General features: G+C 37.6%; 1 protein-coding gene across 1 annotated transcript; it reads right to left on the bottom strand.

Annotated features, from left to right (window-relative positions):
- Positions 1–12,848: 12,848 nt before the first annotated feature.
- On the bottom strand, positions 12,849–64,455 carry DHX15 (DEAH-box helicase 15). Its single transcript, XM_065877158.1, has 14 exons — positions 64,218–64,455; positions 57,964–58,399; positions 54,612–54,805; positions 39,685–39,844; positions 37,902–38,120; positions 33,624–33,791; positions 26,122–26,208; positions 24,959–25,108; positions 24,442–24,550; positions 23,740–23,931; positions 20,731–20,853; positions 16,308–16,498; positions 14,612–14,781; positions 12,849–13,415 (listed from the first exon to the last, which is right to left on the bottom strand). The coding sequence occupies exons 1-14, from the start codon at positions 64,286–64,288 to the stop codon at positions 13,298–13,300; spliced, it is 2,388 nt and encodes a 795-aa protein (XP_065733230.1). The 5' UTR covers positions 64,289–64,455; the 3' UTR covers positions 12,849–13,297.
- Between the last annotated feature and the right edge of the window lie 7,634 nt (positions 64,456–72,089).

Raw genomic sequence — 72,089 nt, 5'->3', positions numbered from 1 at the left:
AAATATTTATCTTTTCTACATCTGTAGGAATAATTCATTAGATAGCACAGTGCTGTGACCCTAATCCTCTCTTGATTTAAAGATTAAAGGGGGGTACTTCCCTGGTGGTCCAGTAGTAAAGAATCTGCCTTACCATGCAGGCGACGCAGGTTCAACCCCTGGGCAGGGAAGTAAAGTCCCACATGCCACAGGGCAACTAACCTAAGCCCGCCCACCACAACTACGAGAGACAAAACCTGCACGCCACAACTAGAGAGAAGCCGGTGCGCCGCAAAGAAAGATCCCATGTGCCGCAACTAAGACCTAACACAGCCAAAAAGAAATTAAATAAATAAATAATAAATCTTTAAGAAAAGATTAAAAGGGAGTGGCCAATTTCTATATCAAGCAATTCTAGAGACAGATCACCTGAAATCTTCCTGCAACAAAACACCTGAGAATGCAGAAGAAATAATAACAAGATCTTTTAAAATGCATAACTGAGCACAGCAGGAAATAGGGGAAATCCCCAAGATGGGGATGAGAGGAAGCAACCGACAATTCAAGGAAGGATTAGGTGAGTGGGTACGCTTTGACATTTGCCAAACTTGGCAAGACAAGGATGGGAGGAATGGGACTAAGGGGTGGAGCACAACTGTGATTTCTTCATAAAGCCTTGGCCATCAAAAAAGCAAGTCTCTAGTGGCACAGATATGACAAGTTCAGTTCAGTTTTGCACTGGCTGGGGGTAGGGTAAGGTGTTAAGGGAAATAACAATGCTGTGGAGATAACTGAGCTCTCCCTGCTCAGTTATCTGCTCTCCCCACCCTTTACCTCCACCTTCAAGGTTTGAAACCCAGCTCTCACTTAGGCTTGAAATCTTGGGCAGGTTACATAACCTCACAGCACCTCATAAATTTAGTTTATGTTAAGTGCTTAACACAGTACTTGGTACATAAAAGTACTGTTCAAAAATCGTAGGGCAAATCAAAATGTGTTTGATATGTGTTTTTCTTCCAGAGTTCAACATTTTTCCTTAAGAAACAGTCCAGAAATGATTTATTTCCTTAAGTTAAAAAATAAAGAAGTCAAAATTTTCATTATTTGAAAACTGAATGAAAAAGAAGTACACTCCATCTTTAGTTGTAAAGGACCAAGATTTCACATGCTTATATGATGCTAATCAAATGATTAGAAAAAAACAGCCTGACATCAGTAAGGTTCGAAACTCCCTCCACAATGAAATTACTAAAATAACACATACACAAAATGTTTTAGTAACTATTATCCAAGTTCCCTTAATGCCACTGGCATAGTTTAACAACAGTTTTTATTTGGGAAAAGAAAGAAATCAAAAGGGATTATAGGGCTTCCCTGGTGGCGCAGTGGTTGAGAGTCCGCCTGCCGATGCAGGGGACACAGGTTCGTGCCCCGGTCTGGGAAGATCCCACATGCCACGGAGCGGCTGGGCCCGTGAGCCATGGCCGCTGAGCCTGCGCTCCGCAACGGGAGAGGCCACAGCAGTGAGAGGCCCGCATACCGCAAAAAAAAAAAAAAAGGGGGGATTATAAATATAAAAGCCACCATGTATGTAATTGCACAGGGGGGGGAAAGCCCTCACTTGGAATGAGGAAACAAAGTAACTGAATGACCTTGAAGCAAACTTGGTTATTTCAGGGCTTTGATTTTCTTTGAAAATGAGGATTTGAAATCAATGGCTTGAGGTCCCTTCCAGCATTTCCTTTGATTTTGATGGCTGCTGCAATGGCACAGAAGTTATCCATTTGGCCCTCCCATTCCACAAAAACAAAACACATTATCATTTTAAGAGTCAAATTCTTGTTTTGAATTTTAAAGCACTACATGACTGCTAAGGTTAAAACTCCCCTCTTTCAAAAATCCGAAAAGGTTGAATCATCAGAGGATAAAACCCATCACCACTGAAAACCAAAGTGGATTTTCAACCTAGTAGAAAATCTGAATTGACAAAGCATGCAAAAATTAGCTCAAATAGCTGCAGCCTTCCTCCATGAGTATCCTGGTAAACGCTTAGTGGTTTAAATGTTTATTGTTTATGCTGCAGAAAGCAATGAGGCTGGAAGCATGAATGTAATATGCCCAGAAACTAGAATCTTCATTCAACAGGGAAAGAGTTTTCTTCAAATAAAAATAACACAACTAAAAAATTCCAAATTCTTAATCAAAAGATTTAATTTTTTTCACAGGATTCTTTTTTTTGGGGGGAGGGGTAACACATGGGAGCAAACCACCAACTGTCAATCATGTATTTGCAAAATTCCTGATATTTTACAGTCACTGGATTTACATACATTTGTAAGTGATGTTTCTCCACATACACATACAGTGAAAGACACTGCCCAAATAACTTCTGATGTAAAGTAGAACTTCGAAAGAGAAATCACTTAAAAAATCAAATCTTATATAATAAAAATACTTTAAGCACAGCATTCACACATTTGACGGTAGATCCCAAATGCTTATCTAAACAGAGGGAATGCAATTAAGCTGCCTTCACTCAAAATGGTGCCAGAGGGCAACTACCCCATTTACTAGCCACTGATAAGTCATGACAACACTATTTCACAGCCCGTCACCATACTTCTGAAGCCCCCCACCCCACCCCAGGATTCAGGATTTCCTCAACACTAGGGACTTATCTCAAAAGCCTAAGTTCAGAACAGTAAAATAAAGATCGCAATGCCACATTCAGAAACTAGGTAATGGCTTGGAAGTAAAAAGGGGACGGGGGAGAAATGAACTGTCACTTATCTGTTTTTCTAAGTTTTCTATTTTTTGATAGCAAAACTAAACTTAAAACACTAACTTAAAAAATCAATCTAGCAGACTTAGAAATTCTGTGGGAAACCCAATGGCCATGGAAAACTTTTAGACCACTTATTAGTAGGTCTTTGTTCAGATATATGGTTCAGACATAATTTAATAATACATATGAACATGGTTATAGTATTTATATTTACTAACGAGAAGAACCTGGCAAAAGACACAATATTCCTTTTCACAATAAAAGTTTTGAAAAGATTCTTTAGATATCATACGTATACAAAAGCTATTAGTATTCATTTTTAATACAAAATAAGCTAATTTCCTTACTTATACCATTTAAATATTATTTTTCTCTCTTCCCTTATGGAACTGGGGGGGGGATGCTACAGAAGAAAAACAACTGATGTTTCTGCTAAATAGTTCAAAAAGTCTTCCGTAAGTCTAAACACCTGCTCCTGCTTGCCTAGCTGTGTCTAAACCCTGGCAGGAGACTAAAAAAGGAAGGTCAAAACAAATAAGGTCTTTCCCTGGAAACCTCTACTGGACCCTTTGAGAGTGCATGACATCCTGAGTTTCTCTTGTAGACAAATACTTCAGACATTTATTTGTAATCAGATACTGACTTCAGTAGATTACAGCACAGGATCTATAAACAATCACAGTCACTACACTATCAATTCATAAATATAATGTGGATTATCCATGAAAAACTTGTGATTCCTTTCAATACATTCAATACATTCCTTCGGGATACTTCCCGGCAAGCATCCCCTGGCATATAATAAGGAAAAGAAAGCACTCAGGTTACTTAAATCTTGTTGTCATATTCACAGTAGTATCAATGTTTATACAGGGGAATCTCTTTCCAGGTGACTTTGGCTAAGAATCCTAAGAGTCAGGGACTAATAAACAAGACAGACCTCTGGAAGGTGGTCACAATAAATATTTCAAAGTTCGTGTAAAGAATGGAGCTTTACTCAGGCCCCACGAAATACCCAATCATATTTGTAACAGTGGAATAGGAAAAGTTGCTACTTACAGGCATCCACTGGACCAGGTGTTAGTTATATACTATTTCATTTAGTCAACCCAACCCTTTGGCAAAGTATTATAACCAATTTCCCTTAACAAATGAGGATGCGGTTAGGTAAGTCACATCCAGTATTTCAAACCCCATCAATCAGTTTCTAAAGCTCATTACACGATATTCCTACCCCATATTCCTCAGATAATCTGGTTTCTAGCCTGGTGGTTAAAAAAGGAGTAGGCAGTCTAAGAAGTACCCCCATCACCAGTGAAGAAGCAACAATTCAATAAGAAAAGCAAACATAAGAAAGAAAGCCACAGTGGTGAGATTTTTTAAAATATCTGCTGAAAAGTTACTGCATACCACACCTACTGTTAGGTACTAGGGACACAGTGACATGTGACACAGCCCCTGCCCTTAAGGAGCTCACAGCCTATCAGAGAAAAACAGCCTTAAATACTCAACACTCCAAGGACAGAAATGGGTAAGACAATCATCATAATGGCTCGAAATCACAGGGAAAATCAGTTTAGCGTGAATTAAGTAGGAGGGAATATGATTCACTTCGGTTTGGAAATATTTCTCATCCCCAAACTAAACAAGTAACTTTTGGATTACGTTCACTTCACGCTAGCATATCACTGATCCACTTTAAAAACAAGAAATAGTTGCAGTGAAAATCCATACTATAATAAAGCAAGTTACTGGTTAAAAAAAACATCCCATGAGACCCCTGTAAGTACCACTCGAGGAAGAGGAGCACCAGAATGCAGTAAAGTTCCTTTTCCTATTTCCTTGTGAACATTACACCAGAACGGAAAACTAGATCCACCTCGCTCACACATGTGCCTATGCGGATAATGTTCTAAACTTACGTGAGATCACAATCTGAGAACCATGCAATCAATCAGAGACTCCAACTAGGCTTTATATATCCAAACTCCCTAGTACACAGCTCAGGGGAAATGCATCAAGCAGTGCAGGGAGCCCTTAGGCTGCGAGAGGAATGCCAGTTCCGCTGAGTGGCCACGTGACCTTGGACCTCAGTTCTTCTGGGGAGGAAAAAAAGGGGAGGGGGGGAATAATGCAGTCTACCCTAGAGGTAGGAGATTGAGTTCTGATCAAGGACTCTTCAGAGTTCCTATGAATTATTTTAAAAGTTGCTATTGATTGCTTTCTCTTTTCCTCCACCATGCCCCCATCATTTCTACTGCCTTCAGTCTACCTGTTTCTTAGTGAAAACAGGACAATAACTGTCCAAGAGAGCTGTTCATGTGAAAGTCCTCTATACTAAAAGATATCCAATATTACCTTTCTCTATAGTAATTACACAAACTGTGGGAAATCTGGGCTTCAAAGACTTTTCTTAACCCAGATAAACAAAATACCTTGTACCAAAATTGACACGAGCGGATCTCGATCATCACATTACTTTGAGACATCTCTAAAGCAATCAGGACTTTCTGTACAAACTCCTGTTTCTCTGAGGTAATTAAACGTCTCTAATAAAGGCAAGGAAAAAACAGAATCAGGCATTCAAAGTTTAAAAAACACCTTTAAGTCATCGGTCCAGCCTCTCTTAAATGTAAAAAAGGTAAACAACGAGAAAATAAAATGTAAACTATATTTTAAATTACAAAAAATTTCATTAATATAATTAATCATGGGAAGTCATGATAGCACAAAGCAGCCAGATATAAAGCTTTTAAGAATTTCTAAGTAAATACTTTACAAAATAGTCTTCAGTACATGTTTTTGTACTAAGGAGAACTGAGGCTGTACAATAAAAAGCAAATATACTAAAGTAATACCATACGCTCACTACTGCAATTCAGAAATGAAATTCTAATCATTTTTTCTACAATTTACTGCACAAATTTATCTATCATTCCTTAAACATTAAAATGTTTCCCTTGTAAAGAAGAATGTTAGCACTGGTAAATTCTCCCTGTGAGTCAAATACTAGGTTCTTTGACAAGGTACTATAATATATAATAGAACTAGTGCCAAAGAGCTGAAGTATTCCCTAGCATCTGACCTTAACAATTCTACTTCTTTATGTGATCTAAAATAAACAACACTCACCTCTGTAAGCATTAAAATAAATTTCCACTAGCATGCCTCTGATTGTGCGTCAGATTTGGCTAAGTCAAAATTTCTTTCAACTGCCAACAATTCTACATATGAATAACAAATTAAGCTGAAATTAAGACACCTCTCAGCAAAAACATGACATCTATTACCGAGTGCAGAATGTGTTCACCAATGCCATTAACCAAAAATCGCAAGAAAACAAGGCATGAGGAAAATTCACTGCTACTTGATGAGTTTATGGGTATAGTTGCCATCCAAATCTAAATACATGGAATGCATTAAACTTTAAGTATAAAGAACATCTGCTTTGCCTAAATTTTTTTTTTTTAATGGCAAGATCTTAAAAGACTTTACCACTTTTCTCCATCCCCACTATAACCATCCTCAACCTGGGGCAGCCTTCTCCCTGTTTTCAGTTCTCAGGCTACAACCACAGAAGAGGAACCTGAGCAGAGTGAATTTACTATCAGATTCCTAAGAGCTAAACCCGCCCATGAGGAAGGCATCCCTTTGATGATCCTTCGCTTACTCACAATCACACCACTTACCAACTGTCACACATTACTCCCTTCCCTCAAGCCTAAACTTGATTTCCAGTGCACACTAAGATCAATACATTCCCCCACCCCCATCAAAACAGAGGCATTTAGGGCTTCCCTGGTGGCGCAGTGGTTGAGAGTCTGCCTGCCGATGTAGGGGACCCGGGTTCGTGCCCCGGTCTGGGAAGATCCCACGTGCCGCGGAGCGGCTGGGCCCGTGAGCCATGACCGCTGAGCCTGCATGTCCAGAGCACAGCGCAACGGGAGAGGCCACGACAGTCAGAGGCCCACGTACCGCCAAAACAAACAAACAAACAAAACAGAAGCACTTAAGTTAGGGTCCCTTAACCCTCCCTTCTATCTTCACCTTAGTCTTTCTAAGGAAGTTTTCTCATTTCCTAGGCTACCACCACCAAGCTTGGCCTCAACCCGTCTCTCTTAAGACACAGGTCCAAGTTTTCCCTAAAAAGGTTAAGGTGGGTCCCCTTCTTTAAAAAAATATCCCTCCCATCTTGATCTCAATCCTAACCATGCAACTTCTTGTAAAAAGTAGCCTTGGCAAGCTTTTCCTAGTTCAAAACCCTCTCTCTCTCTCATTCAACAATGCCTAACAGAGGGCAGGTTGGCCATGCAAGGGACTCAGGCAAACTGAAGAAAATGTGCCTCCCCCCCTACAGGGGCCAGCCACAAACCCCACTGCAGATTACTGAGTGCCATGCTAAACATCAGGTAGGCCTGTCCTTGCCTGACCTATGAATATTTTGAAAAAACCTTATGTGATCATCTTTCCCTTTCTAAACAATGGCTCTACTTGGTTTGAAACACCCCACGGTCACATGAAGCAGATGAGCTGGCTGAAATCTGGCCCTTTTGGCTACCCATTTGCAGCCTCTGCCTTAAACATGAACTAGCTAATCCAATGATTTTGTAGATTCACAATTCTCATCTACCCATAAAAGTGCACTACCTAAACTGTTTTATTTCTTGGTTTTTCACCTTTCCAATTCCCTTATTGTAGGTTCTATACTTGTAACCTCTGCCATTTCTCTCTCTACGTGGCAACTAGGATCACAATAAAATGATCTGAAGCCTAGATTCGCAGTTGGCACACCAAACCATTTCATTCACTTGGACCCCAAACCAGCTATCCTTAATGACTCCTTTGCTTTATGTCACTACTTTCTCTTGCCCTTTCTCTCTTATTCTTCTGTTTGGGTTCAATCTTCTTACCTGGATTATAATGTTCTAAGTAGCTTCAGTGTCCCCTACTACTTCCAATCTATCCTCTATAGTGAACTTGGATCCATTTTTTTTTTTTTTCCGGTACGCGGGCCTCTCACTGTTGTGGCCTCTCCTGTTGTGGAGCACAGGCTCCGGACGCGCAGGCTCAGCAGCCATGGCTCACGGGCCCAGCCGCTCTGTGCCATGTGGGATCTTCCCGGACCGGGTCACGAACCCGTGTCCCCTGCATCAGCAGGCGGACTCTCAACCACTGCGCCACCAGGGAAGCCCCTCAGATCCACTTTTAATCTAGCCTTTAAAGCCCTCCACAACTCGATCCCTACCTAAATTCACAGCCTCATCTGACCTCACTCTATAGCGTATACTCCAGCCAAAATGGAATACTTGCTGCCCCCTTAACACACCATCAAAACTGGCCCCGAATGCCAAGAGCACAAACCATTAAAGGGAAAAAAAAAAAAAAAAGGATAAATGGGACTTCATCGGTATTTAAAAGTTCTGCTTTTTGAAAGACACCCTTAAGAAAATAAGTCAACAGGCTGGAAAAACATTTGCAAGACATGTATCTCATCAAGAACTTGGATCCAGAATACGTGAAGAACTCAACAATAAAACTAATAATAAAAAGGGCTAAAGATGTGACCAGTCACTTCACCAAGAGATGTGAATGGCAAATAGGCATGTGAAAAGATGTTCAACACCGCTAAAGATTGGTCGTGCAAACTTCATCACAGTGAAATGCAAGTGGAAACCAAAATGAGGGACTACACACCTACTTAAATGGCTAAAATTTTAAATAAAAATGGGGGACTCCCCTGGTGTTCCAGTGGTTAAGACTCCGAGCTTCCAGTGCAAGGGGCGAGGGTTTGATCCCTGGTTGGGGAACTAAGACCCCACGTGCCGCTCAGTGTGGCAAAATAATAATAAAGGGGGAGGGTGGTAATTACAAAACATTGGCAAGAATGAAGAGCAATGAAACATGCACTGATGGTGGGACAGCAAAATAGTACAGCACTTTGAAAACTGTTGGGCAGCTTCTCATAAAACTAAACATGCATTCCCAGGTATTTACACAAGAGAAATAAAAACCGATGTCCACGCAAACACCTGTATGCAAATAGCTTTACTCATAATAGCAAAGGCTGGAAATAACTCAACCTTCCAGCAACAGGTGAATGCATAAACAAATATGGTACATACATAATGGACTACTGAATATACCTACATATGCAACATGGATGAGCCTTAAGAGCATTATGCCCAATGAAAGAAACCAGACACAAAAAACTACAACCAGTCTGATTCCATTTATGATCTTCTGGAAAGGGCTAAACTAAAAGGACAGAAAGTCTGTGCACCTGCAAAGCTCTTGGGAGTCGAGCAAGGGGATTAGTGAACAACGGGACAGGGGGAAACATTTTTGGGGTGATCAAAATGTTGTGTACCGTTTGTGGTGATGATTACACAACTGTATCGATTTGTCAAACTTCACCAAACTGTAGACCTAAGTCAACACGGTAGTTTGCGGTATGTAAATTATACCTCAATTAAAGCAGAACAACTGTCTCTGGACCATGACTCTTGGCCTGATAATGCTGTTAATTGTCTAAGAAATACTTAGTGCCTATTGCAATCCTAATAATTGTTTGATGTGCAACTAAACCACAAAATTTCCTGATTACTTAACCCCAAATTTGCAAATGGCTGCCTAGAATCCAGCTTTAAGAGTTAAGAAAAAAAAAAATCTAAAATTTGTAATAGGGAGATTTAACATATAAATTCGAATTTCCAGCTTGGTTTAAAATACCATCAGGCATTGTCACATGAGAGCCAGGGATGTGAGCTTACCCCAGCCCTTAACCACTTCCAATGGACTCACACTTAACCATTTAACTTACTTGGCTGCTTATTTATCTCACTTTACTCAATACTTGACTAATTAATCCTTAACCCATCCTTCCTTTCTGATACCTAGAGTTCTTTACCACATTCATCATACCTTGCTTTATATTATGGATCTTTAAACACATTTTAAAAATCCCAACCAGACCATAATTCCAGACGGTCTCTGAATTATCAATCTATTTTTATAGTCTCACACAATGCCTTCAAGAGTTGGTACTTAATAAAATGAACAGTGATCGGTATTACTAAGCGATGTATACAAAAATTCTATGAAGGAATACCAATAACAATAAAACTTCTATCAGGGAGAAATGTTAAAAACAAGTTATAAATGTAGTTTTCCCATGAGTTCTCAATCAGGTTCCATTTACTACAGTCTATTATTAACTATAAATGAAGACTCTACAAAAAATAGCATCTTTTCAAACAGAATAAAACAGGCCCACATATTAAAAGAATGCAAGAAACTTGCCAAATACAAGTAACTCCCAGGTTTGGGTTAAACTTAGCGTATGACTGATAACAGAGGCTGCTTTTGCTAGGCTAAGTTCAAACACTTTAGAAATGAGCAATTAACAGTCCAAGCTAGAGAATTTACAGTAAGCCAAACAGGAAAGTTCCCAAAATCTAGCAGGTGTGTTATCAACAGTAAGTACTTAAAAGTCACTACAGCAGTAAGTTCTCAATAAACATATTTGCCTTGATGATGGCAAGATAACTATCTGACCACTTGTATGATGGTTATCTTTTACCTACGGATAAAACATCCACCTATTTTATCCATAAGTATGGTACGAGGGCACCTCTAAAAATGCCTGGAACCAGACCACAATCCCCTCCTCTACTTTCACTAATATAGGGTAATGTAATCTTAAGTTGCATTAACAGAAGCAATGGCATGTCTGGTCCCCTGGGAAATACAAGTTCCACGGCACTTTGCCCAGCTTAGACCACAGTATTGACTACAATCCAGAGAACACCCAGCAGAGGTTAAGCAGGAACATTCATGGTATCTATAGAAACCGTATCAAAGAGGAAGGCTGAGGAGGAAAACAGGCTATACAGCCTAAATAAGAATAAAGGAAGACAACAGTTAACTCAAATAACTAAATGGCATCATGCAGAAGAACAGCCAGGCTTATTTAACTTTACTCTAGAAGAATTAAAAACAATTAGTTACAGTGAAAGAGTATGCTCAGCATTACTAAGAGAACTATTAGGATGTGTTCTAAAGTAATGGTTTTGCTCTGAAGTATCTGAGCAAAGGAGATGGCCATTAAAATTATTCAGAAAAGAATCCCAACTATTTGCAGGTACCTTACAAACCTAAAATTCTAGAACTAAGTCATATACTATATTAAAAATTCAGCATAGAATCCTTTTACTTTTGCAATTCTAGCTAAATGGACTGATTACAGGGTATGTATTTTATCCTGCCCTATACCCCCAAGTTGTGTTCATTTCCTCGGCCTTTACAGGCAAGCGTTCTACTTGCTGATTGTCTTCCTTCCTTATGCTACCTATTCTGCACTCTGTATCTAGGGGTTCCGTATATACATGGTTGGTTGAATCCAGGGACCTGTGTTTACAGAGGGCCAGCTGTACTATGCCATTTTATATAAGGGACCTGAGCATGCATGGATTTTGGTAACCACAAGGGGTCCTAGAACCAGTTCCCCACAGATACTGAGAACGACTATAGTCACAACAAAAAGCAGTTCTACTTATTTTAAACAGAGATAAGGAGACCTCTCCAGAAAACCTTCAAAAATGATTTTCTGAATTACTATGGAGGGAATTTTAATATTTTGGTAGGCATGATAATAGGGAATAAAAACTCGGTTTGCTCTGTTTCCAGGCAGCCACTCCCAATGCACACTCATCACTTATAAGATACAAACAATACCAGCCATTCCCAGAAACCCGGCCAAATAACTACCTAACATTGTTCTACATATTGCTCTATATCTTGTTTCTCTATAAGAAAACCGAATGGTCGAACTCTAGATTTTAAAAAGCACAAGGTTAAAAAACACATACAACACACTGAGACCTATTTAAAATTGGATAGATGGTCAGATTATAAGGATATGCAACTGTATTACCAACTGTATACTGTGGTATAATTTTAACAGATAATATATTACTTTGGCAAGACCTACCATTTCAGTAAACAGTCTTATCAAGTGCCTAGACTTTCTTAACCTAAAAAAAAATGCTAGCATATAATATTGCCAATAGTTAACGTAGGACACATTTTTAAACCATTTAAATGAAACCTAAAATATTACTTCAGCATGTAAAGTACTCCATGGGAACAAAATTAAGCACTTAATAGAAGCATATTAACTCTTTCAAACCACTAGGCATCATTTAACAATTAACAGCTACCTACACTGAGAAGTATCCCAGTAACCTGAAATACTCTTAACTTGCCCAATTAACTCCCTTACACCACATACTAGATATATGCCTCAAAGTATATTTAAATCCCAACTATGTACACCTATAAATTTAACATTTAAATATTTTTAAAGAGGGGAAAGGGAGAAGAGGCAAGTCCAGACATTAATGAGTACAGTATTTACTCTTCAAGTAAAAGGAACTGATTTACTAAGAACCCTTTGATGGGTCACACCCTAAAGATGGGTTGCATCTAAAGACCCTTTGATGGGTCATTTGTGGTTAAAAAAAGGGTTTTTAACTTGTCTGTGGCCTGTTACAGGGAATGGAAAGTTCACATTTTAACACACTAATTACTTTGTACATTGCATAAAACACCCAACACTGAGAATTCAGTAAAACTGACCAAGATCTACAATATATCATTTCCTATTGTCTATTTAATACAAACATTTGTTTCAGTGACTAGAGTGCTTAGAATGGTCTAAGTAAAACAAAAACATCTGCTAAAAATGTGGTAACAAAATAATAAATAATCAGTCTTATGGAACTAACTTTAAGATGAAGAGAAAACTATCCTTTAATTATTCTGTCTTCGGGGATCCAATTCTGAGTAAAAACTACATACTTTATCTCATTAGATCACATCCTGACCTAACAAAGTGCTAAGCTACGTTCTTTAAAACACTGCTGTAACGACTACTTTAAAGAGCAACCCTGTGGAAAGATGCTGAATATGTAATCATAGTACACTTACAATTTAAGGAGAGAAAAAAAAACGTCCCACACTGGGGAAGAGAAGAAGCCATACTTAAAGAGACTAGAACAAAAATATCAAAGTGCTGTGGCCAAAATTAGTATAAATAGACTTTATTGAAGTCAGTGCCTCTGTACTGAGACAGAAGATTGTGTCTACATAAGCACAAGTTGTAACATTTCACAACTTCTAAAAGGAATGTCAACAATTACAACGATCATGCATACCATGGTCGATAATCACATTTTAGAAGCATTTTCAACCATTTCTAAAGAAATGCTTATAACATTGTTATATATAGAACTACTTTCAATAAACTGCAAAACATTGATCGACTTTTCCAGTATGAGCTACAGTGTCAACACAAAAGGGAGGCATAAATGTTTAATTTATGAAATCAGAATGGAATATTTACTGTAAAGAAAAATTAAAAAGCTCTCAAATAAAGGCCATTATTGAACCAACGTGAAGAGCACAACTTGAACTTTTGGGTTCACTCATCTTTTAAAGCTGTCCTCTGAATAACTTCAGTTCTAAGCATTGAATTCAGTACTGTGAATATTCCTTGGATTGCAGTTTGGCAATGATGCGGTCCAACTGTCTCTTTGCTTCACACTGTGGGAAATTGCTCATGTCATAATATTGAGGGGCAATTTTCACCAACCTGTCCAGAAGGGGGGGAAAAATTACCAAATTAACAATTAAAGTACTGGAATTGCTAACGGGATAGGCATTACTCATTAATATACTGATAAAGAAAGGCAAACCTACAAATCCAAATCAATGTTAAAATTACAAATGCCTAATCCTTATAAACACTTTTGATATGCATGCTTCTAATAAGCTGTAAATTTTCTGATGGTGGACTTTGCATAAACTTAAAAAAAAGATAAATTCTTATAAAAAATCCTTTCTTTACATTAATACAAAGATATTAACATAAGGTCATTCATTTCTTCACTCTAGAACACTATTTTGACCAACCTCTCTAAGGTTAGAATACTGAAGGGTCTATACAAGAAACATCCTGGTATTCAAATGACTGGATCTTCTCATTTTCAAAGTTCTAATAACCATAAATATAACTCTATACCCCAAACAATACACTTGACTGAATCTTTTTTAACGTTTAGCCATACAATTTTTTCTCAACAAAGCATTTAAGATAAAATGATAATGTCCTACACAATTTCAGTGTCAAAAGTCATAAATCAGTGTAGGAAATATAGCAAGTGACATCAACTAAAATAAGCGCTTCGGTCCCACCATTCTTGGCTGACGTTTCCTATCTTAAGTTATAGAATAGATTCTGGCAAAAAAGGAAAAAAAAAAGGACACAAGAGGCAGTGAGGTAGTGAGCTAGTGAAGTGGGTGGGTAATTTTGCTTAAAATAAGTCAGTTCTGAATACATTTTGTGCATCAAATATGCAATGATACAAAAAGAGGTATAGTTTTTAATGCTTGCTTAGCTCCTAGAGCACCAACATATAAATAACAGTTGAGAGCTAATTATAGTGGGACAGATAAAATATAAAGACTGACTGACTTCTGGAACCAGAAGACTTGAGTTAATCACAACAGCAAGAGAAGGGCTCTAAAGACACTCTTGATATCAGCTAACTGTAACTTTGTATTTGGCTCCAAATCCTGCCCATGTCTGTACCAATGATCTCACCGTCCTCTTATCAAACCAAAGATTTTAAGAGGTAACCATACCATCAGGTCAAAGCCCCATAACTATACACCTTAGTGATGAAAACACCAAATTCCCCAGAGTGAAACGAAAAACAAGACTCCTTTCAGATTCCATTCTGAGCAAACAGTAACGAAAACTTTTAGAACGAAAGGCGCTGAGCTTACCATTCGGGCTTGATATCTGTACACGTCCGGATGTAATTCTTTGTTGTAAGAACAAACTCATTATAAAGCACCCATTCAGGCTTGTGGTCAAGAACAGTAGAGGGATGCAACTGAACCACCTGGTTATCTTTCACAGTTAAGTAATGCCCTGTTCGTTCTAAATGTGCCACCTGAAACCAAAACCCAGTAAATTAATACAATACTTCTGATGTGCTAGTTACAAAACAAAAGTGGTGTAAAGCTACCTATATAATTAGGGACAAGCAAGCCTCACCTTTTGCTTTTTATCTGATGGCTATATTTATCTACCATTGCCTAATAAAAGCAGGCAGCAGCCAACTACAGCAGGCCAAATCTAACTCACTGCCTATGTTTGTAAGGCCTGTCAGCTAAGAATACTTTATACATCTTTAAGTGATTAGGGGAAAAAAAATCGAAAGAGAAACATTTGGTGACACTGGAGTGGAAATCACATGAAATTTACATTTCAGTGAAGTTTTACTGGAACACAGGCATTCCCATTTGTCCAAGGCTGCTTTTGTGCTACAAGGGCAGGCAGAGTTGAATAGTTTTAATAGGGACCTAAGGGGCCCACAAAGCCTACTATATACTATTTGGCCTTCCTGTCTTAGACTATCTAGAGTAGGTTCTTAATGCCAGGTGACAATTTTGTGGTAGCTGAACAATTACTAAAAGATTAATTATCTACAATCAAACACATCAATTAGTGGCACTCATCTAATATTTAACAAATACCAAAGCAGATGAAGATAGCCCTTTCCAATTCTAGAACTCTAGTAACATAAAGAATATGTGTGAATAACAGAAATGAATAATACATAATAGAAAATAAACTCAATTTTATTCAATAAATATTTACTAAGCACCTACTAGGTACCAGGTACTACACTTCATGCCCTATTTCTAATAAATTTTAATCTTAAGAGAATTAGAAATCCATAATGCTTGAATAACAGAGCAAGGCATGAAAATCCTAACTCTAATAAGATCTTGTAAGATGCCACAATAAACATTCTGTTGCTCTGATTTCAAATACTGACAATGCGCCAATATACTTTCATTCTGACTCAGTGCATTTAAGTCCATTCTATTTATTGAGCTCATTTGGCCTTAAGGCAGGCCACATCTTGCTTAAAAGACAGAGCCAAAGGAGACAACGAAAAAAAACAAGTGGGATATATAAGAGATCCCATCCCAAGTAAGGGATTGACTTGTTTTCATCAGAAAAACTTTGCATTTTTAAAAACATAATCTGTTGTAAGTCCCTTAAAATAAATACTCACTAGATTTACCCGACAAGTTTTACTTCAGCCTCCAATATAAAACACAAAGCTAAATGAAATGTTTTAAATTATTTTTCTTTACTACTTAAATCAAAAGACACGCCTGGCTTTCCCAGCACCAAGTGTCTTAAAGACTCCACTAATAAAAAAGTAATTCTAAAATTGATGTCTATATAACTGGATCACTAACTATGCCATTTAGTGAATTAATTTAGACACGTAAAAACTTCTCAGTGTGTCAGTTCATTCAAGAATTTGGACATAAAATTTAAGATCAATATTTACAGGCATTCTTTAACTGAATTTTTGTGTTTATGCGGATTCCAAGGGCTGCTATAGAAAACAAACATTATGTAAACATTTAATTATGCACTTCTGTATTATCCACATACCTGCATAAAATACCCAGTAACCAAAGCTTTTCTTATATTAATATAATAGTCCCTGCTTGTAAAGTCAGTACTTCGACGAGGCAAGTTAAATCTGTCCATAATTCTCGATAGCTGCTGGCGTACATTGTCTGCTGACATCAGGGACCTGTAGTTAATGAAGTTGTCATAACACCACTGAACCGATTCATGATCTACAAAGTTGGAGGGAGGGAAAATAAGAGGGATGTGAATCATCCAAACAGGTATATTATCTAATTAAAAAAGGAAATCACTATAAACAGTAAGCTAAGTAATCCAAAAGGGAATAACCCACATCATTTTTATAAATTAATCACAATGTTATCAACTTTCCTACAAATCTGGAGTGAAGTTCAAAATTAGAAATAGCACTAAGGTTTCTGGCTATTGAATGACAAAACAATGGTTTTTGGATAAACTATTCTAATTGTTCTGAGTTATTTACCCATAAACATCCACCGGGTTGTTTTCGATAGTCTGACAGGGGTGGGTTGAGAGAATTTGGAAAAATGCCATGTCTTTCTCATTTTCAAAGGAAAAACAAGCTTAGATTAAGACTATCAAATACAATTTAAAAGTTATAAAAATGAACTTCAAGTGACTATTGTGTGCTTTGCTTTACTCCTGAGCTAGAGCACCCCAAACTTAGTGTTTAGAAGTTTTACTGTGACCCATGTACCTCTTAGTGGTTTAAAATACAAGTGACATAGTTTACAAGGATGTCTGGAACACTCACTCTTATGTTTAATAAACAAAGCTTATATCAAAGCACTTCAAGTAATTTCACTACATATATTTTATTATCAAAGGGATCTTTCTCCATTGATGAATCCTTCCAACTAACCTAGAGATGCTCATATAAGAGCTCAAACTGTAGCATCATGTAAAACATTACACAGTGCCATCTTTATGTCTCAAAGACAGTCACAATGGAAAACTGCATTATTTACTTCAGAGGCCCTTCGATAAATAAATCTAAGAGGGTTATTTGTGAAATGGGGGGGGGGGTTCCTTAAAATATTACAACTATGATGATACTTTTCCAGCTATGTGATATACAGTAATCTTTGGCATAGTCCTTTCTCCTTGGTTCTAGGATTCTACGAATTATAATATACATATTCTTAATAGTTTGTCAGAGGAACAACAGGTATATTAATAAATGTTTATCCATTACAAAATGCAGCCACATTTCAGAAACAGGGTAGGTGGATAGATGGTGTAGTAAATGACCTTTAAATTGAAGACCTGACATGTTAAAATGTCCATTAATTAACCCATCTGGAATGAGAAATAAAAGGTATCCAACTGAACATACTGACATTTAAAGCAAAGCACTGAGTATCTTCAGAGATGAAACAAAGAAAGTATGTGCTTAATGAAAGGTAACGTCGAAACAGACAATAAAAAGGGGGACTTCTTAAAAGGGTTGTTCATTTGCAGACTCTGATCTGGAGTGTAGTGTTTCTGACATGCTAAACTTTTCACAGAATTCATACACTGAAGAGTAACAGAACAGGAATTTTAAGTTGTCAAGATAAACAAATAGTATCTGATGGTTTTACTATGTCTCTAAATTTTTGAGAAATAGTTTGATAAATGGGAGGAATAAAATCTAAACACGGTAACATTTTATTAAAATAATTCTAGCTATATATTTCTCAGTGAAACTACTCTTAAGATCTAAAGCCAAACCATTAGCACAGACACACACAAACACACAGAGAAATTAAGGCACTGCAAAATAACTTAAATCTAGTTCTGTTTCCCAAGTGTTAAAACAAATAGTATAAAGACTAATTTATCTTTACTATGTAATCAATCATTGTCTTTAATGAAATAGATCGTCTTGACTAATATCTGAAATATTTGCTAATATCTGCTCGTTTGCAAATACACAATATTTCAAATACAACACAGCATCACTTAAAAACTAGTTAAAACACCCCAAATTCAATAAATGGATCTGAAATGTCCAAATATTATGTGGAGATCAAAGTTTGATGTTATTTTTAGAATAGCTCTCATTTGAAAAGGTGGCAGTGATTAAAGGCTAAATGTCCAGTCTTTCTGTTTCCTTTGACCTTATTAAGAAAAGTGTATCGAGGAAAAGGTCTAAAACTAACCAACAGCTTACCATCCCTATGGCAGTGAAAAGCATTTAGTAGAAAAGGATCATCTATCTAGTGAGTAGGTGCTCCCATTCTACTTCATGACACTCCCTCTGCTCAGAATGGGTAGGAGAAAGCTTTTATAGGTACCTACTGTTCAATATTCTCCTAGAAAGTTCCGAACTACCAAATATGCGTATAAAGCACAAGCATTCTTTAGCAATTTTATCATTTAAATCTTAAAACTCCTCTAAGATATATTTATATGAAAACACACAGTTCCACTATAAATCTTAAATTTCATTTTCAAACCAAATTATGAAATACAATGCTGTGCTAGTTATCATCAAAAGCTTAAATGACAAAATAATACAACCTAATTTTAAAAGAATTAAAATGTCCTGTGAGAGAAATAGGGTTAAAAAACCATGCTGCTCCTATAGAAATCTTTTCATTTCCACTTAAAACAGTACCTTAATAACATCAAGGGATTCTGAGAACCAAGATGGATGTGAATCTGCTCCTTCTCAAGGCAGTTATCACAATCTGTTAACAAGTTACGTGTCTGCTGGTCACACAGTTATCAACTAGCATGCAATACAGTTCGCACCACAACAGGAATATAGTGTATTTCTTGAATTGACCTATCCTATCGGGAATAAAGGCTTTAACATTATGCATTACCAATACTTTGGACACAAGAAGGATAAAATAAATTTTCTGAAGTAAACTATGTATTGGCCTTCATCTGTTTCTCAATTACTTTTCATTTACCTCCCTTATCTGCCCCAAATTTATCAGATCCAGGAAGAGAAGGACTCTACCTTTTCCTTATCTGATATTCATCAATTCTGTCAACTCATATCAGAGTTCGTGTGTAAGACACAGATGTGCAATTTGGCTGCTAAGGTCCTTGTTCCTCATACTGGCCCTCTAGCACTTCTGGACCCTGAATGAATAAATTCACCCCTATCCCCAAAGAGATGTGCCAAAGTCAACATACTATTTTAAGAGTGTAAATAGGATTTTTTGAGAAATAAAAATGAGATTCAAATAAAACAAGGAGTGCAAAATTTGAATGTCTATATAATAAATTAGGAAACTAAATTCTTATCAGCAGAAACCACAAACTTTCAGAGTGATTGAAGACACCACATTCCTGGAAAAGGATGATGTAGGGCTATCAGTCTCTGATAACGTATCACCCAACAGGTTAACCTACCTATATGTAGAAATCAAATACTTTCAGAATCTATTGCAATTATTTCCACATTTTTTCCCCTTTACATTTTCCTCTCATTTAATTTTTATAAATAGTGCATTCCAACAAAAGCATCTAGCAATAACTGTATTATTACCACTATGTTTCCTTGTTTTCAAATAACTGGAAAATGTTTTTCATGCTGCTAAATATTCTCTGAAAACAATATAAAGCTAGAACAATATTTCATCACGTTGCTATAGCATAAATCACTGAACCATCTTTCTACTGGTGGGCATTTAGGTAGTTTCCATTTTCCTTTACTATGATAGATAACTGTGGGATAAAAAACTTGAAACATATCTCTGTCCACAGAATACTAAAAGAAAATCTCACAGATTATCTCTGGGTCAAAGGGTTTGAGTTTGTTAAGGTTCTTGGTAACATAAAATCTACTGCTTTACATAAACATAACATAAATTTACATTCCCAGCTCTGGTGTAAGACTGCTCCACTAAACCCACTCCCACACAACTAAAGACTATTTTTCTTTAACCTGTGCCAATTTTATAGGTGAGAAAATGGCACCTCTCAATAACAATGCATTTATTGAACTACAAGTAGAGGTGAATTTCCTCCTCGTGTTTATGGACCACTTATAGCCTGAGAATGGTCATTCACATTTATAGCCTGTATTTCTATTTTGTTAGTTTACTCTTTTGTAAGAGCTATTTATTAGTAAAAATATTAGACAGTAATAATTCTATAATACAAAACGATTCACAAAAAATGCAAAATTAAAAGTATATCAAAATCTGTATGTTCATGGTAAATTTTATACAAGTATTTTACCTTTATTTCTCTGTATTTTCCAGCTTTCCAGTGCTTTTTCCCTGATTATAAAAGTAAACAACTCTGGAAAAGATGGGCAATTTCTATTTTAAATGCTAGTCATGAGTTTCTTTCTAAAGGATCTCTGGGTTTCTAATGTAAAGTTGTCACGGATAATAAATGAAAGTGCGATGAAGAAACATCTTATATGCTGCAAGTGACATTTAGACAAAAGAGTGCCTTCAATCTAATTTACACTTACTTTGTTTAAAAGCGTGGTAGACATTCAGCAGTGTCAGATGATCTCCATCTATGTGGGCAAATCTCATCTTGGCCTCATCTGCAGCTTTCTTGGCCTCCGTGGGGCGAACAAAACACTGTGGGACTAAACAAGGTTGGTATGGGCCCAACACAAACGCCCATATCGATGAGTCACGCATTCACAGATAGAGGAACAAGGCCTAGCTAGGTCAGTTCACAGAGCATAGGGCAGGGCAGGATGGCCTCCAACTGCATCTTGGACTGTTTACTACCTTGATTTGGTACATCAACACCTAACCACATCTGTAAGACAAGAGGGTTTCAAAGCTACAGAGTACCTGATTATTTTTAACTAGATCTAAAAGTAGGCATCAAAACAGCTATTCTGAAGGCCATCAAGATACTAGAAAGCTCAACTTATTTCAAAAACCAGTGCCGATAGCTCTACCAATAGCCAGAATTACGGTGTTAATAGCCTTTTAGCTAAATATAATTTTTAAAAAGGCCATCCATTGAATCCACTGAATGGTTATGAAAGTGATGAAGCTATACTTGCCCACTGCAGGGCTAAAAACAACTTTCCAACCAGTGTACTGCCACATTTCTATTGTAATTCTTCCCTAGTGCTGTGGCTATTACCAACTGGTGGGTATCACTATTAGCACTGGTGAGCAGAAACATATGTAAACATAAAAAATATCATGAAATCTTGGGTTTTGATGATAGCAGTAGTGGTGGAAGGTTAAACCGCCTCTGAATTAAGAAAATTCAAAAAGGCTGGGAATATTCGGCCTAGTTTTCCAGCATTTTAAGAAAAAGATTAGAAAATAAAGTCCCAAGTTCTTTTTTTAAACTGTATTTGAAGACTTCAATATAAAAGCAGAATCCAATATTTTAAAAGTTGACAATTAGTCTGAAACGGTCATTATTTCAAGGGTCATCAAAATATATAACTACAGTATTTGTTTAGAGCCTCAATATTAATTCACATAAAACTTTAAGTTGTTACATACAAAGCGTGCACTATATTTTTTGAAATACAACTTTCCTTAATTCACTTTAGCAATTCCATAGTCGTAATAGCAGTATGAAAATAAAAGGACTTAACAACTTGGGACTTTGTGAACACATTTTTAAAGCTCTTAAAACTTTGTCAATAAAAAAAATTATAAATTATCAGTTCAGATAGAAGATAATGGGAATAATCGACAGTGAGATCAAATACAGTTATCAATTACTCTTTGCCATACAGTTTCCCCTTTAAAGTGATTCCAAAGAAGCCAAATAGAGACAATGACACATAATCACAGTAAATACTAAGTCTTGCTTAATGTAACTGAAGCAAGGTAATAAATAAAAGTACAGAAACCTCTCATAGCTGTGAAAGTTAATGTGAACTAGCTACCAGAGTTAAATATTGGGTATAAGAAGCACTCCATAAGGCCCCTGATTTGTACTATTTATATCAGGACCTGAAAACTTCAGAAACTATTTAAATGGAATACAAAGCATTACAAGCTCAGCAAACTGTTTCAGTTCCGTGACTTCTTCCTCACACTTTAATAACGTTTTCCCCCACAAATGCCATGCTTAATAACCGCTGCACGTAAGTGTTCACTCTCTTGATGGGCTAAAGATGACCAGTAAACCCTACGTTTTGTAGAACTAGTACAAATAAGAGATGTAGTTGGAAGATCTCAACTGCATCATAATGACCAATTTTTTTTAAGGGCTAATTTTCTGAACTCAGACAATGGTAATTGTATAGTATGCCTGATAAGAGAACCTAGAAAAATAAAAACTAGGCAGATAACAAATACACAATCTGTTAAAACTCTTGCCCCACACTTTCTCTAACAACTAAAATGTTGGGTTAACTACAACTGGGAGAATCTAGCAAAAACAACATATAAGAAAAGGCAGACAACAACCTACCACCACCTCCGCAAGAGACTACAATTTCATTAAAATGATTCGATACTGCCCTGCCCATCTGCTCTGAGTCTGATCAATCATAACTCTGCAAAAAAAACATTTTAGCTAGTTCTTAAATTAAAAATTCATACCATTAAAATATACATCTAAACTAAGCCAAAATTTTTATATTTAGAAATTTAAAAAATTTCCTCCTTTAACTACATGTAAGATTTTGAATTATTTGAGGCATTTAATTATAAATAATACCAATAAACCACTCTGACTGGAAGTCAACTTTCCCCAGTACTGAAACTAGTATTATAGAGTACTTTGATAGTAAAAACTTAATACGTTTTCTATTTTTCACTGCAAGAACCAGTGTATATTTTTATATTAACAGTATTTCTTTTTTTGGAAAATCTAATTTCCAAGTTACTATTTATTTATGAATTAAGTGTTACTATTAAAAACAATAGTATTTGTTCAGCTTAATGTTCTAATTTTTAAAATATGCAATTTTATCTATTAGACATATTTATTTTATCAAGTGTTTTCCTGTCATTGTAAAAGAATTACCATCAGGTCAGATTTTAAACCCAGAATTATATATTACTACTTCTATTTATCTGATACTAAGTTTGAAGTAAATGTTTGATTGCCACTGCAGTACAATTTATACATGTAGAAAAAGCTCACTCTTTAAATGACAGTTTGCTTTGTCTCAGGCTCACTTAATAGTGCCAGCTACTAGAACAAAGTTCTTCTGGTACTTTTAGCAATAAACTGCAAAACTGATGGACCTACCAAAGAACTCAGTTATAATGTCTTCAGACTTATTCTCTTATTGAGATTTTTATTTGCACTCAAGAGAGCCCATGTTTTTACTATACTGTGTGCACAATGACTTAATTTACTTTTGTAAATACTATGTCATTATGAAGCTACTTTACAAGATATTTAGGAAACAAAATGAGTCCCTTAAAACCACCTATAAAATCCACTATCATACTAAATATTAGAAAACAAAACCAAAAGTGAAGTCCACCCAAACTTTGAAGAGCTGGGCTTTTTTTAGTTCCTTTCCCTCTATTACCTGACAACATAGCAGTAATAGATAGGACCTCATTAGAACAGTTGTAGTCACAACTTGCAATAACCATTTTAGCGAGCTGTGGATCTAGAGGAAACTCAGCCATCATGGATCCCAATTCAGTCAGATCTCCATCATCATTTAAAGCAGCCAGATAATTCAAAAGTTCTAGGGCTCTCATCAGAGTTTCAGGAGCTAGGAGGAAAAGGCAATAAAACAGACAAGCAAAAACGTGACAAAGTACAAATTATTATAAGCATTCTCATTTTTCATTCTACAGTGGACAAAACTCGAAACTCAAACTGTTATCAAATTCAATTACAGAGATCTAGCAAACTATGAATCACATAAAATTGCAAAACTTTCCTGTATAACAGTAAAACTGTCATCTTCCTAAGTACATTAAATAACTGTTAACTCAACAATGTGTTTATCAAACTATTTTTCTTCCAAAAAAAATTGGGAAATTTTTCATTTTCATGCCCTGTCAATAACTCCCAGAATAATTTAGCTATTCTGAAGGGGAAAAAAAAAAAGAATTTGCTCTTTTGTCGCTCTTTTAGTTTTAATGCTAACACACAAAATTTATCTTGACACATTGTAAGAAACAGGTAAAATGTATTTAATATATATACTGAATAGGATGCAGAGAAAGAGTCAATTTTGGTTAAAAGGTTTGATAAAATATGCTTTGAGAATTCATACCTGGTGGATCCATAAAATCAAAATGCACCAAATCATCAATACCAAGTTTCTTCAATTGTAACACAACTGATCCTAAATTAGAACGCAAAATCTCAGGATAGGTGTTATCCTAGAAAAATACAAAAACATTTGTTCTGTTAAACACTCCTTAATCCTCTTGCTCCAAAAAGCAAAACGTATCTGTTCTCTGCCCCCCTCAGCTATTAACTTTTGGCATTTCTTCTAAACCGCTGACTAAAGAGAGGAGAAAAACACTTATGGACTAAAAAGACTAAAAGGGAATCAGACACTTTCTATGAAGTATCTTTATAGGGTTCGAAGCGTTACTGCTGCTGCCCACCTCGACTTAGAACTGTAACAAAGATTTGTATTGGTAGACTACACCATAAATCTCAGAAAAACTAAAAGAGATTATAGTGCCCAAAGGCAAGATAAAGTAAATGAAGTAATTTTCTCCTGGTGACAAATTCAACTTAACCTTCCAAACACACTAGGAAGGACACAGTAAAACCCTTACCTGCATTTCTGTTTTGTAAGCTTTCTCTGTATAAAGTCTGAAGCACTTCCCAGGTCTGGTTCGTCCAGCTCGACCAGCCCTTTGCTGAGCTGAAGCTTTACTAATGGCTGTCACTAAAAGGGACTCGACTCTGATTCGAGGATTATATACCTATTGGAATGGAAATAACATTAAGAATGATTCTTCCTTCAGTTAAACACAAAACTGTGATCTAACAGAAGTATCCAAAGCCCACAGCTAACCCCAAAATAAACAAAGGAGTACTGATGACCACGATAAACCATGCCGGGACAGAAACAAAATTCATCGTCTTTACTCCTTAACTTTCTTTCAGGTATTCTCTCTCCAACATTTTGAGAGACCCAAGCTAACGTGAAAAGTCTCTTATCTAACACACAGATAGCTTATATCATCTTTACTCTTCCTAATTTAAAATAATTTCAGCTTTACCTTACTCTTATATAGTGGATTGTGCTGAAGGTTTTTGCCTGAAAAGAACCTGTCAATTTCAACACCTTGGACATTAAGAAAACTATTTTCAACTTAGTCCAGAAGAAGTCAGTTATATGCTGCCAGTTTAAAGGACAGTTTTCTATCAAAAACATGAATACTATGTACAATGAATTCTCCCAATTATACTTATAAAATGTAATCAAATGCAATCAAAGATCTTTAAATTATAAAACATAGTTTTATTTATTTACTGAGTAGTCACTTCATTTGGTAAAAGTGCTTGGTATTCAGTACTGTTAAACTAGAGGTTAACATAGTACTTTTTTTTCAAGTACTGTGCCTGGCACATAGAAACTCTAATTTAGTTGGGGAGTGACTGATATGCAGGTTATGATAATCAATCCTGTATTTATTACTACCACCATACTCCTTACATGAACATACACTCACATACAAAACACTCACCATCACTACAAAGAAACAACGAAAACAATGCAACCGAAAAGAAGCCTAGGGTTAAACATTAAACATGGGCTTAGTATGTGACAGCCAGCTAGAACACAAAGGGTTCATATCTCAGAAGTCTGAAAATGAAACACAAACTGGAAAATAATTCTAAAAAGTAAATTTCAGCCATTAAATTAGTAAGCAGTAAATACTGTTAAACTAATACTAATTTATAGAGTACTAAAGTAGTACAAAATACGTACCTTTTGTTTCGCAAATCCAGGATCAATCACAAATACCACACCATCTATTGTCAAAGATGTCTCTGCAATGTTAGTTGACACAACAACCTGTTAAGAAATAAAGAGTATTTAACTTATACTACCGGCCAAGTACAATTCAAATAGTAAGATTAGCATTAACTTTCACTAAACAATCAGTTACAACCCACTAAATAAACCAGAAATAAGGTTTGATCTTTAATGACCAATGCTATATAAAGACAAATATTTAAGAATTCAGGGCTTCCCTGGTGGTGCAGTGGTTGAGAGTCCGCCTGCCGATGCAGGGGACACGGGTTCGTGCCCCGGTCAATAAAAAGTTATGTTAGTACTAACATGATAGCTTGCTTTTTCATGTGGGTGTTTTACTGTATTTTAAACAGGTTTTAGAAGATTAGGGGCTTGAGAATGACATGTTACATAATTTTTCTTTTTAAACAATGGGAAAATGGGATCCTCATTATTATTTTCCCCAAAACATCTGATTTTGGGAACAAACTGCTGCCATTAAGTAGGAGATACATGTATATGCAAGCAGTTGACACAGAAGATAGATCAGAGTCTGCTCTTAAAGCTTTTACAGTTTGTAAAGAAACATTAGAGGTGGAGAGGAAGTGTAATGACATCAAAAATGGGCTGTAAGGTTTCCCTGGTGGCGCAGTGGTTGAGAGTCTGCCTGCCAATGCAGGGGACACGGGTTCGTGCCCTGGTCCGGGAAGATCCCACATGCCGCGGAGCGGCTAGGTCCGTGAGCCACGTCCACTGAGCCTGCACGTCTGGAGCCTGTGCTCCGCAACAGGAGAGGCCACAACAGTGAGAGGCCCGCGTACAGCAAAAAAAAAAAAAAAATGTGCTCTAAGATTTTTAAAGTGTTTATTTCCAAAGTGAAGACAAGGAAAACTTACTGAGAAAATGGCATTTAGGAGAGTTGTTGAAGGTAAGGTGGGATCTACCCACAAGAGGGAAGGGAAGAGCACTAGAAATAGAAGGTTCGGCTTAAACGAGAGAGCATGTGGACAAGAATGCCCATAGGCACATGTAAGAAAGGACTCACACTGCCAGGAAATCTTGGAGGTTTAAAAGATTACTAGAATGCCGCGGAGCAACTAAGCCTGTGTGCCACAGCTACTGAGCCTGCACTCTAGAGCCTGCGAGCCAAAACTACTGAAGCCCATGCACCTAGAGCCCGTGCTCTTCAACAAGAGAAGCCACTGCAATGAGAAGCCCGAGCACCATAACTAAGAGTAGCCCCCGCTCGCCACAACCAGAGAAAGCCCGCGCACAGCAACGAAGACCCAACGCAGCCAAAAATAAATAAATAAATAAATAAATTTTTATATATTAAAAAAAGATTACTAGAACATCACTAACAGGATATTTTAGAATCACTTGCATGTCTAAGACGAAAACGCTCCCTTTGTGCATTGGTCAGTTGAAAAGACTACTAACTAGCAAATGGACAATAAACTATAAGTGGTTTGATGCTAATGAAATATATTTTCCAGAACATTTCGAAGACGCACACATTCAATAATTAGAGCTGAAGCAAGCATAAACAAGGTTAACAGGTGAACTTAAATAAATACAACCAGAGTTTATTTAATATTCTTCTACAAAGTCAGTGTGTTGTAGTGGAAGGAGGAGGGGTAGGTGGCAAAGCCAGGAATCAAACCTAAATAGCTAAGTAAGAGTGGAGAGGTTTTAACACCCCCAAGCTTTAACTTCCTTTTATAACTCTTATATACTAGTCTAGCTGAGACAGAGCTTTAAGATATAAACTTAGATAATGTGGAAAGCCCTTTTATAAACTATATAGAATCACAAACTACATGCCTGTGATTACATAAGAGGTCTTGTGATTTTCTGTTATTCTGGGGTGAAAATGGTTGCCATTATGGATAGATGTTGTACTTCTAGATAGATGTTTAAAACATATTTTTGGGGAAAAAAAATTTCACATATTTCTAATAGAACAAAATATACTCAATATAATAAAAATGTATTGATGTGATTAACCCTTTGAGTTATTTAAAAACAATTTTTGTCCACCAAATAATTTCACTTGGTGTTCATGTGTTTTCTCTGGGTGTGTGTGTGACAAATCATACAACACCTTATAAGGTGGTGTGGATGTGTGATTTCACAAGTGTTTAAGAATCAGGTGATCACACCAACTTTGACAAGCTCCGTGTCATTACTGATGATAAAGTCAACTGCCATCCCAAAGTCACACTCTGAAATACAAGCATAAAAACACCTAGAGAAGCATAGTCTTTAGACTTTTTCCAAAGATTAAAAAAGTAAATTGGTTAAAAAGCTTTAAGGTGATAAAAACTTTTTTTTCAGTAGGACCTACCTACCCTACGAGAGGTGGGTTTTGGGACAAAAAAGGGGAACAATCATATAACAAACTGTACAACTCTGAGGGAGGTATTTCTACTGACTCTACCACTAGAGCTGGATAAACAATACTAACTAAGGCTAAATAAAACATACACACCCACAGATTACAAAAGAACAGAGAAATAAATGAGATGATAAAAGTTATCTAGCTGTCTTGGAACCTTAGCAGTGGGGTGAGTGAGGCAAGCCCTAAGTATGTTCTAAATGTGTTAAGTGGCACATGATCTAATTAGGAAGTGGTCATAACACAGTGATACTGAATTTGTCAAGGGACTTACATATTACTGACAGGAATATATACGTTATAAGCTTTCTAGACTGTAGCTTGGAAATAAGTGTTCAAAGAGTCTTAAAGAGTGTTCAAACCTCACTTGCAAAGGAATTATTTCAGGTAAATAACCCCACATATAGAATGAACATTACGACAAAAAGTATGGCGATGCCAATTCTAATCTTTTTATATTATATGTGTTAAGAATAAACCCTCAGCTAGATTTATCCCTTTCCTCCTCAATAATCTGCCTTCTAATGGAATCCACGTTGATTTATTTCAATAATTCCATTTCAAAGTACTTGAGTTGCTCTACTTGAATTCTATTTGGACACAGTAATGCAGTTAGGTTAAACAAATTTGGATTTTTAGTCCCTAGGGAACTCGGTGGGGTCTCCAATTCAGTGAGGACATTAGCTTGTTTGTAAATGTCCCAGCAGCACCACGCTAAGTTATCTTCAGATAGTGTATTATTAAGCCTCTCTTTAAAACTATACAGCCATCTCCATAAGGGCCATTTCTCTTTTTTATTGAGCAATGTATGCTCTGAGCATACACTGTTAATTAGTAAACTCTAAGATAAGCTACAGAAAAATCAGCTATTTGTATGGACAAAATTAATGAAAACTAAATAAAAACAAAAATAGTTGCTGGATTTTAATAACACCAAATCTATATAAAACAGCAGCTATAAGTCTTAGTCAAAAAATGCATACAAGTGACTTACTGATCAGTAAACTTTCATGCATGTACAAAACTACTGTAGCTTTAGCTTAAAGTCAAATATTTGAACAAATGTCAAGCATGATCAAAACAGGTAACAGTCTCCACCCTCACATAAATTTATGAATTGCGCTCTCAACCTTTCTTTTAAAACTATTTATTTATTTATTTATTTATTTATTTATTTTTGGCTGTGTTGGGTCTTCATTGCTGCACGTGGGCTTTCTCTAGTTGCAGCAAATGGGGGCTACTCTCGTTGCGTTGAGCAGGCTTCTTGTTGTGGTGGCTTCTCTTGTTGCGGAGCATGGGCTCTAGGCACGCGGGCTTCAGTAGTTGTGGCTCTGGGGCTCTAGAGCACAGGCTCAGTAGTTGTGGCTCGTGGGCTCTAGAGCGCAGACTCAGTAATTGTGGCGCACGGGCTTAGCTGCTCTGCAGCATGTGGGATCTTCCCGGAACAGGGCTCGAACCTGTGTCCCCTGCATTGGCAGGCGGATTCTTAACCACTGCGCCACCAGGGAAGCCATCAACCTTTCTTGATTAAAAACTTGAAAGTTTACCATTGGTGCTATGTTGCAAGTCCACATAAAAAGAACTCAGTAACTATTTGTAAAAGGAATACTGGTTAAGTACCCAGTGCCCATAAAAGATTACGTTTAATATAGCCTACATTTAAAAACTTGAGTACTAAAAAGCTGTTTTGTTATTACTTTTACCACAATCCTATTAGGAACCCTATTTTGCATAAATTAATACAATGAGTAAGATAATAAGGTACTACCTTACAAAACGTGCTCGAATATAAAGTAATTTAACAAAAACATGAATCAAATAGTATTTTGTTTCACACTGGAAGCAGACTGTAAACCCCTAAATGTTCCTATGTAATTTTATTTATTTATCTACTTACTTTTGTGCTTTGTCACGCTCTTTTTTTAAATTGGAGTATGGTTGATTTACAACACTGAGTTACTTTCTGCTGTACAGTTTACATATATATATATCTACTCTTTTTTAGATTCTTCTCCCATATAGGTCATTACAGAGTATTGAGCTCCCTGTGCTATACAGTAGGTCCTTATTAGTTATCTATTTTATATATAATAGTGTGTATATGTCAATCCCAATGCCCAATTTATCCCTCCCTGTAATTTTAAATGAATTGTGAGTATCAGTCAGTGACAGCACTCTTGAATGAAAGTCCCATTCTAGTAACTGGCAGTTATGTTTAATTAATGAATTCATGACAAAAGAATCAAGCCTTGGCCTCTAGTTCTTTGTTTTATAATATAAATAGGATATTACCAAAGTTGTAGCATTTAAAAAAGAGAACAGGAAAATAGCAACTGAATACCAGTTCTTACTGTTCTGGTATCCACCCACATTCCCTCATGTAACCTGTGTGCATCTTAATTCTTACCCTTCTTCTTTTCCCACAATCCCACCGATCCTTTCTTCTATTCTAACTGAACCTGCCAAGCCCTGGGTCTGATGGTCACTTGCTCATCTCGCCTGCCAGTCACTGCTTGGCCTTAGTGCATTTCAACAGTCTCAGGTTTTCAGCTGGCACTCCTACCTTCCCTGACCAGCTTAAAAATACATGATTTGTTGGGTGAATCCTCCTCTATAAACTTCTATAAAAATTGTTCACTTTCCCTTAAACATGCTGGGGGTCCAATGTGTCTTTCCTCATAAAGAATAATGCACCAATTGCCAAGGGAAGTCCTCCCTCCCCTGGGATCATCCAGGGAGCCCATGACAGCACTCTTCTCAACCTCTAAGATGAAGCTGACTCACGCCAGGAGATAACATGATTTCCCAAAAAGAGATCCTATAGCTTTAGCTGAATGAAACATCATTAGTGGATGATGAAATAGCACTGTGGCCCTTAGTTTTGATTCTGAATTAAAAGCCTGAGATGGGATCCCAAGGTGAGTCCAAGCCCTGGGAACTCCAATGGCCTCCCCTCAACATCTGTGGCCATCACACATATATCCAAGTGCTGCTGAATCACTCTTTTCAGAAAGACAAAATTCTCCTAAATATCCTAGGATTTACAAGAACATGAAAAGCAATAGTTTTAAAAACCAAACAACTCATTCTATTCCATGGGCTTTGGCTGTAGAGTCTACAAAATGTACCATGTACTGGACTGACACCAGACTGAACCTAAATTTCCAATATACTAGTATTAACAGAGCAAAGAGCTCAGATACGAAATAAGCTTTAATGTGTGGGCCCAATAGTTCTCAAAGTAACTCAAAATGGAATGAAGAGAACTACACAAAAAGACAAACATGGCAAATCTTGCTGTAAGCCAATTTTACTCAAAGATAAATAAAAACACCATTTTAAAATTAAAACGAATGCAGATACACAAAGTGTACATGATTTCAAGAGAAAATTAAATCACCTGCCTGGAGGATGTACTAACTCTAACTCCTCTTTACTTTAGAAAATGTTTACGAAACAGCTATTTTTATATACATCCATTGACGAAGAGTGAAGTTAAAAACTCCACAGAGAATGAGTACTTTTCAGTCAACAAATCAACTTCAAAATTATATACTAAAGTTATCACTTAAAACTGTCCCCCAAAGTTCTGAATGCACATAAACAGAAAATATTTTAAAACATATTCTAGAGACAGCACTATGACAAAAATAATTGCAATAACTGAACGTAATGAAGCTATGATCAGACTATTTTTTTAAATAATTGCAATGTTGAACATAATGAAGCTATGATCAGATTATTTTTTTAAAAGTCATATTCATTACTCTTGTTGACCTATGAAAAACTCAAAACCTAATATTTTTCCCTATCAACCTCCTGTTAATTTATATACCACCACGCTGGTGTTGCCTAACTTTTCAGTAAGTTCTTTCCATTTGAAAAATGTATCTGGTTCATTTAACTTTTACACAGCCATGTAAAGAGATAATTAATCATGATACATTTAAATATCTTTATAATTTGTAATTTTCCAACAATCATCAAAAATGTTGGGGAAAAAGATCGAAAAAATACAGCAAAAAAAAATTGTGAATCTGTTAGGCTAGAATACAGACGTAAGAAAGCAATAAATTCCAAATGTGACTGACAAGCAAGTCGTAAGTGAGTAATATTTCCTAAGACTTTTCTACATGAATAAACTCAAGAAATGTGTAACAGTTGCCACAAGGGCCTAGACTGTTCTAGATATGTTAGTACCCTGTATACAATAAGCTTAATCCCTGACAATCATCTCCCCAAGGTGATGAAGGTAATCAACTATACCCAGTTTAAAATATGCAAACTTTAAAACCAGATCAAGAATCCTACCAAAATTCACATGCAGCTTATTATATAGCCTAATAAGTGGCTGGGCTTTTTAGAAGCCAAATTGACTCTAGTGGTTTTCCAACCTTTTCAAACAATGCAATCTTATTTTCAAAGGATCTAAGAGAATCTCCATCTCTTAAAAAATAAAGGCATAGCTGCCTGTATCAAACTCAGATCTCCTTCCTATACACGCCCCCCCCCCACACACAAAGCACCCAGAAACAAGGCTGGAATTCCCCTGGCTCCCTTCCTGTGCCAGGCAGATATCCACACCAAAAGGATCCACAGTTCCTGCCCACAAGAAATCCAAATATTTACGCAGTGTGATTAGTGTTGCTGTTATTAGAGATCTGTGCAGTCACCATTTCATACCTACAGACATGACATTTGGTTAGGTCTTGACAAAAATTCTAGGCAGAAGCCAAGGCACTGAAGAAAAAAGTACTTAGTTTTTGCCAAGTGATTTAATGGGGAGGAAGACATCTGGCTGTCTTCCTCACCCCAATCAACCTTCCATTTGCTGAGGAGGAACTTCTGGGGAGAGAGGGAAGCAGTATCTGCTCTTACTCTAAGGTCAAAAGATATGCAAAACTCTACTCAAATACATTTCTTTCTATTTACTTTGGAAATACAGGTAATGTTGTAGCATACAATTCAGATGACAATCACCCATAACTTACTCCTTTATAATTCAATATAGTTTGATATCTCACAGACAAATCTTCTGGCATTAATGCAATGTTTATGGAGAACGTTTCAATGCTACCTTTCTTCCAATTGCTCCGTTCTGCTTTTTTGGAGGCGGAGGCTCAAAAATGCGTTGCTGCTGCTGAGGTGGGAGTGTAGAGTACAGTGGAATGATTTTAATGTCACCAACTTCAGGGCCCAAATCATCAACCTCACGCTTTATTCTCTTACAGGCTTCATCAATTTCCTACAAAAGTTTGAGTTTGAAAATAAAATGAATACACACTGAAACATTTTAAGTATTTACCATAATCCTAGTACTATGCAGCTTATTTTCATTTTAGTAATCAAAATTAATTTAGCAAATTTCACTGGGATTTCCAAAAATAATCCAAGAAACTGACTTCTGTAGTCAAATAAACACAAAATTGCCTTATTGGCATTCCACACCCTTTTTCTTAGACTCGATATCCTAATTAATTCTCAACAAACTGTACTAAAATTGAAATTTCTCACCCAGGAATATTTAACTGCACTCATAACCTTTTCAATTTTCACAATCTAAAAGAAATGGATGTGCTAGATATTTTAAACAAGCCAATTAGGCTTTAATGTCACGTATCACTAATGCAATTATATGGAAGATTTGCTTCATTGTGCTTAATGAGAACACACACCTCTACAGTATCAACATAGATATTTAAGAACTAGGTTAACCCAAATATCTTAGAGCCTCTTCAAAAATTTCCCTACTACAGAAAACGATTCCAATACATTTGCATTCAAACCCAGTTTTAAAGAGAGGACACACAATGAATACTAAGAGTGCGTGAGCGACAGGTAGATGGGAGGCTCTAGGGGATGGCAAAGGGACTTGAAAATGGGAAGGGAGCCAATTTTAAATTTTACAGAAGCTTTGATTTAGTTAAACTCAGAAGTATGCTAAATGATGTGGCAGTCTGTCCAATAATCTCTACCAGAAGTTAGCCTTATTGACAAATTATCTTTTATTCAAAAGACAGAATGATTTTTAAACATTTATCAGGTTAATTTATTGTATATTATAATCAAGCTAGAATAATTTTCCTTGAAATGATTGTAAATCAAAGTGCAACTCTGTTTCCATGTTAAAGAATACAAAGATTTTGGATACTTAAGAACAAAAAAAAGGTTTTTTCCATCAATTTCAAACATACCAGTTTTCTTGAATAACAGATAAAGTCTTGAAAATTGTGACACAGAAAATTACTACTAAGTATTTGATGTAATAGTTTCCTTTGAGATCTAAAGTTTCCAAACGAAAATGAAAGTTTGCTATTCACTGAAAAAAATATAACAAATGAAACAAATATTTTTACCAAAAAAACTGCTTTCAAATGCTGTACCTAGATTAGAATGCCCCCTGCTGGTATACAAATACAAAATTAGACCTCTTCCCCACCCCCGCAAAAAAAACTGAATATAAATCCAAAACTAGATTTTATATATTACATATCCTATAGGAAAACTGACACCAGTATTTTCAATTTTGTTAATTCTATAATATATTCGACTGGAAAATAAATGGTCAGAAGCCACCAAATCCCAGATTTTATACAGAAAATTCAAAGTGCCCCAAATCATGCATTTGCAGACTCCAGAAATTTTAACAAGATTATTGTACTTGGAAGTACTGGAAGTATTTGCTAATCATGTATGGAGCTAAAACAAAATCACTATTGCACGGGATATAAAGACTACTCTAAAGAGCAGAGGGGGAAAAAAATGCCACACCATTTATGTTTTTATACAAAGTTCTAAACACTATGCTTTTAAACTCAGCAACAAAATTTTCCCTAAATTTAACCAAACTTCCAGAGTCAACACTGTCAGTTCTGAAGACCACAAAGCTTATTAACATTCATCAGCACAATGCAACCTTCTGCTTACTCATGAATTGAGAACTGAGACAAAAGTTTAAGAGTTTCTGAATTCAGGAAAGACTTTCAGCTCCAAAAGCATCAATATGTATGTTAGTAAATTAATTCAGACCCTACTAATTTAAAGAATCTCAACTCCTGCATGTGGAAAAGATTCAGTAAAATTAAAGATAAAAGAATATACTGCTTAAAGAATGAAGGTTTCAACATCTTTAAGCATCTACAATTGATATTTCAATTATAATCATTCTTATCTAATTCAGTAGCACAGCTCCTCTAAGGAGCTCTTCTAGGAACGCTTGATTTAATGGATTAACAAAAAAATAATACACATTCTAGAATTCACATTTTTCCAACCTTTCACCAATTAAAAACTGGTCTCTCCCCTCCCAAATTAACTCAAGGGACTATAGAAAACACAACTGTTTACGTGGTCAAAATGGTAACATGGTCATCATTTTTAAATGTCAAGATAGCTAAATTTTATGGATGCTATTCAAATTTATGGAGACAGGAGGGAGTACTGAATTCCCAGAATCTACCATTTAACTGACCAAGTAAAAATAACAGGTTCACAGACATGAGGAATAGTAGTATTGCTACCTTATCCTTAAAGGTCTTTACATTCTTGAAGACTTTATTAGTCTTCTAAAGGAAACTTAAAAATGCAACAGGACACATGTAAACCTAGTTCAATTACAGTAATACTTTACTGAAAGATACACACATTTGAAAACCTTGGGGCTTATTCCCTTCCTTTCCCCAGCTGTGGGGTAGCTGCCAAAATATCAACCACAGAAATTTAACTCATAGAAAAGCATCTCAGGTCGTCTCCATAAGGCCATCTGATATTTTTGATAGAATTCTAATATGCCTGTCTATCTGAACATAATGACTATTTTGAATAGCCGTTAAAAAAACATGCTATGCACTTTGGAGGAAGTGATAAACTACAGAGACCATACACAAAAGAACAAAATGAATACAACAGCCTCAACATTGCATTATAGGATAAACACTGTTTACATGCATCTAAAAAGCATTTGGTACTCTTGCTTACAAAATATATATAAAAATTCTTCCATTCAAAATGCATACAAAGGGAGACTAATATATACAGAGATCTATCTGTAAAACTGAATTTGCAACCCACCTTTTTTCCCAAAAGAACAAATATGATTCTCTACTGTGAATGATTTTGCACCCCCAGGGGACATTTGGGAATGTCTACAGACTGGGGGAGTGTAACTGCATCTAATGCGTAAAGGCCAGAGACACTAAGAAACATCCTACAATGCATGGGGTACCCACAGCAAAGAATTAATCAGCCTACAACATAAATAGTGCTATGGTCGAAAAACCCTGCTCTACAGAAAAGAAACTATGATCAATGGGACAGAAATAATAAATCATATGGACAATACTGAAAAAATGCAAGGGTAAAAAAATCACTCAACATTTATAGCTCTTAATGCAACAGCATTTGATCAAATATTATATATCAAGCATCCCTGCAGACTGAACGCAAATAAGAGAGTTCACATTCTAGTGGAGGTGAATGAACAGCACAGATACAGAACATTTCCAGCTATGAATAAAGTTGTAATGGAATACCACTGCTCTAGAACCTTGCTAGGAATAGAATCTCAGGCCCTACCTGACCTACTGAATCAGAATCTACAAGCTTTCTAAGTGATCAGCACATATATTAGTTTGAGAAGCAAGTTCTAGAAAATTCACAAAGCCTACTACAGCAAATGACAAGCTTTAAGAAAACCTCTAGAAAAGGCTTTCTAAAACTATTTTATCCAGATAGCTTTCATTGAGCTTATTTAGCCATCAAGAATTTTTCAGCACACCTGTAAACATCCTGTTGGATATGAGTTTAGAAAATGCTGCATCTGAGAATAAAATTCCTATCTTAAAATTGATGTAAATTCTAACTAAGGAATTTCAGTGATTCCTTCCAATCCTCAGTAAACACATGCAAGAAGACAAAAACAAAACACACACATTTGTTTTGATGGTAGATGGGCTCCTGAATTATCTGAGTTCACTTACAAACTAAATTACTGACTATAATAACCAGATTTCACATCACCTGTGATTCAAATTCATACCTCAGCAAAACTGCAAATTAACACAACACTACTCACCACCCAGGTCTCTCCAAAGTTGAGACTACAATTGCTAAATCTTGAAATTCTAAAAGCATTTAATATTCTTAGGGTAATTAACTAGAACACAAAGACTAATAGTATAAAAGGGTATTCCTAGAGTACACAGATAAAAGGAGTTAAATATTTCATATATATATACAATCAGGTTGAAGAAAAACTTTAAATACTGGGATACGAAATATATGGTTAATATATGCCAAGTTCTTAAAGTTGTTGCCTAATAAAAACTATAAATAATGAAGCAAATAATGACAATACCTCTTGACCAGTTAAGAAAAGTAGAAGATCTCCTTCCTCTTCTTCACACATATGAATCTGGATCACGGTTCGAATTGCTGCTTCAAGATAATCTCTCTCTGGTTCGGGAGTATAAAAGATCTCAACAGGATGTGTACGCCCAGGAATAGTTAAGAGAGGACAGTTATCAAAGTAAATCTGGAATTTTCCTGCATCTAGAGTAGCGCTCATAACTATAACCTGAAAAGAAAACAGTAAATTAAGTGAAGCTATCTTCAAAGATCCTTATGTGGTTTTAAAGTAAAAAACAGAAGAGTAATGTTTAATGCTCCAAATACGTCAATATGCCTAAATAAACTGTGATTAAAAAATTCAAATACGGAAAAGCTGTGCTATAGTAAGCTATTTACATTTTTTAAAAGTAGGAATAAACCTGGCATCCAATAAATAAACTAGAATACATGTTCATGAAGCAACACCCTAAAAACCAAAGTTTATATAATTACATGACATGTAAAAGGGATTGGTAAAAGACAACATAAATATGTAGTATGACTGCAGCTATGTTATTAAAACAAAACATGACAACCTTGCACATAGGGGAAAACAGGAAGAAAGCGCAAAAACAAAACAAAACAAAATATTTCTCTATTCTTCCAAACCATCTTTATTAAGCATATGTTCTTCAGAAAATTTTCTAAAACAGAGGCTTTCTATACTGCTGTAAAAGCCACACTGAAAAAAGGTTGTTCAGGTGCAGGGTTGCATGACCGTGTAGTCACCCTCCTTTTATTTAAATTATGACGTTATATGACCCATTAAAAACATACTTAAATAGAAGGCTCCCCCCTTAAACATTCCACTACAGAGTTCTTAATTTCTACTTTGAGTTCCTACCTAAAAATTTCAGTAGCTCATAAGGTTTAATCAATAATGACAGTACTCATATAGTTATTCAAATATATTCTTTAAAAGCATAAATTTAATATTTATAAGCCAAATCATACTCAATATCAATTTTTCTTAAGACCAAGAATCTTTCTGCCTAGTATACAAACCCTCTGTAACACATACACTAACACACAATACTAAGTTCCAATGAATGGTACACACATACACACAAACACAATGCAAAAGGGAACTTCATAAACTTTGGGAGACAAAAACGTCAGCATAGTCAGTTTTAAGCCCTTATCAACACAGTAACACTGGCCAGGGTCTAAGTGGTGTAATGGACAGAAAAACAAGCAAACAAACACAAGACCCTAGGTTAAGGGAAGGCATTTCTAAGGAGTGGTTTATTCTGGGTGTAGTTATTCCACTCTCCAGCATTACGAGTTATAATGAGCATGTTTGTGTTGGGACAAGGACAAAGATTTGATCCTTAATGAAGGCGTTCCCTGTACTTAATAAAGTCAGGGTGAGCAGAAGGCTTAAAAACACCATTAGATCATTTAAAACAAAACAAAACAAAACAAAACAAAAAACTGGGTGGGTTAGAAACTGAAAAGATTTGGCTTAAAAATACATTACTAAAATATATTACTAAAAATACATTACTAAAATTACATTACCAAAAAGATTTGGCTTAAAAAGGCATTACCAAAAATACATACTTAGAGTCTAAAAGACACAGCAAGGTAAATTAGAAAGAAAGGATAAACCACTATAGGTACTCTTATTGGTTGCTTCTTTTACAGATGATTATTTTTTGTAGTCGATTAGAGTGATCATCATGTGCTCCCTGTTTTTTATATATACATACATATATAGGTATTTTTTAAGAACAAATAAATTAATTCACCTTTAAATCTGATCTCTGTCTAACAACCTCCTTCAGAACACCCATGAGAATATCTGTAGCCAATGTCCTTTCATGAGCCTCATCAAGAATTATTACACCATAACGCTCCAAGAGAGGATCATTCATAGCTTCACGAAGTAACATCCCATCAGTCATATACCTATATTGACAAAGAACATGTTAGTTAAGGTTCATTTAGGGCATTTTAAAACTAACCTTCATGACATAAATATGAAATGCAAAGACATCAGAGAAGTCAAAATTAAACTCTTATTCAAACCAAATGTGCTATTGTTTCATAATCAATTGCAAAATTAAGCTTCCAGAAAAACTTTTCAGTGAATATATCAAAGTTATACATTATCAAATCCTGTCAAGTGAGCCTGTAATACTGCAATGCATTGAGAAAACAAGGTAAATCTGATGACGGAATATAACAAACACATGGTTTCACACAAATGCCAAAGCAAAATTAGTCACTTAAATAAATTTCTTAAAAACAAAATAAAATTTTAAACAAACATTCAACCTGCGAATAAAACTAAGAAACCATTTTAAGTTGTTTTATCACATTACAGCACTAAAATGTTGTATTTCTTTAAAATCCTAATAATTCCTCACTTAAGCTAACAGACTCCTGGTTCAAAAGGACTAAGAGAGTACAAGTCTACCATCTTTCTTTCCCCAGCCCCATCCAATTCAATAAAATGATGGTAAAGAATCATAAAAAGGAATATATTCATGGAATGAGTAGCAGCATTAGCACTATGGAAATGCTGGTAAATACATATGGAAGAGAAAAGGCAAATGGCATTAGCTGTATCAATGAAGCAAAGAGGAAAACTAGGCTTAGGGATGGCTCAAGAGAAGACAGCTAATGTGTAATACAGGCACTCAGAAGAAGGGTGGTTTGCAAAATGGCTGTATGGGTCAGCCATCTCCTGTCCATTCCATTCTGGCTGCTACTGTCACTAACACGAAACGCTATCCTACATTTGGCACCTGGACAAATTGCAAATGCTGAAGTCACAGGTCATTCAGTTAAAATACAAATCCATGGTTTTATTTACAGAATTAAAAGCAGTATAAAAATCTGATGTCATTATTTATGACTTCACTATTCTGGCTCTATTTTTTGTTTTGTTTTGCGGTACGCGGGCCTCTCACTGTGTGGTCTCTCCCGTTGCGGAGCACAGGCCCAGCGGCCATGGCCCATGGGCCCAGGCACTCCGCGGCACGTGGGATCCTCCCAGACCGGGGCGCGAAACCACGTCCCCTGCATCGGCAGGACTCCCAACCACTGCGCCACCAGGGAAGCCCCCTGGCTCTATTTTTGACAGATTAGTCTAATCTAATCTTTCACGGACCAACTTGGTATTTTTAGCTAAGGCCATCTGCTGGAGCACCAAGTTCAGCAAAATGACAGTATACAACCCACAGGAAGCCCTCTCTTTATTTTACCTGAACTTAATTGTAAATTAAGACTTTTGGCAAAGAAATCCATCTTTACTCTTTATATGTTATGTTTCCTTCTTCTTTGGTCCTATTTTAAAAAGGAAGCTACCACATTCCTGGCATCGACACAGCATTACCTGCAAGATTATTTTATATTAAGACCATGAAGCAAAAACAGAGCCAATTAAACTATGACTCAATGCCTTAACCACAGTGCACCACGGTGCATGAATCAGCTACACTATCCTCTAGATGCTCTGAAATATCTTTTATCTCTTTGAGGACATGTGGTGCTTTCTCCTGCCTTCAGATGTTATTACTGACATGAGCCGGGCAGTCCTTTTGCACATTATCTCAGTAGCAAAACATTAATACAGTTTCATCTACTTGTGGATAATTTCCTTAGATTCAACAAAGCTCTTGTATGTTGCTTTGCAAGGCAAAAAACCCGAACTGGTCACTCTCTGAACAGCAAATATCTGCTTAAATACTATCAAATTTACACTCTACTGCTCAGTTTGCAAGCCAACTCATTTCAACATGGAATCTTAGTGCATTATTTTGAAGATACTTTAATTAACAAATGAACTCAATATATGTAGTTACAGCAATACATATTACTTATTTGAAGTGACAACTTGTACAGCTAGATCAAGTTCAAGCACTGACAACCACCTAACTTCTACCTGCTTAGAAGACCCAGACTGTAAAATGCATTCTAATTTCACATATTAAAATTGTGATTAAAAAGCCACTAAAGTATCAAACTTTCACTTGAAAACTCCTTAAAAAAAAACCAAAACACCCTTTTATTTTGATCTTTTCTCATATTCCTCAAACTTCAGACCACCAAAACACTATGGAGGCATCCAAAAGGAGAGCTAACCCAAATGCTCATTCTTTCATATTTTTCTGAGAAGAGGGGAAAGGTTACAAATGGCAGTTTATAAATTAAATTAATGGAACTATTATTTGCCTTCTTTTATTAACAAATTGTATTACCTATTACCAAGTTAAATGGTCAACTAAACCTGAACCCTCTGACTTCCAGATTCTACAGACTCCTAATAGTTCAATATTGATTAGATCATCACCCAGTGATCCAATTCTATGACATGTTACAGTTAATTATCTCCTGCATCACCAGCTAATATGGGAAGCTTGCTGTTTATACAACAGAGAGCTTCAGGAAAAAAGACATTTTTGAAGTTGGAAAATCTCTCAAAGATACAATCAAATTTGCTGCTTTCCCAGTGAAGAAAACTGAGTACTAGCAGTTAACTTTTCCAGGGTCTCAAAACCAGTTAAACAGCTTACTAAGACTAGGTATCAGTGTACTGATTCCCAATCCCAGGCCCCTCCTACACTAACACACTCTCCTAAAAGTCCCAGATAAATAAATTAAAAAGATACCTGGTGATTTGCTGTACTGCTAGATGTATGAAACCCTAGTGATAAAATACTTAACCCAGACTAAGGGGTGAGCCATAAAAATAGGGGGTCACAATAATAAATTGTAATTACATTATTCTGAAGTTTCAGTAATGGACTAGTAAACAAAAATTGCACAGGACGGCCAAACTCTACATTTTACTGGATACCCTATTCTCCAGTGTTTTTTTAACTGTCTTAGGACAGAGACTAGCTTAAAAAGTCATCAGCATCACCTGGGAACTGGTTAGAAATACAGAACTGGCCTCACCTCAGACCTACTTAATCAAAAATTCTGAAGGTGAGGCACAGCAATCTGTGTTCTAACAAGCTTTCCTATGATTCTGATGCTTGCTAACTTGTGGAAAGCACTAGTCTAAATTAATCAAGTTAAACAAGAGGCAGGGTATTCCCTGGTGGTCCAGTGGTTAGGACTCCAAGCTTCCAATGCAGGGGGGCCAGGTTCAATCCCCGGTTGGGAACTAAGATACCGCAAGCTGCGTGGCATGGCCAAAAAAAAAGTCTTTGGCGCTATTAAAAAAAAACTTAAAAAAAAGAAGAGGCAGATTAAGCAAAGTAGATGGTTAAGGTGGCAAAAACATCCTTGGAGCAAGTCAGAAACAGTCCCTATTTCCAACCTGGACTGTCTATATAATAAAACAAACCAAAAAACCCAGTGTGCTAAGTACTATCAATTTAATTTAGCTTAAGTATTTTTTGCAGTCAATGCGCACAGGCAGACGGCGTGGTACAAGCCAACCGCAAACTCTGATCCCACCAATGTCACAAATTCTGGTATAAACAAAGCACTTTAAAACATTATGTACTGCAAACGTGTTATTTGTTTATAGTTTTCTTTACATATATTTATAATTTTTGAAACATCTCAAGTAGTCAGATTCAAAGAAAAGTCATAAAGGGAAAAAAGATCCACAGAAAGGTGACAAATGCTTTGTAAAATGAACACCAGAAATTTAAAAAAAAATTTTTTTTTTTTTTTTTTTTTGTGGTACGCGGGCCTCTCACCGTTGTGGCCTCTCCTGCTGCAGAGCAGAGGCTCCAGACGCACAGGCTCAGCAGCCATGGCTCACGGGCCCAGCCGCTCCACGGCATGTGGGATCCTCCTAGACCAGGGCATGAACCCATGTCCCCTGCATCTGCAGGCGGACTCTCAACCACTGTGCCACCAAGGAAGCCCTAAAAAGTTTTTAATAATAAACTATGTATTATTTATAACTTTAATGAATGTCAACAAGTAATGCTCAAGTTATGAGTGATGAAAAACGGACTAGGGCTTCCCTGGTGGCGCAGTGGTTGAGAGTCTGCCTGCCAATGAGGGGACAAGGGTTCAAGCCCCGGTCCGGGAGGATCCCACATGCCATGGAGCAACTAAGCCCGTGCAACACAACTACTGAAGCCCACATGCCCTAGAGCCCGGCTCCACAACAAGCCACCACAATGAGAAGCCCACGCGCCACAACAAAGAGTAGCCCCAACTCGCCACAACCAGAGAAAGCCCGCGTGCAGGAATGAAGAAAAAAACCTGACTGTATGGGTAAGCAATCCTCAGTAACAGTGTTCTCGGGGGGGGGGGCAATAATAAAAGACTCCCTGCCTCAGCGCCACCCCCACAATTCCAGACTGATCAAAGAGGTTTAAGACAAAAACATACTAGAATACAGCATACATGGAGGCTTATTTAAAACAACCTTGGCCAGGGTGTGATGTAAAATCCAACATTAAAAAGTGGTTAAACACTTGTATAAAATTCGTGTTTCTGCAAGGCATGAAATGTCATAAACAAGGCAAGGAAACAAATGGCAAACTAGGCAAAAACTGCAGCTCATATCCAGAATACCAACTGCTAAAAGTTCATACAAATCAGTAAGAAAAAGGCCGACCAACCATAGAACAACCATAGGACAAAGAATAGAAAGTTACCAAATTTCATCAATCCTATAATACTGTATATTTTTAAAATTTACCTTCTCTGATTGGCATGCATTTTATTTTTATTTTTTCCACTCATGATTTTTTAAATTGAAGTATAGTTAATTTACAATGTTGTGTTAGTTTCTGCTGTACAGCAAGGTGATTCACTTATACATATACATACTTTTTAAATATATATTCTTTTCCATTATGGTTTATCATAGAATACTGAGTATAGTTCTCTGTGTTATACAGTAGGACCTTGTTGTTTAAAGCATACATTTTAAAATAGCACCTGTCAACCAGGTAGCAATACTCCTGGAAAGATGAAAAAAGCATCTCAGATTCCAAAAAAAAATACAAATGGCCCATAAATACATGTAAAGATGCTCAATTTCATACAAAAGAAATGCAAATTAAAACCATAATGAGATTCTATTTTTCACTTACAATACTGACAAAGATAAAAAAAAAAGTTCCACGACAAAGTGTTGGCAAGAGCATGGAAACTGACGCTCATCTGCTCATCCCTTACTGGTCTGAGTAGATAAAATCTCTGTGAAGGGAAATCTGGCCACAGCTAATAAATTCAAACACACCCTTTGATCCAACCAGTTTCATTTTTAAGAAATTCATTTCACAGATATACTCACTTGTACACGTGTGAAAAAATGTGTGTACAAGATTGTAAGGGAGTACCTAGGGCAGCAACTGATTTTAATAACAAAAACTGTAAATTTGAGTGTCCATCAGAAGAATTAAACTATGCAGCCACTAAAAAGAATGAGGCGGGCTTCCCTGGTGGCGCAGTGGTTCAGAGTCTGCCTGCCGATGCAGGGGACACGGGTTTGTGCCCCGGTCCAGGAAGATCCCACATGCCGCGGAGCGGCTGGGACCGTGAGCCATGGCCACTGAGCCTGCGTGTCCGGAGCCTGTGCTCCGTGACGGGAGAGGCCACAACAGTGAGAGGCCCATGTACCGCAAAAAAAAAAAAGAGGCAACTTTGTTTATTGATCTACAACAACCTCCAAGATAAATATAAATGAAATCAGCAGCCATACGTCTTGAACCAGCCCTACTATAAACTCTGAATTAATCTGTTCTGAAAATCCTAGTTACACGGTGCTTTTCCAATACTGTTAGGGTTTTGGTTACCTTTCAAAGTATAGGCTTTATCCTGGCATGATTAAATATGCATGTAAATCAAAACTATGTTCTTAGAGGATCCAAAATTTGTCTCAGTATGACCCAAAGAAATTCTTGGTATCTGCTTCAAAGAGTATTTAGTATAAATGACAGGCACTGTTCATTCTGAGTGATTAGACTTACTGCTTCACAAATACTTACACATAACTATATGGAGAGATGAAGAATGAGGATGGAGAGGAATAACAACACAAAGTAGTTAAGAACACATCCTTGTTGCAAGACAAACCTTGATCAAGTCCCTGCTTTCTTATTGGTGTTCAACCTTGAACAAGTTCAACTTCTCTAATACTCCATTTGAAAAATTAGAATATGGTAGCTATTGTTTAAATTAAATAAAACAATGTATATAAAGCACCTAACTGCACCAACTGCCTGGCACTTGGTAAGTATTCAATACAGTAGAACTCTACACTACACTCTTAACTAACCTCCACCTAATGAATGAATCCTTGGGAAAACCACCCTTACTCTACAAACATACTGTAGTATAACTACACTTTTGTCCCTGCCAGTTGGATCAACATAATCATATGTGACATGATGATCAACTTTTAGAACAGAAAAGAGAGTTGTACGTATGTATCCTAAGTTGTATGCTCCAGAAAAGCTTGAAAAAGATAAATCACACACACAAAAACTATCAAATGTGTGAGATAACTACAGAAGAGTGAAAGGTGTCTGGAATTCCAGAATTCCAAAAGACTGAACTCTCTTAAATTCCAGAAAACAACACCTGTGTACTTTGCAAGTGTTTGAGGTTTAGATCCCACCTTTAGAACTAGACATTTTACTAAGTAATGGAACTCCAAAGGGCCCATATTCAAGGAAACGGGTTGGTCCTACATTAACAGATTGACGAGTGAATGTATAGGTTTTAAGCTAAAATAAAATGTTTAAGATTTTCATAAATTTTCTATTTACCACTGTTTTTATTTTATTTTAAATTTTGACTGCGTTGGGTCTTTGTTGGTGCACACGGGCTTTCTCTAGTTGCAGCGAGCCGGGGCTACTCTTCGTTGCGGTGCACAGGCTTCTCATTGCGGTGGCTTCTCTTGTTGCAGAGCACGGGCTCTAGGCACGCGGGCTTCAGCAGTTGTGGCTCACGGGCTCTAGAGCACAGGTTCAGTAGTTGTGGCGCACAGGCTTAGTTGCTCCATGGCATGTGGGAATCTTCCTGGACCAGGGCTTGAACCCGTGTTTCCTGCATTGGCAGGCGGATTCCTAAGCACTGCGCCACCAGGGAAGCCCTACCACTGTTTTTAGATTAACCCACTACAATCCAGTCAAGTGACATATGTGTCTCTATTAAAGAAAAGCTACCCATATTAAAATGCCTACACAAACAGGTTTGTGTCTGGTAATTTCTTCAAAGTTATAATGGATCAAGACTTCTGAAAGAGACAATGACTAAAAGAAGTACTTACACAATTTCCTACCACAAAACCTATTTTTGTTTAAAGCCCCTATCCGTAGAATAATTTTTTAATGACAATAGTAAGGAACAGAAAAATAACAAAGCTAAAATAGTTTGCATTTATCAGGAATAATATTCAGAAGATAGAACTACATAGAGTACAGTGATTTTATAAAATATTGTTCTTTTCACCAGCAAATATGGTTGAGCCTAAACACCCTACCCTTCCTTCACAATGCCAACACAATGGTTGATTACCAAAAAAAAGCAAACAATTTCTAAACATGCTTACAGTGAATGCTATTATACTTATTAAAGAGCTACTGATAAAGTTATCAAATACCTTCACCCATCAAAACAATTTTTTTCCAATATCAGTTAGTACTTCTGTATGCCATGTGCACAAAAAAAGTTGATCATACATTTTAAGTATATAGAAGTCAGTTTAAAAAATGAAGTTTTTTACCTCTTTTAAGTGACCTGGCTATTTCTGGACTCATCACTAACTTAAGAAAGTCTTCTGTGCATGTCCAACATAGCTAGCACTGTATGCCTCAGTTCTATGATTTTAGACAACTTCACAAACCTGATCCACAAGAACACAGCCACTTAAAAAAGCAAGACATTTTGTTGTTCAATATTAAGATCTCCTAAAGGACAGCTCACATACAATCCACTAAAGCACAATCTAAGTTTACTGTGTAGAAAAATAAAGGTGGGAGCATCCAATCTGATTCCGCAGACATCACATTAGCAAATAATGGTGGTTAAGAATGAAATAATGACTGAGTTTTTTCTTTCAATGTCCAATATTTGTTTAATAGTCTATTAAGTTGTTAGAACATAAATACTTATTAGGTTCTTAGAACCAAACTACTAAATAAACAAGAATTCTGAGTTATTTCTTTAGGCCTAGGGTGTCATGAAAAAACTCCTGACATTAAGCATGCTGCAAATCAAAGCAGCATGGGAACTTCTACTCTACTTAAAATCTAGCTTATCTATCTAGTTAATTTGCCCATTTCAGTCTCTCCATCCTTCTCAGCTCAGATGAAATACCACCTCTTCTGTGAAATCATCTACACAATACATGTGACATTCAAACTACCTTCTTAATTGCTTCATAGCTTACCTCCCCAACCAAGTCAGAAAAGAGCCAGCAACACTAGCTCGGTTCCTTTATATACATCATGATCCTTTCCCTGGTAAAGGGATAAAGATTTATATAGGCTCACGCTCAGTTTGACATATTCTTAGCAAAAGCATTACCCAGTATGAGCAACACTAATCTTACTATAACCACAACACTATATTTAGCATGATATCAGTTACAATGAGAACAAATCACTATTAAATGTAAACAGTCACATGGAAAGGTACTATACAGTACTTGGAATAATTTGCAATCTACAATGTTTTAATGCAATTCTAATATCAAAAAAATGGACAGGGACTCCCCTGGTGGTCCAGTGGTTGAGAATCCACCTTCCAATGCAGGAGACATGGGTTCGATCCCTGGTCTGGGAACTAAGATCCCACATGCTGCCGCAGGGCAACTAAGCCCGCCCGCCACAACTTCTGAGCCCTCTCGCACTAGAGCCCACACACAACAGAGCCCACGTGCCAAAACTGAGCCCTCGCACGGCAATCAGAGAGAAGCTTGTGTGATGCAACAAAAGATCCCACGTGCCCCAACTAAGACCCGACGCAGCCAAATTAATTACTTACTTATTTTTAAAATGGACCAAAAAAGCCAAACAGAAAACATCAAATCACACTTATCAAGTATATAGCCTCATAGTTATCAACTGAAATGCTGAAGATCAGCAGCCAAAGAATACAGCTTTATTTTGGCAAACAGCCAAAATACATTTGGTATGTGTTTCAGAGTTAAGGATCTCATCAAGCAAAAGAAATTAACAATAGAAAAATAAGGAAACTAAATCATTTTTTTCAAAATATACTGCATGCAAATTTTCATAACTTTTGAAGGAAATGTTCTCCCATCTTCACAACAGAATTTACAAAGCTAGGATCAATGTGTAGGTTCTACTGGGTGTTTTTTTTTTAATTTATTTGGCTGCGCCAGGTCTTAGTTGCAGTATGCAGGATCTTTAGTTGCAACATGCGGATCTAGTTCCCTGACCAGGGATTGAACCCGCGCCCCCTACACTGGGAGTACGGAGTCTTAACCACTGGGCCACCAGGGAAGCCCCCTACTTGGTGTTTTTAAAGATGTTGGCACTGTAAACAAAAGAGACTTCTATAATCCCTTGCGAGTGCCTAAGTATAAACACAAGCATCAAATGTAATACTATATGCAGACCTTTAGGAAATCAAGTTAGCTTTCTATGAATTAACAAAAGCCAACAGAATTTTAATTCTAAGGTGACAACAGTGATTTTTTTAGTCTCTACGACAGGAACTGCTTAAGTGGTAAATAGCCACATTTACTCTTTATTCCCACCCCTTTCTAAAGATCCACTAAAACCGCCTTTCCCTAACTTCAGTGCTACACTTGAATTAGAACAAAGCCTACCATATAACAGATGTTCAATAAAGTAGTTTATAATTGATGTTTGTATAATTAATGACCTCTAATGACCAGATATCTGTTTCCACATCTTACCTCCAGTCCTAAAAGAATATTTGGATTCATTGATTAATTTCATATTGACAAGTAATGTTTAATTCAAGCTAAAACCCCCAAATTGTAATTCAATTGTTGTATTAAAAGGAACTTTATTAAATTGGTTTTATAAGTCCATTTTAAATTAACCAGGTTAACTGGTTAATAAATCCAATAATTTCTCAAACTGGAAATCTACCACCACTATCAGCAGCAGCAAGAGTAGAAATGTTGACTTAGCACTTGCTGGGTAGCAGGAATTACCCCATGGGCTACACACAAATTACACATGTGATCTGAGAACAACCCTAAGATGTAGTTGTTATTATCAGCTCCATCTTCTGAAAAAAGCAATAAGCTCAGGGGAGATTAATTACGTGGCCAAAATCACAGCTAATAAGTGGCAGAGCTAGGACACAACTCAGGCACTGCAAGCCTAGAGTCTGTGCTCTACAATCTCTTTCCTTTTGACTCTCTTCTCAAGTCAACTTTTTAGAACAAGACTGTCTTGTTGGAAACCCACTCTGGAATCTCTAAGTAGTCCTTATGCAGCTGGTGCTTCGAACTGTTGTTTCCAGGGGTCCCAAAGAATTTGCTATGGCAATGTCTGATAAATCCTCCCCAAGGGTCAACCTTAGATATTCTATTTTACTGGGTTCTTATATTTGTTAAATATTTTTGGATTCTCTTTCATCTTCTTGCCTAGACTGTCTTTTGGAGATTAAAAAATTCTGCAAGTTTCCGATCCATGTTCCGTGGAAAAGCACTTCCTTGGCTGGTTTGCTCAAAACTTCTCTCCCTCAAGTTTAACAAAGGGCTTACCACACCTTAAAACCCAAGGCTTTATTTCTCCCTGTCACTTAATTAAATTTCAGCTATGTCCTGTCTTTTAACTTTCCTTGATTTTCTAGCATCTTGTCCTGAAGTTATATAAAAGATAAACATCTCAGGATAGTGCACAGTCATACAGAGCTAAAAGCATGTGTCCTCCAATAAAGAGCTGCAACACTTTCTGCTTCATCAACATTATCCTGGGTTGAGTTCTTAGCCTTGTGACATCCCAAAATTGAAATGAATCTGATACCCAAATGCAAAAGATTCAGAATAAAAGGCAAATTATGTACATAAAATCACTATACCTTCTCCACTAAGACAAGTTTAAACAAATCAGGGAAAATGTCTCTCCATGAAAATTCTACCCTTTCCATGATTATATTTAAGATTCACCCTTAGTCTACATTGTAGTGACAAATTTTCACACTCCTCTGCTGCCCCTTCCGTGCCCTCAGAATTTTTTTTTTTAAAGGATTCATGCACAAGACATGTCTACAGATACATACACAGACTCTCTTCCCAAAAGGTTTATGTTCCAATTAGGTAAGGAAAAAAACAAAAACAAACCCAATCTTTGATCATCCATACTGTCTACAAACCAGTCCTGAAATATCTCAAAAGCCATCTGCCATGGAAATGCTGATTCACACAAACGAGTTGGATACTTTAAATAATATGCAGACTACAGTGCCTTCAAGTAAAAAGTATGATTTTTTCCCCCTTCAGAAAATAAGTTTTTAAAAATGATGTTCCATGTGCCTAGAAAGATCTGCTTCTCTGTACCCCAATCCCTACTCCTGGCAAACCATTACTTTTAGTTCAGTCCTTGACTTAAAATTCTGCCTTCTCTTTTCTAGTCTCAACTGAATTCTCAAATGATGCTTTCCTATACACTCCAAAATTCTTTCAGAGCCTAATCATAATTTTAGATTTTATATTTACTTTTTTATTTGCTTTACGTAGACAGGAACCAGATTTACTACTATACCTAGCACTGCCCAACACACAGAAGGTACTCACTTATTAACTGACTGAATTAATAAGCATTACTTGTGTAAATTACTGGATTCCCTCAACATTACAATCTCTCAGTAATTTGGCAGTTTGAGGAAAAAAAACAGAAAGGAAGCATGCCACCTAAAATAACAGTGAAATTAGCTACTAAATTAATAACTTAAATATGATGTTTTCCCGAAAATTCAAGACTACTAAACTGCTCTATTCCCTTAAAAGTTATCAGCTCCTTCACAAAGAATGAAGAATGGATTTCTTAAAATTTGTTACAAGTCCAACTACAAAGTGCTTAAAATCCTGTGCAAAACTGTTATCAACCTCTTCCTAATATTAAAATGAATTAAGATATTTTTCACTGACTCATCACAAATTGGGCAACTTAATCTTTCTGACTATTCTGCTCTTCTTATAGCTACCTCATGAGGTACCTCTCCCAATAATGTGCATTCCAAGATGGCCAAAGGGACATAAATATACTGCAAAAGAAATACTTCAGGGAGGGGAAAAAAAAAAAAGATGGGAGCAGGCAAACACACAACAAACAAAATATAAAAACCATTTAGCAGTGGTGGTTTTGAAAAGTAACTTGTCTACTGGGACTGGATAGCTATTTAAGGCTAGTCTAACATACTGTGCACTAATTTACACTAGATCCAATCCTTTAAAATAGCATAATATTAGACCTAGAACCTAGACATATATGTGTCCCAAACACTGAAGAAACTATCTTTGGACCATTAATCTGTATAAAGATGATTTAAAGATATAATTAGGCTAAAGTACTCTCAAACTTATTTAATTAGTAAACACGTATTTGTTCAGTATACACAATGAATGAGGAAGGGCATGGTTAAATTCTCAGCTCCTGAGACAGAATCTTTATAAGTTAGTCCTCTTTACCATCCTTCTATGGTGAAAATTAAAGGCTTCTTCTGGCTACACAGTAGATACATAAGCATTTTATATCTATATATGAAAATAGTTTATGGAGGGTACTGATAGTTGTCTGATGTATTCACTCTTCCTACCCAATTAACTACGTAACCGATCCTCGTTAAGGTAAAGCTTTAAATGTTTTGAACACTGGGTTCTCAAGAAATGAGTTGATAGATGACTATACAAAATACATATAGGGATTCGTAAGACACTGCACTTAATGAAGCACTCCCATTAGTTAAAACTACCACTAATCCTGTACTACTGGGATTTGATATCACTTAAAGATAATACTAAGTCAGCTTCTAGCTCTTCAGAAGATTCTAGAAGAAATTCCAATAAGCTTACCCTGTCAAGAATTAGTTTTTTTAAATTTTATTATAGCCTCCAGAAACCATTCCATTAAAAAAAATCACAATGCCAAAGATGCTTTCATTTTGAGCTATCAAATCTGTTACTTGTAACTCCCTATTAACTGAACCAAAATCTTTCACAAGCATATACCTTTTAAAAGCCTACCACTTCCTACTACAAACATACACAACACACCTGTCCCAACACTGCATGTAATTTTCTCATCTCCGAATTTCCAAATTCTGTTCCCCTGCTCAACTGTGGCTTTTTTTAAAAAAAATTCAATGCATACTGAATCAAATTTTAGAATATTATTCTTCCTAAAGGTGAGTAAAATCTGCCTTTTATTATCCTCAATTGCTTGACATTATCTAATCTTAAATAAAAAAATCATAAGTTAAGATTTTGCTTATGTAGTGTTTTTGTCAATTATATTGTAATTACAACCAACCAATAATGTGATTACACTAAACTAAAAAGATTTATTCAATGAAGATTAAGGTTTAAGCCAAAAACATGTCTCATAAAGTCATAAAGACAAGCTGAAGTAAACACCTAAGTTCAATTGCTATTAAAAATGAAACAATCTGAAGTTCTAATAAAACAGTATATCAAAGAAACTAAGAAATTGAAATGAAACTTGAGGGTAACAATGTTCTGATTATGGAAAAATTTTAAGTTGTGATATCACAGTTACATTTCAAGAAATCTTATCTTCGAGAGATGCACTGAAATATTTAGATGAAAGTGTATGATGCCTAGGATTTACTTCAAATTATATGGGACATATAAAAGGTTGAGATATGGATGAAATAAGATTGGCCAAGTTTGAAGATGCAAGACAAATAAACATGAGTCCATTACAGTATTATTCTACTTTTACATACATTTGAAGTTTTCTGTAAAATATAGTTTGCCCCATAACACAGTATGTACCTCTGCCATCAAAGACTCATGTCACTGTCCATGTAACATTTTATTCCCAATTGTCTTTTAAAAACAACCTGAGGGAGAAGATTGTATCATGACAAGGAAATTGTTTTTAACAAATGATTGAAATGTCATACATACACAGAATAAACAGAAATTTTAAAAAGGGGAAGATTTTCAAAAGCATTAACATCAGGCAACAAACATCACTACTTACGCAGAATGGAAGTGTTAGGATGAAGATAAAAAACTAGGGAAATTAAAGAAAATGTTAGAAAAAAGATCAGTATGGTTGTCAATCATGTGCACCATGGTATAATGAAGAGGAATGAGGTCTTTGAGGAGACTCCAAGAGTATATCACAAAAGATTCCTCCTTTTAGCTCATAACATATGCATGGTAATAGCTGTACAGTTAACATTAAAAGCTCTCTCACCCAAATAAATCATACCCCTTCCCACACATCATTTGTTCTAAAAGTAACTGTCCTTTACTAAATATATAATTTTACTTTTCTATCATATTTAAATGATACAACATTTCACCTAAGATATTGCACCAAGTAACTAAAAAATCTGACCTTTGAACTTCAATGACCACTGAATAGCTATACATATACTACTACCAAGAAAAAGAATCCATATTAAAAAGTCATCTAGTAAGCATAAGAAGGTCTAATCTGGATTATTCTAAAGTCAGATGGCTTGCGACTCCACTAGCAAAGTCCCCTATCTGGTGGCAGAAAATAAAAACGGGAAAAAAGTGTTCATTTTTAAAGATAATACTTACTTAAGAATGGTTTTTGCACTACTGCAGTCTTCAAATCGAATGGAGTAACCAACTTCCTGGCCCAACATCACATCCATTTCATCAGCAACTCTCTGGGCCACACTCATTGCAGCCACTCTCCTGGGTTGGGTACAGGCAACTCCTCTTTTGGGTCCTGGTAATGATCGCATGTACTCCACACACCACTGTGGAATCTATCAAATAATTTCACATTTAAATTAATTCTACTCTGCCTGTGCATCAGGTATATTTAACATGAAGTGTTTTATCTCATTCTAATAATTTAAAACAAAATTCAATTTAGGCACACCACAAATTATTACTTATGACTTAAAAATATAATAGCATGAGCTCTCCAAGCCAAGGAAGGCTCATGTATAACACTGATATGTCATAACTGTACTCCTCAGTGAGCTAGGTCCACTGAGGCTTTGCTGAACATGCTCTATGGTGTCAATGTTCCACCACCAAGCATTTCTCTATGCACTGGAAAAATTCCAACTTATGAAAATTCTACTTCATAACAAATGTTAGTTCCCAAAAATATTCTAAGAAACTGTAACTTAAATTCCTATACAATTTAAGTTACAAATTCAGCTCATACTTGGTAAGCCAGCAGAATCTAACTCCTATCCTTCTCCCCTCAGAAGTATGCACAATGGAAACACCTTAGGTACATCTTAAAAGTTAATTTTAGTTAACTATCAAATTCAAATTCAATAGGACCTACAGAAGCAGCAACAGCACTTCCCTGAAGGAGGGCAATGAAGGGTAAACAAGGAAAAAAAAAAAAAAGACCAACAAGCATAAGTAGTTGGTTGTTGCCATGATGACACTACATTTCCTAGCTGTTCCATTATCAATAGAAACTAAGATATTTGATAATTTAATGGTTCTTCTCTACTCACTTACCTGTGAAAGAACCATGGGAAAAATCTAAGTGCTTACTACATTAAATTGGAATCCACTCCTACAAGAAGGACGTGATGGATCTCCATCAAAGCCTCCAAAAGCCTAACAGATTTTAATGCTACAGGAAACGTGGCATTTTTTTGGTATAGGATTTGTACAGTGATATTTGAAGAATACTAGTTGTACTATCACTACTTTTTTTTTTTTCTTTTTTTTTGTGGTACGCGGGCCTCTCACTGTTGTGGCCTCTCCCGTTGCGAAGCACAGGCTCCGGACGCGCAGGCTCAGCAGCCATGGCTCACGGGCCCAGCCGCTCCGCGGCATGTGGGATCTTCCCGGACCGGGGCACGAACCCGTGTCCCCCGCGTTGGCAGGCAGACTCTCAACCACTGCGCCACCAGGAAAGCCCTATTACTACATTTTAGTTAGGTTCCTTCTGCAGTTTTGTTTGGAGAATTTCACTTTCTGATAGGCACAAAAAGATAACCAAAAATGGCTAACTATTCTTAATGGCTTTGAGTCAAAGTTTAATAGGAGTATGCGGAAAAAGCATTTGCATGAAATTCACTATTTACACTGTTGTTTCCCTTTGAATACCCCAAATCCCTGCAAGCCTAGGTATCCATGTACCTTAAGTATTTAAAAAAAAAAAAATACTAATCCAAAAAATCACAAATCTTGTTTTGAGTTCACCTGCCCTTCTTCTCCACTAACTGCTACTAAATAAACTCATCTCTGAAATAAGGTTAATCATATAAGACCACAGAAGAGCAGTATGAAATAAATATAACTTTGGCTATGAGACAAAGGGACAGAGTTTTAAATACTGAACCCACCTATATCTACAGTATAACCTAGGGCAACCCACTAAACCTCTCATAAATCAAAGCCTCATTTTGCTCATCTGTAAAATGGTGATTAACAACTTCCTTGCATGGCTGTTGAAAAACTTAAATGAGAAAATACAAACTACATAGTGCCTGGCTTTACCCAATTGCTGACTAAATGGGTGCTATTAATACTACACAAACTAGATAAACCAGTTGAAATAATTAAAAATATAATATTAATAAGCTTAGAGTTATATCTTTTCATGTATTCTTTAAATTTCCATAAGGTGATAAAAATAAACCAACAGTTTTAGCTTCTAACATCAGCATTACATTTCCTCCGTTTAAAAAGAAAAACCATACTTAGGCTCAGTCTTATATTATATAACAAAAGCCTCCAATCTGGGTTGCTACTGTAGCCTTCAAAACGTCTCCATGAAATACTCAAACTGATAGACTTGTGGCATTGTGTAACTTAAATTATACACATACAGGATAACCTGTATATGCAGTATGCTCAAATCTAAACATGTTCACAGGTACATAAACATGGAAAATCAGGCCCGTAGGAAACACAGCAATTATTTCTGCGTGATAATTATTAAATTCATTTCAACACTTTCCTGAATTTTCCAAATTTTCTACAATAGCCAGGGGCTGCTATTTTTGTAAAATCTAAGAAATTTTTTGATGGGTCAGGCTCAAGCACCTGAAAATGAAAATATGGTTACCTCGCTCATAGCAAGAAAATGCAAATTAAAAATTACACTGAATTACCATTTTTCTCCTGTCAGATTTGCAAAAGTTCAAGTTCAGTAGTACACTCTAGTGGTTTCCCACATATGCTCTCATACATGCTCACGGAACGGTAAACTGATACGTTCCCTACAGAAGGCTATTTGGCTGTACGTTCCACAACTATAATCCATCTTCTGACCCGATAATTTCTACTTCTGAGAATTTATCCTAAAGATATACCTGCCCATGAAAAACAACCATTAGAAGCAGCCTAAATGTCTATAACATGGGCCTAGTAAATAATGGCTCATCCATGTTTGAAAAATATCCTAAATATATTTCTAATACAACACTAACATGTGTGTTTAGTTCAGGGGTGGGGAGGACGGGGACACTATTGGATGGAGGTCACAAGTAAAAAGACTTTACTTAGCTCTTCTATTTTTTTTTTTAAAGAATAGGTAATATTCATAGTTCAAAACAATTATAAAAACAAAGAAATGAAAATGACAAAAACAAAACCACTCCAATGGTTCAGCTCTCTCCACCCAAGCACTGGAAAACAAACCTTGTGCCCCCAAATATGTACCACCCCAGATTCAGAGTGGGTGGGAGAGTATCACTGCCATAATTTACATAATAAAACTGGAAAAAAAAACAGCACCACTGTTTTTCCAAAGAGACTCAGGAAAATAGGTACTCCCTACAGGATTCCAACCCCATAAGTCACTAAAAGTTGCTAAACATAAAAGCAGCTATGCTTCAAAAAGTTCTGACAGACAGCCAATGAGAATAACCACCAGAACCAAATACGCAACATTTAGTAAACGTAAACATTAATAAAGTACATACTGTGGTATTCAATAACTCACCTGTGTTGTTTTACCAGACCCAGTCTCACCAACAAGTACAAAGGATTGATGTCTAACCAGAATATCTGTAAACCTATCCTTGTATTCCCAAACAGGGAGCTGAAGCCGTTTCTTCAGAATATCATAGTATCGAGGCGTATGGGGTAAGTTGGTAAATGGATTAATGCACTGTGGAAGTGATGTGTGTCCTGCATGTCCGGTGTGTGTAGAATGAGCAGAATGTGTTGAATGTGCTGAATGTGCCGAGTGGGTTGAGTGAGCTGAATGGGAAGCTTTTAAAGGTGGTAATCCAGCACTGATAAGCATAGCATTCGTGGAAGCTCGCAACTCTTTCTCCTTTTCTTTCTCCCTCTCCCGCTCTCTATCTCCTCTATCTCGTTCTCGTTCTCGATCTTTAGACCGATCTTCACGATCACGGTCACGATCTCGATCCTTCCTAAAAAAAAAAAAAAATTTATAACTCAGATTCCAAATTTTATGCAAAATGTTCATAGCGGCGTTATAGTCACAAGAAAGTAAAATGTCCAACAACCAAACAAACTGATATAAAACTCAAAGTATCAGAAACAATGAAAAAGAACTTGTAATCAAGGATTCTCCATGCCTCATCCATAAACATCTTTCCCTTCCTTAATGATGCTTCAAATTCTATTAAGAAACAGTCTCTTTCCACCTTTAGCCATCAGCTGAGATAACACAAGAACTCATTCTGCATGTAAAATCCTTTCCTTCTTAGAAATTAAAAACTGAGGGCAGTGTGGGAAAAAGGTAGGGACAAATTAGGCAAGAGAGAATGGCATCAGAGTCTTTCCCAGATTCTCCTTCAGGTTACGTGAAAAGGTATTTTCACACTGAAAGTATGTTCAAAATTTAGCAAGAACTAAGTCTTTTATTGCTTCTGGCCTCAAAGACAATTCCACCTCACATTACAGTAATACAAACAAAATTCAGCACAAAATTCCGAGTTAAAGAATTAGCAAGTTTATTTTCCTAAGTTAACGCTTCCCAAATTTTGTTCAAAATGCATATATTGCTCTATAAGGAAAACTAAAACTTTTTATTCTTGTTTTCATTGTTTACTCTTGCATGTATCCTTAACAGCAATAGTAAAAAACACTGGAAGTACTTTGTAAAACCTATGTATACTTTGATCATCCATAAAGTGAAAAGTAGCTCATTTAAAAACAAGCTTCACTGAACACTATTAAGTTGTTTAAATTATGCAGATGACCACCATATTAACCTTAGGTCATTTAGCCAATTCCAGCATCTACTTCTAGATACTAGAGATGATCCCTAACCAGTAAGAATTTTTAAATTATCTATACTTATTCATTTTATTAATCTAGTTTACTTCAGACTAAATCCTATAGCAGACAAATGTGCCACAAGGTGTTTGGACTCATTTGAAATAGTGAGGCCAACATGGAACCATGACACAAGCTGCTAAACATGTCATTGTTCCTTATCCATAACACACAAAAGACATACAAATTTCCCATGCCCCAATTATCAGTAGCAGACTAGGGAAGATCATTCATTTTGATGTAATGGCAAATCAGCTGGGCAACAGTTACTCCCCTTCATAAAATACAGCTAAAATGCTGAGCCCAGCATGAGTTAGGATGGTTCCCCAATTACAAAAATGGTAAGCTGACCAATTATATTTGATATTGTCCTTTCTAAAATATTCTATTCCACAGGAACTTGCCTAAATAGAGAAAAGCCTTATTATATGTACACAAATATTCATACACACCATTTTTTACATATATATAATCTTTTCATATATGTATATATAAGCGATTCTCCCTTCCCCCAACCCAATGTTCACCTTCTACAGCTAGGATCGGAGCTTCTCATCCCATGTGGCATAAAGAGAAAGAAATCAAAGGAACCTAAAGGATAACCTACTCAGCATACAAACTGAAGTCCCACAACTCAGAACTTAAGCTTCCTGGCCTATCTTCACAATATACCATCAACCATCCTTTCTTTGCTTCTCTCATTCTGCTCCAGTTTAACGTGCTTGTAATTAAATAAGTATTTGCACAGCTCCAAAATGTGAATGAGAAAAAGTTTACAACAGGATAGATAGATACGTGTCCAGCAAAGTGAGAAGCACTGTAGTCAGGAATGGATTCAAAGACTAGACATTTTACAGTTCATAGAACATAAAGGATCCTTAAAGAACATCTGGTCTAAATAATACATGTTTTTCAAGGGCCTACTTCACCAGAAACTTTATTACCAAAAATAACTGCAACAGAGGAAGCATAAAATGCATTCTGAAGACACAAAGATTAACTGCTGACCATGAATTGGGGTTTAACTCTAATATAAGAGTAAAAGGAGCACGAGCACCTAGATCACAGGTGCATAACCACTGGAAAGGTATAAGCCTCAATTTACTAATCTGCAAAGCGAGAAGTATTAATAAAATAGTCTCTTAGATTAAAATTAGAAAGCAAATTCAATCACCTAGAAATGTTGCCTGTGATTCCAACTATCTACCTTCAACAGGAAAGGGAAGATAAAAATTAAGGGTCAGTGGGGGGGGGGGGCCTCAAACCCACTGCTTCATAAATATATGCAGAATATCGTGTATATGCATGTTTTCTTTTTTAAACAGGCACCTTTATTATAAAGGAGTTTGTTACTTAGAAGATTTACTAATCGAGGTATAATGCTTAAAAAATTAATTATCAAAGCAGTGATCACTTAGCCACAATACTGGCAGGGAGAGATACAACAGGACACAGTTGTTTAGCATGTGGTTCAGTATTTTATCTCAGCTTAATCCTGGCTCAACACTTAAGCTAACTATATGACCACATTTATTTCTTTCCTCATCTTTAAAAAGCTCTTGTGGGGTACTGCGAGGGTTAAATGAGTTAATATATGTAATGTGCTTAAAGTAGTGCCTGGAACATAATAAATGCCCAATAAACATTGCTTATCATTTATTTTTTAAATTTAAAACACCACGTTAAAATTCTACATGGAGTAACAGAAACTAAAGAAATGCTAATGAAGATGTAAACTGGTTATCAAAATCAGAGTATTTTAAACAAGCATTGATTTTAATCTGGTAATCTCACTTTCAGAGACTTCTAGGGATATAAGTACACATAAGGATGTTCATCACACTTTTCACTTGTAAGACTAGGAAACTACCAAAACGTCAGTGAACAGGAAATTGGTTAAATAAGTTATGATACCCCTTTACAAGTGGAATACTATGCAGCCAATGAAAAGAATAATGTATATCCATTCCACAGTTTATAACGTATTTCTGGGTGAATTTAAAGAAATCAAAGCACAAATAATACATATTAAAAGATCCTATTGGTATCAAATAGGATACCTGTGAATAAATATGCAGAGATCTAAAAAAATTTTCATCAAGGGATTAAATAAAGATGGGGATGAAGATTTCTGATAATTTTTTCCCCTTTTCTTTATATCTTTATGAATGGACGTTTCTTGTGTTCCCTGGGGCAAGTTACTTATCCTCATCACAGAACTGCAGTGAAAACCTGTTTATAAAGCACCTGAAAGTTTTGGGAACACTGTACGTACGTTATCTGTTTCACATTTTTAACCAAAAAAATTCTTATCAGGCAGTAATATCAGAAACTAACATCAAAGTGAAAAATGTCCCTGTTTTCAAAATTTTTTTCCATACTTCAACATTAAGTTGTCTTTTGGTTAATAATTTTACACAGAAAATGTTGTGGGAAAAATGGGAAAAGGAATACGGTCAGTATGTAACAGAAACCTTCAACTTCTCTACCTGTTTCCAAACTTAAAATATAGCAAGAGTAAATAAAGCCATATATAGTTTGGGAGCATGAATTTGAGTAAAATCTCTCACTGAATTACCTTCCCTTCTGAGTAGCGGGGAAAATGGGACATCCATGTTTGGCAGTGGAGTTCACAAGACTGACAGGCCTACCCTCCCATGTAAAACCACCTGCTAATTAGCAGGGCTTTAAAAAAAAAAAAGAAAAATCTGCAAGATTGCATGACAGTCAACAAATTATTTTGTTGACTTTTTAAATTATTAAATATGGAAAAAAAAACCCTAAGCACTAATAAACACTCCAAGCCCACTGCCAAAGAAAGTTCTATCAGAAATGACATTCAGGTGACACAGAAATGAGTATACAAATGTCCCTCCAAAGTATCTCAGAACTTGAGCTTTATTCCAAAGATGAACTCTCATTCATTTACAGGTAGATGTCACATATAATATCCAAGAGAATCAAAAGGTCACCACCAAAGACTTAAAAAGTCCACATTTTTACTAAGGATGTCGGATTTGCAAAGAAAGGGGAACAAACCCATGTACATATCATGGGCCCACTAATCCCCCAAAAAGCATTTAAATGGTGCACATACACACAAATACTAGTAAGTGAATTCATTCCTTCCCCGTTTATTTTTTTCCAATCTGAATTCTGTGAGAGGCATTAGTTGCATCTTAGCCAGATGACAAGCAATTTATTTTTGCTTCACAGAACAAAGAACCAAGTGTTCCCTACTTTACCAACCCATTGTAAATGTCATTAAAATAGGCTGTAATGACTCTTAACTACAGTCACAGTCTGTGTGCTGTACAGGAAAAAGCAAGAGGCTAAGATTGAAAATTAAAAGATCAAGGTTCTAGATCCACCTGTAAACTGTAAGGTTGCACAAGCCACCTTAACAACTCTGGGTCTCCATTTCTCATCCCTCGAGTGGAGCCGAGTATACGCTCTTTAAAGTCACTTCCAGCTCTAAGGAGCCTGTGACTTGTAGCTCAAATGTGCTCAAGTTCTGCTGTGTGTGTTGGGGTCAGGGAGAGAAAGCTGACACAGAACACTGTAAACTAAAAAATGTACACGATTAAACTGTTATATATTTATGCTTTCCATATTCAATATACGGAAAGCCACCAAAAAGTATACCCTATCCTGGCTTATACTCCCCAGACACAGACACCTCAATCAACCGAAAGGAAGGACTTTGAGTGAACAAAAGTTATACAGACTTGACACAGTGATTCTGCACACGTACACACATACTAAAATGCAAAATTATGCAAAGTATTGAAGATATTCAGACTTTCATGTCTCTGCCTGAATTATCCAAATAAACCTCTGTACTTCAGGAACGAAAAGTACACACTGGACAAGAAATGATTTTGATGCAATTGCTAAGGTTAACTGTTAAATTCCTCTGCACCTTTAAGAAAAGGTAAGTAGAAAGGAATCTGAAACACCACGGGCGTGGTCTACTTCAACTCCCAAGCAACCTCCCGACGGGCGATATTTTGCCGTAAACACTAAAAACTTTTGAAAAGGGTCTTCTCGTTTCAAAAGCTACCTAGGAACGAGGGCGGGGGAGGGACACAGAAAACAAGAATTTATTGGAAAAAAAGAATGCCTTCTAATTGCTATCCCGGGGATGCCCAATAACTACTGTTTTGGCCAAAGCAGGAAATAAAGGAGATGGCGGGAGCGTGGGCAGAGAGCGGAAGTTTGCCTAGTATCTACTTTGAAGTGTTTGAATGGACCGAGGCACGCACTCTCCCGCCAAAGTATAAACTCCGCGGCTCCAAACCACCAGCCTTCCAGCCCATCAGGTATACTCCACGTTTTCCTTTCTCCCGGCCGGCCCTCTACTCTCCCCTCCCCCGAGAACTCCTCGTCCGCACGCCTCACTCTACTCCCAGCACCTCCACCCCAGCCTACACAAGAATCCACGCGCTTCGCTCACTTTCCGGCCTCCGCTTCTCCCCTTGCTGGGCGCCCAGCCGCCCCCCAAGGTCCTCTCCCCGACCCCGCTGGCTGAGAAGTACCTGGTGCCCTTGGAAACGATTACTCCCGCCGCGCCCTCCCCCACCCTCTCCCCAGGCTCCAGGCCTTACCAGGAGCCCAGGCCACGAGGTCCGCGGTTCCCTCCCGGCTCCCCTCGAAGTGACTCTTGCTCGACTCCGCCCGGGGAGGAGGCACCCTACTGGCCACGACAGGCCTCTCCGCTCTCCCGACTGGGCCGGGCGGCCACCGCGCCACTCAGCTCCCCGCGCCCTTGCTGGGCCGAACGCCTGGGGGTCCGCTCTCCCGCGCCCCGCCGCCAGTGACCCGAGCCCAGAAGAAAACAAAAGAGTCAGGGCCCGTGGCCCGCTCGGCCTAGCCCTCCCTGGCCCGCTCCCGGCCGGGACCCCAACAAAGCCTGAGCCCCTGCCTCGCGCCCCCGGCCTGGCTTACCCATCGGTCCCCGCACGCTTCTTGCCGGAGGGGTAATCCTCCCCCAGGTCCAACCGGTGTCGCTTAGACATCTTCGGACTCTTCGAGCGGGCGGTTACGAAGGTAGAAAAAAGAACCTAGCGGCTCTATCGGTGCAGTCGAAGGCAGCTACAAAACTCTGGAGGACCCCCACCCCTCCCGCTACAACAGCCTACACCGTGCGGCCGGAACCAGGAGCTAAAATGGCGGCGGCGATGAGGGCTGGGCCTGCGCGCGCGCTTCCGCGGTATGCTGTGCGTGCGTGCGTCCGTGCGTGCGTGCGTGCGTCCATGGTGCGCGCGCACGCATAGGAGGCGGGAACTCAAGCCCCGCCCACCGCCTCGTTGACCCGCCCTTCTTCCGCCCTCCGCCTGGCAGGCACTTCCCGCCCTCTGGGCGGGTGCTAGGCGGGTTGGGCCCTTGGCTCCTTCACGGCCCTTCGATTTAGGCAATTGAGAGAAGAGGAAGTCTAATCCTAGTTAGGAAATCCTGTCCATCTGTATTACCCTGGCATTAGGGGAATCTGAGACCCACAGAGGTTGAAAAACTAATCGAGATTATACAGCTGATAAGGGACAGAGCCAGGATTGGTACCCAACTGTAACTCCTGATCTAGCACTTGAAGCCACTGACCAGACATTCTCAACTGCAGTGGGAAAACTGAGGTGAGAAAATGTCAAGACTTACCATAATGCATTTTGCCTTTTTTTTTTAATGTTTATTTTATACTATAGTTGATTTAACATTTTGCCTCTTTTTACCAAGCACGGACAGATTGCACTCAACCTATTGATGTTTTTACTGGAATAGGGAAAATTGGCAGTAAGGGCATAACTTTTTCCTGTGTGCATATTATGTGCTTCCATGCTGTTAACCCTACTTCTATTCTCATTCTTAACAGTAACCCTGCAAAGTAGGTGTTATTCAATAGATATGGACACCAAGACTGAGAGAGGTTATGTCACACAGCCATTAGGGCTGTCCCTAAAGCCATAGCAAATTGTTGGGGTAGAATGACTTTATGACTTTTGTGACTCTCTCCCCCCAGAACCTATCAGCTTGCTCAGTTGCATTCATTCCCAGAAAAGCACACAAGAAAAAGATCTGTGAACCAGCCCAAGCCGGGTGATCTATGTAGTTTGCGCAGTGGTCATTTGGATGCCCCGGAAGACCATATTAGGGTTCCTATCCAGTCCTCAGAATTGCAATCTCTAAGGTTAAATACAACTCTACAATTGCAGCTTATAAAGAGAATTCTTTTATTTTTTTTGTACAAAATCCACATTCCAAAGTCAGCCCAAAGAAAAGTGAGTATCTTCACTTACAAAATACTCAGTATAACTTTCTACCCAAAAAGTACATTAACAGCATATTGACTTTTGTTGGAGATCATGATGCATAATCACTGAATTGTAAACCTGGAAGGGTTTCCAGCTGATCTTCTCTTTCTGCTTCATTTTCCAAATGAGGAAATCTAAGCCCTGTGATGACCAGGTTCACCAGTTAGTGTCAATGTCAGAATTAAAATCCAGATTTCACTCTCACATTTCCAGGCTCAGGTCTCCAGGTTCCCAGTTTGAGGGATACTATAAAGTGCTCTAAAATTTTGGAGAAACAATGAAGGAAAAGCTTAGAATTCTACCTGCAGAAATGCTCCACCCTAAGAGGCATCAGCCTGTCATAAATGTGCAAGGAAACTTGGTAAAGGAGGAACTGAAATCAAAGTGATAAGGCTTCTTCCTTGGGTCTAGTGTATATTTAAAGAAAACTGTAACCTAATCAATTGTGTTGTGACCTGAATGACTGAAGAGAGGCTGTATTTCTCTAAGGATAGTGGCCTTTCTGGAATCTACAACAGGGGAGCAAAGGGCCAGAATCTGCCAGGATGTTTACACTCTCTGTGAGGAGGGATAGAGTTCTGGATCTGAATGACTCACCCTGGATTTTCAGGCAGAATGGTCCCTAGAATAGAGAAGAGCTATCCACCAGCTCCCCTACAGCTTCCCAGAAATGTTGCCAGAGGAGATTTCCTTTACTCTTACTCTACCAGACAACTCTCCAGTCTATTATTTGGTCTATGGCATGACTTTACTCACCTAGAGGGAATGTCTTAGGCAGCTAACCAGCTCCAGGTGTCAAGCCAGAGGTGTCTCCCAACCTAACTTAATAAATAATATTAGCTAACACATATAACACACACATATACTGGGTCCCACAAACTATTTCTTATATATATTAACCTATCAGATCCTTACAGAACTTTAAGCTGGGTGCTATGAGTTAGACTTGTTTACAGGTGAGGAAACTGATACGCCAAGAAGCTGAGTATTGTGGCCAAGATGACAGTTTTGGATTCATCCCAGAGCAGTCTGTGTGCTTAAGGGGTACACGGTAGCACTGCTGATAAATAGGTATTCTTATTCCACATTATTCTCCTAGAGTTTGGTTATTGAGGATAAGTTTCCCCAGTCAGACAGACTCAATGTGAAATGATAAGTTTCTACATTGTCAAAGGGGAGGACGCGTTTACAGAGCTCTCAATGAACGGGTCAGGATTTAAAAGACTTGAACCCATTCTGTCTCCAGAGCCACATGATTAACCACTGCACTTTGTCACTATTATCTATGCCTTAATTACTTCATTTACTTATTCACTCAACAAATATTTATTAAACTCCCATGTCAGGCATTAAGTGCTGGGAAAAAGAGAAGAACAAAATAGCCTTAGTTCCTGCCTTTATGACACTTATCAGAGGGAGAGAGGCAGGCATTAAACAGATAAATACACAGGTAACTATATCTGGTAAGTGTTTTTAGGCCATGCAAAGGGAACAGACACTGTGAGAGCATATAACAAGTGGCCCTTATCTAGAGTGAAGGTTAGGGAAGACCTCTCTGAGAAAGGGACATTTAAACAAAGACAAGAATAAGCAGTACAAATTGGTCAGTCAAAGAGGTAAGAAAGCATTTCCAAGCAGAGGAAGCAGCCTGTGCAAAGGCCCTGAAACTTTCAAAAGTCAGGTGCAATCCACAGACAGAGAGAATATAAGCGCAATGAGATGAGGAAGACGTGATCCTGCAGATGCAAGAAGGGGCCGTTTCACGCAGAGCGTGAGTTGTCTGCTAAGGATATTAAGACTATCCTTCCCAAGAGTAATAGGAAGACATCAAAAAGACTTAATTGGGAAAATATGATCACTTGTGAGGATTTGCCAGGATCAACCGGCCAATCTGTCTTTTTGAATTCTCTTTAGTTGCAAAATGCTTACAAATTCAAAACAATCTTCAGTAGTGCTTTTAATCACCCTGTCCTCTCTCTACCATTTAATAGAAACTGTAACAAAGTGTAGTGGGCACTATGACTTGCCATGGAAATTCTGCTTCAAGAATGAAAGACATCCCTCAGTTTTTAGGAGTGCTACTTGCAGACGGTACTCAACTGTCTGCTCCCTTCAGGAATTTCCTTGGTTAAAGAGAGCTGCCTGGGACTTCCCTGGTGGTCCAGTGGTTAAGAATCTACCTTCCAGTGCGGGGGACGCAGGTTCAATCCCTGATCGCGGAACTAAGATCCCACATGCCGCGGGGCAACTAAGCCCATGCGCTGCAGCTACTGAGCCCGCACACTCTGGAGCCCACACACCACAGCTAGAGAAGCCCACACACCACAACTACTGAGCCTGCACCCTCTGGACCCCATGCACCGCAACTAGAGAGAAGCCCGTGCGCCAAACAAAGAGCCCAAACACTGCAACAAAGGTCCTGCATGCTGCAACTAAGAAGCAACACAGCTAAATAAATAAATAAATAAATAAATAGAGCTGCCCAAGGGCAGCCTGAAGACGTTGTGGAGGTATAAACACCTGATCCCTTTACATAACTAGGAATAACCGTGAGCTTTGGCGCATCAGAGCTCCCTATGGGATCAGCTGAGGCTGTTATTATTTATGATGGTGTCTCTTGTACCACCATGCATTTTGGCCACTAACCACCTGGAGTTAACTCAGATGCCATGATTTAAGGGCACAGTCTCCAGTAAGACTGCCCTTACTCCAGATGCCATCCACAAGCTCAGGGACCGACAGGCCACCTGTACTTCTGACCAACTGGCTACAAATTTGGGGTTTCCCACAGCCTACTCAGGTTCAGTAATTTGCTGGAATAATGATTCACAGAACTCAAGAAAGTGCTATACTTATGATTACAATTTTATTATAAAGTATACAAATCAGAATCAGCTAAATGAAGAGATACATAGGGTAAAGCCTGGCAGGGTCCTAAACACAGAGCTTCTGTGCCCTCTCTCTGTGGAATTAGGACACATCACCCTCCTGACACATCAAGGTGTTGTTCACAAACCAGAAAGTTCCACTGAGCTTCAGTGTCCTGAGTTTTTATTGGGGTTTCATTACACAGCCATAATTGATTGAATCACTGGCCCCATGATGGAACTCAATCTCCAGTCCCCTTCCCCTCCCTAGAGGTCTAGAACCTAGGCTGATGTCACATGGCTGAAAGCCTCAACTCTTTTATCACATGGTTGGTCTTTCTGGCATGACCAACCCTCATCCTAAATCATCTCATTAGCGTAAACTCAGGTGTGGTCCGAGGACCCACCATAAATAACAAACTCACTCCTATCCCATGGGAAATTCCAATGGTTTAGAAGTTGCCTCCCAGGAACCAGGGACAAAACCAGTCAAATTCTTTATTATACGACAGCATCACAGCCTAATTTTTCCCTCTGTCTGATCCTACTTTTATGCCTTTCCTTCCACTAGTGTACTCCTTAATAAACTCCCAGAACACTAATCTTTGCTTCAGAGTCTACTTTTCATGGAACCTGACCTAAAAGCTTTGGTGCCAGGAATGGTCCAAGAAAGAAGACACTATGATTGAATTTTGGAGTTGGCCACCAATTTCATTGGCTGGCAATGAGTCAGTGGCAGGTAGAACATAGCTACCACAAGAAAACAGGGCAATTGTTAAAGCTTTCAACTGTGGTGTACGGGGAAAGATCAGGCACTGTTGCCAAAGTATAGGGGAAATAGTATCTATTCTGTAAGACCATTGAGATTTGATTGGCTATTGCTAAGTAGACTTGATACTTTGAAGAGAGATAATGAAAGGCTGAGTATGATTAATCTGCAAGTCAAAGCTCAGTATGGAAGCCAGAAGATCTTCTGGAAGCATGTACAGAGGTTCTCATCTCCTGCAGTGGGAAGACAGAGAAAACTGAGGACAGATCCCAGGACTTAACTGTAACAGTAACAGAAAGCCAAGTGGAAACTTCCAAAGAAGATTAAACTCTCCATTTAGGCAGGCATGATATTTCAAGGGTAGATCCCTGGTTGGGAAAGAGTGGGACCCTGACACATGGGATGAGGACATTTAGGTCGATATACATGAAAAATCTCGAACCCTAAATTCTCTACAACCTGCTGAGCCTGCCAAAATGCCCCATTACTTCCTATTAAAAGCTAGTGCTCCTTCCTTGTGAGATAATGAGAGGCCTTCTGTGCAGGATAACATGCACCTCCCTCAGGATGCACCCCCCACATTACCTGCCGATCACTAGGCAACGATTAGAATTAAGTCACGATATATGATATTCCACAGACATTCTAAGGCTGATAATATTGGAAAGCAACCCCAAAGAAGCTGTAGAACCTACACAACAAGTACCAACAGAAGCCAGGGAAGTACACATGTGATTGAATTCTAAAGGTTCTGGATAAAAAGAGAAGAGGGAGGCGGAACATAAAGTCCAATGAGGGAGAATTTATCAATTTGGGTGTACTCTCCCAGGATACGGGTTCGCGCAAGAACCCTAGGTGATGGCGTGAACACACTCAAGATGTCATCTAGAAGCATGGCAAAAACAATGGCCCAAACTACATCAAGTAAGGTAGAAATGCCGGAACTGCTGTGGTTGACAGTGTAAGGGGGGATTAAACAGCTCAGGTAAGTGAACATGCTAGAGCGAAAATACTTACATAAAGCTAGAAAACTCAGCAGATGAATATATTCCACAGAAAAGTTCAGAGGATACACCACTTAGCAAATCGAAAAGGAATTTCTGGTGAGAGGCATCATCATCACTCATAACTTCAGTGGTGGCTGTCATTATAGTCCAGGGCTGAAGATAGAAGACGACATTTCAGAGCTGGGCTTCCTGAGAGAGGTAGAGATGATAGCACCCTGTAACACAGAGGTCTTATGGTGGCATTTAAACATCCGAAACCAAGTGGATGCTATAAGGTAGGAGTGCAATGCAGTCAGTGGGGCCTGACCCACAGAATTATGGAGATGGTAAATAGAACAAGGCATCTAGGGTAAAATAGATGGACAACCATCAAAGGAAGCCCTCAATCTGAACAACCAAAATAAATCAAGGATGCAAGATCAAGAGGTTAAAGAAAGTTGCCCCAGTGAAAATTTGCCCAGTTTCTGGACCTGAACTATGTCAAAAACCAAATTCTTCACACTGAGTAAAACAAAGCAGAAAGATGAGATTATTGAAAGGCTTTTGACCTGTAAGGTGGGACACTCAGGGCTACCAGAGCAATGAATTCTGAGTTGCTCACAGACTAAAGGGTTTTTGGGAGGGTAAATGCAGAACTTATTTGGACTTTTCAGCTGATTGGTTGCCTGGTGGTCTTCTTCCTTATTTTGGTCAGGGTAGTGAGTCAGAGGAACAAGGAAATCCAAAGATGGCATGAATAGACTTGGCATTTGGGGACTGACCCGCAGCCTCTGCTGATTCCTGAGAAGAGCTGTAAATTCCTGCAACTTATGTTAGGTAAAGTTAAGTTTCATTTTTCTTTAATGAACCCAAATTAGCCAACTCCATTTTGTCCCTAACATAAGTGACTCCATTTTAGTTTTGGGTTTACAACCGGTTTTTGGACCTGGAACACATTAATTAAGGGAGAAATATGTTCCTAGGAGAAAGAACTCTACAACACCGTAACAGTGTATTCAGTAGTCATTCCCCGAGTCCTTTCCTTAAGGGGTCTCTAGCCATTTGCTTATGTAGCCATACACTGGGGAAAAGAGAGTACCCAAACGTTTCAAGGACAATTGGATATAGAACCTGAACTGACATTGACACTGAGAGACTCCAAGTGCCTGTATGGACTCTGTTAGAGTGGGGGCAGATGGGAGCCTGGAATGGAGGTCTGGCCCAGGTCCAGCTTGTAGCAGTTTTCCTGGATCCTCAAACACACCCACTTGTCATGTCCCCAGTCCATAAATGTATCAGTACACTTAAGAATAGACATCCTTGGTAGTTTGCACAACCCCCCATATTGAATTTTTGGCCTGTAAGGAATAAGAGCTATCATAGTGGCGAATGCCGAGTAGAGGCTTATGAAACCAACCCCCCCATCTCAGCCAAGATACTAAATAAAGAACAACCTGAGGAGGAATTTCCACTTACACCACCAGCATGTAAAGAGCTTAGAAGTTTATCACTCCCGTTCTTAGAAGAAAAAGCTGAACAAACTGAAAGCCAATGGCTTTTCTTGAAACCATTAGAAAACTGAGGTTGCAGGGTAAACTGCCACCCTGAACTCTGGAGAGACAGGCAAGTTCAAAGAGTCATAGCAAAGATGTGATTACCTGGAGCAGAAGCCACTGGAGCCATACCTGGTTGGAACGCTCACCTCAATGGTCATTTTGACAAATTGCTAATGGCTGAGTGGGGACTATCTAGAGAGTGAAAAACTCTTGTGGGCCTCAGTCTTAGGTGGGCTTTCACACTCCAGTGGGTTTTACCTCCAGGAATCCCATCAAGTTTTCACAATAAAGAGCCAAGAAAGATACTGTTGTGGCTCCGGAAGAGATGGGGAAGAG

Source organism: Phocoena phocoena, chromosome 5 (genome assembly GCF_963924675.1).
Source record: "Phocoena phocoena chromosome 5, mPhoPho1.1, whole genome shotgun sequence".
NCBI classification, from domain to species: domain Eukaryota; kingdom Metazoa; phylum Chordata; class Mammalia; order Artiodactyla; family Phocoenidae; genus Phocoena; species Phocoena phocoena.
This window is presented reverse-complemented; position numbering and strand designations above follow the sequence as displayed.

What these genes read in the sequence shown, in the direction of transcription:
- DHX15 (XM_065877158.1), bottom strand. Translation starts at nt 64,288, where the DNA reads ATGTCTAAGCGACACCGGTTGGACCTGGGGGAGGATTACCCCTCCGGC. An exon ending in ACGGAGCAATTGGAAGAAAG is followed by an intron (nt 26,209 to 33,623) that starts GTAGCATTGAAA and finishes ATTTCTTAACAG; the next exon opens with GTTGTTGTGTCAACTAACAT. An exon ending in TGATTTTATGGATCCACCAG is followed by an intron (nt 23,932 to 24,441) that starts GTATGAATTCTC and finishes TTTTCCTCCTAG; the next exon opens with CTCCTGAAACTCTGATGAGA.